Source organism: Lissotriton helveticus, chromosome 7 (genome assembly GCF_964261635.1).
Source record: "Lissotriton helveticus chromosome 7, aLisHel1.1, whole genome shotgun sequence".
Taxonomy (NCBI): Eukaryota; Metazoa; Chordata; class Amphibia; order Caudata; family Salamandridae; genus Lissotriton; species Lissotriton helveticus.
The window spans coordinates 1,286,195,939-1,286,268,027 of NC_136068.1; the positions used below are offsets into that span (position 1 = coordinate 1,286,195,939).

The 72,089-nt window shown below is 45.6% G+C and overlaps 1 long non-coding RNA gene across 1 annotated transcript; it reads left to right on the forward strand.

Moving 5' to 3' along the window:
• The first annotated feature begins 12,143 nt into the window (after positions 1-12,143).
• Positions 12,144-55,224, forward strand: LOC144767344 (uncharacterized). The gene is made up of 3 exons (XR_013598157.1): positions 12,144-12,251; positions 21,446-21,573; positions 54,506-55,224. It is a non-coding gene; the product is annotated as an uncharacterized LOC144767344 (long non-coding RNA).
• Positions 55,225-72,089: the final 16,865 nt, after the last annotated feature.

The window sequence follows — 72,089 nt, forward strand, 5'->3', positions numbered from 1 at the left end:
TTGTGCGAAATTGCAAATTTTGCAATCTCGCAATTGCGAGATTGTCGCTGCCCGCCGCATCTGCGTGTTCGCAAGTGTTTACTCCCGCGAAATTGCATAGTATTCTAGTTGGCAAGTACGACCAAGCAAAAAATCCGCTTCGCACGGATTTACGGATTTTCGGCAAGTTCGCGAGAGTTCGCGGATTGCGAATTTGCCGAAAATCCGCAAAATGCGCGAGCGGAACGGATTTTACGCCCATGCTTAGTCGCTGGACCCTGGTTTAAATACCAAGGGAGGAAACCTAAGGTCTTCAGGGCATTTAAGGATTTCTGCAAGTTACATGGCCTGACTGATGGATGGCAATTGGGTCATTCCGGTGATCATGGATACACATACTTCTCCCATCCACATTCACGTCATGCTCGGCTAGATTATATACTCATCTCGAATTCAGTAAAAGACATATGCACAGTAAGGAAGCTTCCGAGGGTATTATCAGATCATAACCCATTAGAACTAAATATAGCCTGTAGTAGCGGCATCCCCACTTTAAGGACGTGGACATTTGAAAGAGCTTTTTTTTTAAATGAGGAGTACTGCCGACATTTGAGAGAGTGGTTACCATCTATTTTAGCAATAAATGTGGGTAGCGCACCTATTGAGGTAGTCTGGGATGCGATGAAGGCCGGCATTAGAGGTGAGACACTTCAGTTTTCTGTTAGGACTAATAGAAAAGGCAAACAACAGCTAACCACGCTACAACATAATTTGATTAGAGCGGAGGCAGACCTGATCATAGCCACACAAACAGGACAGGTTGCGGATGAATTAGCGCGAGTAGCCATCGCTAGAAACCGGATCTCAGAGATCTTCACGGAGAAAGCCATTACCAAAGCTATGATATACAGAGAAAAATCGTATGAGCTTAGTGAACAAGTGGGACACCAGCTAGCAGTTTGTACAAGGGAGGAGATGACAGCTAATATGGTTAAGTCTATTAAAGACATAGATGGTGGGCTGAGAACAGAGGCATCTGAAATCAGGGCCGCTTTTCAGGGGTTCTACTAAGAATTGTATAAAGAGCCAGGGAGGGATCTAGAGGACCCCGAGGAATATTTAGTTCAAGGGCTGGCCGTTTGTTTGGAGCAAGAGGATCAAGATAGTTTAGATTCCCCCCTTAGCTGGGACGAAATACTGCTAGCCTTGAATTCATTGGCAGCTGGCAAAGCAGCAGGGGTGGATGGGATTCCAACAGAGTTTTTTGTGAAATTCTCAGACCAACTTAAATCAAACATGATGGAACTATTCAATTCTATACTCCAGGGCGGGAATCCACCCCCTTCTTGGTACGCTGCTAAGATCATGGTCTTCTTGAAAAAAAATAAGGACCCCCTGGAAATGGGCTCCTACCGTCCCATAACTTTGATTAACGGGGACTCAAAGATTTATTCTAAACTCCTCGCTGGGCGACTGGCACCGATTATCCATAAGATCGTCTCAACCCGCCAACACGGGTTTATCTCCAGCAGATCGACAACCGATCATGTACAGAGAGTGATTTCCCTATTCGATCATGCTGAGACAACAGGAGACCCTATGGCCCTTATCCTACTGGACGCGGAGAAGGCATTTGATAGGGTCTCCTGGAAGTTCTTATGGGCAGCTACAATGAACTGCGGAATCACTAGGGGATTTATAAAGGCCATCCAAGGACTCTATGTTAACCCGAGTGCTAGAGTTGCGATAAATGGGACTATGTCTGAGAACTTTAGTATTATGAGGGGAACTAGACAGGGGTGCCCCTGCTCACCTCTTTTATTCGCGGTGTATATCGACTCTTTTATCCGTAAACTTGAAAGCCATCCTCTTGTGCCACCCATTCGAGTTAATAACTATGAAACAAAAATCCTAGCATATGCGGATGATATAGCTCTAGTCACCACCGATCCTATTGAGGCTATTAAGATTATTGAGGAGGAGGCACAGCGGTTTGGAAATACCTCCGGATATAAACTGAACTCAGGGAAAACCCAGATTGTCAACAATGGTAAAGTACGGATGAGGGATAATAGGGTAGTGGATCATGCTGTGTATCTTGGCGTCAGTATAAGCTCAAAGGTCGATAATACTGTGAAGATAAATCTTGACCCACTGATAAGCCGCACTATAAAAGAACTGATCAGACTGGACAATCTGCACCTTACCATCGGCGGTAGGTGCAATGTGATTAAAATGCTGTTTTTACCTAGGTTCTTGTATTTTTTTAAAACAATTTCCCTTGAGTTCTCTCCACAATACTTTAAAACCATTGAAACTATGTTCTCTAGATTTATTTGGTGATTTAAGAAACCTAGACGGCCTCTCAAATGGACCATGCTCCCGAAATTAATGCAGCAATAGAAAACCTATGTAGGGAAACCACTCCTAGAATTGGGGAAATTTACGAGAATTTTAATAGCGCATTCCCCGACGATTTGGATAAACATAGTGCTAGGTGGCAGACTAATTTAACGGTGCAGCAAGCAACCCCCGTACGGGCGCTGGAGCTTTCACAAACATGTCTAATGTCTATTAAACTGCAAGCTCGGGGGGGCGTGGCCACGAGCCGAGCATGGCGGACGCATTCTGAAATAGCTCCGTCCTCTGCCCGGTACATTAGCTATTTATCCTGATTTCCCCGTATCCCACGGGACACCCACTCAAGCCCCGAGACACCGGAGGGTGAAAAGAGCCGAAAGACTCGAGCTGTGTGTCCCGGATTTTCCCTGGGAGTAAGTGAAGCGGACGGCGCCGGAGAGGCCTAGCTCCAGGACGCGAGCCACGGCCTAAAGTTGAAGGGGGAGCCGGGCCCGGCGGGATCTGCTGGAGACGGAGTGAGCGGAGGTCGGCAGAGCTGTGCGGCATCCTGCCGCGGAGGTGTACCTAGCAGAAGCTACACACGGTACCACAACTTGCAGCATGGGCTGAGGGTGTGAAACGCCGACACGGTGCATTGGACCGGCCCCGGAGACCTCACTGAAACGCGAGAGCGAGATATTCGGCGCACCGGCGCCTAAGGAGATAACGGCCCTGCGGACCCAGCAGGGGAGCTGTGGAGATGCTGAGAGCGGGTCCGGGAGCCCCGAGGGACATTAACTGGTATGTGCGGGCCCCGAGAGTGTGCTGTGTGGTCTAGCCGGGAGGAGTGCGCGCCACTGCAGACGGGCCTATGCCTGGATGCGCCATCTTGGGCTTGACAACGTTGGCCGCCATTGCTCTGTTGCGATCGGCACGGCCCTCCCTGTGGCCAATAACGGGAGTACTACATGGACCGTAGTGGGCATATCCGAGCGTCGATGCGGTGAGGAGAACTGCCGTAGTGCCGCAAGAAGTGCAACAAGAACAGGTGCGATCCACATTGTCCCCCTGAGAGCTTTCTCTGCAGTGCCCTGTCTGGACGGGTGGTTGGGGCCACGCAGGAGTTTACGCCCGTGGTGGAGAGCTGACCGTCGACCTGCTGCTTGAAGGTGGCGCCAGTCCCTGGAGTGCTGAAAGGCGCGAACACCTGATACCCCGGATATCGCGGCACGATAGACTTTGGCGGGAAGATCCGCCATTGTGCACTGCACCCCCAGCGTCACACGCTCGGGGGGCTCGCGGAACACTCAACAGGCGCTGGCTGGTGGCACTAGCAGGGTCAGGCGATTAGACCAACCACGATCTGACGAGTTGTGCTCTACCTGCCCACTTCCACGTACCCATAGCGTTGGAGTGACTGCAATTGGCGGGTGTGTGACACTCAAGGACACGCGCTGCGAACGCTGGTGTTGGATACGCAAGTTGGGCCTCACCATCGTCACCCTGACGACGCGAGCTATGGGGAGGAACAGGGCCAAGATGCAAGACCAGGGTGCGAATGCGGACCTTCAATCCACGGGCTCGGACGACCCACTGGCTTCCTCAAACATTGAGATCGTACCACCGACGGGCAGGGGCACGCAGGACGCTAAGCTGGACCTCATACTGGCCGAAATAAAGGCATCCAGGGAGGCGCTTGAGACACGTATGGACAACATGGCGACTGGCTTGTCGCTCCTACGGGCAGACCACAACAAGCTAGCTGAAAAGGTCACGGAACATAAGATCGCGCTGGACGACCTGATCCCGCAGCAGACGGACCACTCCACGAAAATAGAGCATATGGAGAAACAGCTTAAACTGCTCTGGGACAGGATGGACGACGCGGAAGGGCGGGCCCGCCACAACAATGTGCGAATTTTGGGGAATCCGGAGCGCAGCGAAGGGAGGAATCCCACACAGTTTGTTGAGGATTGGCTGAAGAAGGTTGTGGGGCCGCAGGATCTTACCCCGCTCTATAGCGTGGAGAGAGCACACAGAATGCCAGCAAAGCCACCTAAGCCGGGTGCGCCACCGCGACCTTTGATAGCGCGCCTTCTGCACTACAAAGACAGAGATTCAGTGCTGAGAGTGGCCAGAGAAAAGGCACCACTGAGATACGAAGATAAGACCATCTCAGTATATCCAGACTTCACCCCGGCGGTGCAGAAGTCCAGGTCGACATTTTTGGGGGTGAAGCGCAAATGGCGGGACAGAAACCTGAACTATGCACTGCTGTTCCCGGCCCGCCTCAAAATAATACATGGCAACAAATCATATTTCTTTGACATGCCGGAAGAGGCAGCGGAATGGATGGAGGTGGCCCTGACACCGTTGAACACGCAGGACCCGCTTGAGGAGGACCGGGGTGGAGGACCTTCGGCGCCGAGGGGAGCAGCGGCCTGGCACGAGTGAAGAACATGTGAAAGGGTCTTCGGCGAGCGGAGGGAAAACGCTGGATCGAGCACGGAAGACACCGGAGATAGCTCTGCTGACTGAGGCTGCACTGGCTGCCCACGACACAAGGGACAAATCGGACACGGGCAGCAACTCGGACTCCCGCACAGAGGTGTCGGGCTCTGCTACCAGCTTGCAGCTCTTCCCCAAAATTACTGCCCAAGAAGCGAATGACCTTTGATTGTGGCCATAGAAGTCTCCGGTTGGTAAAGTATGAGATTTGCACAGGGACGAGAGTGGGTTGGCAAGGACTGGGGACACACACTGGCTTAGGGCACACTGTAGTAACACCAACAGGTCCTGGGCGAGTGTAAGTGGGTACCACCCCCCCCAAAGCATAGTCATGTTCCGATTTAACTGTTGCCCACGTTGGGCGCTGATGTTTGGGCCTCAGGTTTTTTCACTTTGGGACCTCTAAGTTCGGGGGTTACACGTTTTCATGGCACTTGGGACACTACAGTTATTGCATAATACCTTCCTAGCACGGGGCCTGTTTGAAATACCTGACACGGGCCGCAATGGGGACTCTTAACACATACAAAATATGCACCTGGAACGTGCGAGGCATGGGGTCAATCCACAAGAGACATAGACTTTTGGCACAACTTAATCGGAGGCCCGTCATGGTGGCATGCCTTCAGGAAACCCATCTGAACAGTGCAGAGAGCGTGAAGCTGCTTGGGAAGTGGAGGGGGCAGTTGTATGCTACTACTTACTCTGTGTTTTCGAGAGGGGCGGCTATATGGCTCAGAAACTCTGTTCCCTTTAAGCTGGTGGAAAAGAGACTGGACTCAGAGGGTAGATACGTGTTCATTCGTGGGATGTTGGATGGCTCCCCTGTTGTGATTGGCAGTGTTTATGCGCCGAACTCAGGCCAGTCGGACTTTTTAACTACCCTTAATGGAGTGTTAGCAGACTGGTCGGAATACCATTGGCTCATAGGTGGGGATTTCAATGCAGTCTTGGACATTACACGAGACAGGTCACACCCACCATTACATGCCACTGAGAGTAGGAAGCAGGCGGACGCTCTTGCGCAGTGGGCGGAATGGTGGGAATTGGCTGACGCATGGAGGTGCACACACTTGCTGAATAGAGAATATACCTTCTACTCCCCGCCCCATAGACTGCACACCAGGATAGACCGTGTCTTCTGTACTAAATCACTGCTGGGGGAGGTGGTCACTGCCGAGCAAATGGGTAAGACTTTTTCTGACCATAACCCGGTGGAAGTCACATTACAGTGGGGCAGGGTCCAGACGCCTATACCAACGTAGCGCCGAACCCCGGATCTGCTCGAGGACACTGTCTTTCGGGCGACCCTTGCAGACGCCATAACACGTTACTTTAACATAAACGCTGACACAGCTAGCTCCCGGCAGATAGAATGGGATGCCTTTAGGTGCCCATAGGAGGGGAGGCGATGAGCACACGGGTGGGCATGAGACACACTGTACTAGAGAGGCTCCGGGAGGTGGAGGGCCGCCTGGCTATGCTGGAAAGTGAGGCTGCGGGTACGAATTTACCATTCACGCCGCTGCAGGAGGCGCACATACAACACGCTGAGCTACTGGAGGAACTGCGTGTGCTGGATTATAGGGAGTACACATGCAGACAGCACGCACAGGCAGAGAGGTTGGGGCCTTTACTGGCTCGCCTGGTGCGGGATGATCCTGTACATGTGCCCATACTAGAGGTCACTGACCAGGGAGGCACGCCAGCCACGACACAAATAGACATCAATGCTGCCTTCAGGGACTACTATGGGACACTGTATGGCCCACACCGACAGCTGTCAGAAGAGGCGTTTGAGGAGTTTACGGTGGGGCTAGACTTATCACGGCTAGAGATCCACTAGCGGGAGGACCTGGCACGCCCTATCACAATCGTGGAGATACGTCAAGCCATACGCGCGCTTCCACGGAACAAAACCCCAGGGACGGACGGCCTCCAGGCCGAGTTCTATGGGGCCTACATCGACCTGCTTGCCCCACGCCTGCATGTGCTATATCAAGAAGCGCTGAAGTCGTAGGGACTGCCGCAGTCGTCCCTACAGGCGTTGATTGTGTCACTTCCAAAACCGGGCAGAGACAGCTTACAACTGGCTAATTATAGGCCCCTGTCCTTACTGAACACAGATTATAAAATACTGAGTAAGGTCCTTGCGACGAGGCTGGCCCAGTACATCCCGCAACTGATACACCCCGACCAATGCGGCTTCGTACCTGGCAGGAGTACGGCCATGAACTTGCGGAGGCTCAGCCAACTCATGCTTCACGAGCGGGCGCCTGAGGGGACGGGGGGCTGTATTTCTCTGGGCCTGAAGCAGGCATTTGATTCCCTTAGGTGGGATTTTATGTTTGCAACGTTCGCAAAATTTGGGATACCGCCCGAGTATGCCGCCTGCGTCCAGCTGTTATACACCCGCCCGACGGCTCGGGTTCGCACGAATAGATTCATCTCGACACAACTCGAAATAGCGAAAGGAACCAGGCAGGGATGCCCGCTATCCCCATTATTGTTTATATTGGCACTAGAGCCATTGTTGTGTAAGCTTCGGACCTCGGCACACCATAGGGGCATACGGAGAGCTGAGACAGTTCACGTGGTGTCGGCATATGCAGACGACATTATCCTGTATTTGCACGACCTGAGGGGCGGACTCGACCCTATCACCGAAAACTTTGAGGACTTCCGGGCATTGTCGGGCCTCACAATTAGTGAGCCTAAGTCTTACGGGTTCTGCTTCAACGCCTCCGGGGAGACTACCCAGTTAACCTTCCCTCCACACACTTTTCAGATTGCGGAGACGACCTTCCGGTACCTGGGGACACAAGTATATAGAGGGGCGAAAGATATGATCGACGGAAACCTGGGAAGGGCGATAACAGCGTTGAAATCACAGGTACAATTCTGGACCGCATTGCCACTATCGGAAGCGGGACGGGTGGCCATCTCCAAGATGGTAGTACTACCCCGTCTTATTTATTACTTCACGAACCTGCCCTTCATGGCCCCTGCATCTATGTTTAGGATGTTGAATACTATGCTTAAGGAACTAGTGTGGGGGTCGGGAAGGCGACGCATTAGCCTGGCTAAACTGCAGCTTCCTACTGCGATGGGCGGTATGGGGGTCCCAGATTTGCTGGCGTATAGCTATGCATGTCAACTGCAGTGGCTGGCCTACTGGTTGGCGGGCCGCAATTTGCACGAAATCGGAATGGTAGAGACGGAAAGGGCGAAGGGGGTCATCCACACCCTGTTACTGCCAGGGGTGGAGATCCCTAGGTCGACGCCACCCCTGCTTAGACTTGCGATTACCTGCTGGAGGAGGGCGGTGAAATACACGACCCCTGCATCCACTTATACTCCCACGATACCCCTCTTGGGTCTTCCGATAGGGACGGGACCACTGTCGAACCAGATAGTCACTGCGTGGCATGACGCGGGAGTGATACATGTGGGGAACTGTTTGCGGACGGCCGCATTATGTCTTTCGAGGACTTTCGCGGCTCGCATCATACCCCGAGAGGACTATTTCTCTTACACGCCAGGGTGCGACGCTATGTCACAATGACATGGGCGCCGAATGGAGACGAACCACCCACGAACCCACTGCTCACAATGCAGTACCTCATGGGATCGGGCAGTCATCTGATGAAATGGATAACGAGTGGTATACGGACGGGGAGGGCAACCTCATTACAACCCCTGCGAGACAAGTGGGAGGGTGACATAGGGAGAGCAGTCAGGGACAAGGAGTGGGAACGAATCCTTAAATTCCCGAAGAAAGTGTCGAGGAACCCGAAATTTAAATTCATTCAACTTATGATTCTGCACAGGGCGTACCTAACACCTCATCGTTTGCACGCAATGTTCCCCAACACGGCGGACACTTGCCCCCGCTGTGGCGCGGATGACGCGCGACTACTGCATATGTTATGAGATTGCCCAAAACTGAGGTACTATTGGAAGACGGTCCATGATGCTCTACTTAGGCTGGCCCCTTCCAGACCGTACGCTTCTTTAGAGTATAGCTTGCTGGGGCTGGGACCTACTGAACGGAAAAGAAATGCAGCCACACGTTTTGCTGATCAGGCCCTACTGCTTGCCAAGCGAACCATAACAATGAGATGGAAGTCGACTAGACCGCCTGACCCAGAGGCATGGAGGGCAGAAGTGGTGCGTTGGGGGAGAGCAGAGGGCATGACACTGCAGCGCGAAGAGCGTAGGGGCCTCAGGAAGACTCCAATGTCCCTATATTGGAATGCTATGGTGGGGGCCTTTGAAGCTGGTGATGGCGACACTGCATCTTCTTCATCGGGTGTTGGTGGATAGGGTGGGGGATGGTGTGCTCGGAATGTGTGGAGCTTCCCCTATACTTAGCGACACCTCACGCACTAGTGGGCAAGAATAGTTTCAGGTGCAATGTACAAAGATCATATATGTTTCATACTGTATATAGTCCTCTGGAGGATTGTGGCGGATTACTGATTACGAAATAGACATGCTGAGTTGGACCGCGTGCTATGGATGACTGTAGTGTATAAGTGTAAGTGCCAGGGGAGGGAACGAATGGGTGGGGGGAGTTTATGCGAGAATAGTTTGGGATATGGCAAAAATGAAAAAATGTAATGAGTGTTTTATTATTACTGACGATTGTGAACTACAGACAACGGAACTGATACTTCTAACGGAACTATTTTGTATTTGTTCTTGATTATCCTGCTAATAAAAAGATTTTCAAAAACAAACAAACTGCAAGCTCAATTTTACAAAACATTCTTCTCCCTATATCCCTATATTACACCCCCTATAAAATTGCTAAATGGGCAACCGGACAAGGAACCACTTGCCCGCGCTGCTCGCTGTTTGAAGCTGATATTATTCATATGTTTGCCACCTGCACTACATTGTCTAATCTGGTACTAGATATATCCAACTTTTTATCTGGGATATTTCACCTAAGAATTTCTATTTCACCTGAAGAAATAATGCTAGGAGTGGCGGAAACCCAGCGGCCCATACACATGCAGGGGTTGATCTTTGTGGCTATGGCAGTTCTCAGACTCTGCATAGCCTCCTCATGGCTGGATCCACAACCTTCGGTCTTCACACAATCGAGGGCAAGATTACTCGCGACTTGTAGTCTGGAGGTGGCCATCTATAAAAACAAAGGGCTAAATAAAAGAAAAAGAGGCATGCTGATATGGGGGCCATTATTGCAGTGGATACAAGATCACTCCTAGGGGTAGAAACTATGCTGCAGGGGTTTCTTAAGATGCTAGAGGGAGCATAAGACCAGATTTCTATGTATTTAACTGCGTTTTTTCGCGATGTTTTCTATATGCTCTCTGTGCTTGACACTCTTTAAAATATGTATGTAATAATTTTTGGTTTAAACATGGATTTGTATCGAGACCTTGGTCTTCGGGGGAGGGGGGGAGGGAAGGGCACTTTAAGGCTAAAAACCGAGAATACCATTTTTTAAACAAAAAAATAATTAATTAACTCTTCAAACTGAATACCAATAAATAAATTATCATATTTAATTAATTACAATTAAATTACTTCCCACCCTATTCCCCTATAAACCCACAACCCGCTACAAAAAATAAATTAATTAAATTACCAGAATTATCAATTAATCAATTAATAAACATTAATTACCAATTAAAAACGAATAAATTACCAATTAAAAAATAAATATTAATTAATTCAATATAAATACCAATTAAAAAATTAACATACCTAATTAATTACAATTAAATTACTTCCCACCCTATTCCCCTATACACCCACACCCCACTAAGGAAAATAAATTAATAAAATAAACACAATTATCAATTAATTAATTAATTAATAAAAATACATTACCAATTAAAAATTAATTACCAATTAAATATCAATTAATTAATAATTAAAAACTAATGAACAATTAATTCAAAACAAATACCAATAAATAAATTAACATTTTTAATTAATTACAATTAAATTACTTCCCACCCTATTCCCCTATAAACCCACAACCCACTACAGAATTAGATTACGCAAAAATTAAATAACATAAAAACACTTAAAAATATTAGATATTATTACAAATTCGATATATTTAAATACCTATATTATATACTTCAATATTTTGACTTTCTATATTTTAAAAATCGATATTACTTACTTCGATATTATGACTTTCTATATTTTAAAATTCGATATTACTTACCTTCAATTCGATATTTTTCACCACTATATTCTGTCCATTCGATATTATGTCCATTCTATATTTTTCACTCGATATTATGTCCATTCTATATTTTTCCTTTGATATTATGTCTGTTCACCCCAAGGTTAGTAAGGTGAGGGGATACAGGTTTGTATAAGTGGGACTTTCGAGCATAGGGGAGCGCTGTGGGAGTACCTGGCGGGACCTTGCTGGAAGGCACCAGGGAAGAATGGGAAAGTGTATGCTTGCTCTGGTAGTGGGATAGGGTGCTGCTGCAATGGTTCTGCCAGTCATAGAATGATTCTCTGGCCCTGTCTGAGATGTCGGTTCTGGAGTGGGGGTGGTGATAGGGAAGGTGGAGTGATAATCACTAATGACTGGAAGTGGGCTGGGTGAAATTGGAGTTGACATGGGTGTCATAGTGGGTGAGAGTGCTTCATCAAGATCTTCAGGGTGATTTTGGGAGGGAAGATTGTTCGTATTGTAAACCCTATTTTCAGGGAAGGGAAGATCTTGACCACTAAATTTAGATTTACATTCGAGGATAGTATTAGAATGATTCCATTATTGTATATATATATATATATATGGTAAAGATCACCCTGCAGAAGGGAGAGGGAGAGATGGATAGTCTAAGACCATGGGATGTTTCCTGGTGTTTGTGATTCGCAACATGGAGCATAAAACATTTCTACATTGGGCTCTTCTTTTTGTATAAAAGATGAGGTCATTAGTTAGCGCTCCCTTGCTGATGCAGAAGTAAGAGTCAGAGATGAGAATTTCAGGGTGGGTTTTGAGTAGCTGGTGTTTAAGTTTTTTTTTGCATTTTTGGAGTAGTTGTGTGGGCATTTAAAAGTGAAGGCATTGTGGCCCAAGGGTTCCAATTTTATTGGTTGCAATAAAACAAAAACAATGACAAGAGCTCTTTTTGTCAGTTACCTTTGCCTGCTACCTGAGCCCATACCGACACTCTCACGGACTGCTGCACCATTACTTTTCTGGTGCTGTACGGAGGGAAAGACCACAGTTCCCAGCACTCTTAGCGGCGTGCTCGCCGCCCACGCACACCAACGCACCGGGAGGCGCTCAAAAAGAGGCCAGGGATCCCAAAGCCCGGGCCAAGGGCATGCCTGTCTGCGCCCGGCCGCGGCAGGCCAAGGCTGGGCTGGGCCACCCCACTTGATTCCACCAGAACAGTATTATACAGAGACCGGTAAGATCAAAACTGTTTTATGTTGCACCTACAAGTGTTTACTGACTCGGTGGGAGTATGGGCAAAAGGAAATTACCGTCCTCTGTAGGGAAGTGGCATACCAAAAGTGCCCCAATCACTAAGTATTTGAACACTGCTGGGGTGCTACTTAGTAGTGAGATCGTACACGTCGAGGAACAACTTGCAGCTACCAAAACTGCATTAGTTGCCGCACAGAAAGAATCTGCATTAGAGGATGTGAGCGATGCAATCCCACTTTAACCAGGAGTGATGGGAAAATTAGGATAGAGAGTCACAGTCTGTCATTGTAGCTAACAAGGACAGTATTTCAAATATATCCAACTCTTGCATCCTATCAGCTCCATTGGAGATTCCAATTTTGTCCAACAGCACTGATCCGCCCTCCTCACGGGCTAAAAAATCCAAACAGCTGCCCCAACAGAAAAACGGTCATGGGGCTATACAACAGTAAAAACCAAAACAAAGCCAAAAGCTAAAAAAGAAGGAAACAATGCTGGAGCAATGAAGGAGTATAACAATCCTACAAGCAAAGCACTAGGGCCACAAAATATTGAAAAGCTTTTTTAAAAGGTACATGGAAAATTGGACAATATAGAGATGTGACTTTTTTGACAGACTTGGTCTATGAAATTATTTCTACAAAACAACTGAGTAGGACTAGTATTAATAAAAATCCAGTTACAAGGTCAGAAGAAGACCTAGACACAACTACCTTTGCCGGCGAACCCAAACAAAGAATGACTCCTGTAGTACAGTCCTTAGGGTCAGACAAAAGTTACAACCCACCGAAACACCAATGCTTTTTAAGGACAATAAAGTGACCTCTTTAAGACTGGTAAAACCTAATCAGGTGGATATACTGACCAGGGCTGTGCATGTTGGAAACAATGTAATTGCCATTACATCTCCCCCCCAGGTGACTCCATACATCATTGTATTGAAAAATGTTCCCAGGCTAGATGATAAAATTCGTGAAACTTATGAGTCATTGAAAAATCAAGTGGTACATTGGATTGCCATAAGAGCAAACTTTGCTGTTAATGTGTTACAACAAAATATTATAATGCTAAGTAGAGTAAATTGGGTAGGTAGCTCTAGGAAAATGTGTCAGGGGGACAGTGTTGTGGTGAACTTCCGTAGCAGGGATCTGGTAGGGCGTTTGTTGGAAGGACTTCTGAATAACACTACATTGCCTAAGTTTAATCAAAACGATCACATAACTACTGTTCCATTAGTTTTTTTTATAGGCCTGAACACAGTAAAGTACACCTCATATTTTTTATTTCAATCAATCCGTTCTTACTAACAACAGGTATGAACCGCTGAGAAGGTGTAGTAATATTGATTGATAGAGGGAGGAAGTGGGTATTATTTCAGAAACTGGAATGCACCGTAATTTGCAACAAACCAGTTGGCAACCCCTGTGTTGTACCGTATAGGGAGGTTTTACCTGAGGTATCTACTAATAATCCGGCCAACATCCCTAACTGTAAGTTGCCGGAAATTGAAATAAGTACACGAACCAAAGAATCGTTACATATCATGTCATGACACATGGCTGGAATCAAACACAAGCTTAATAACGAAGTATGGCTAAAAGCGATTGAGGGGTGCGCATTAATTTTGCTTCAGGAAACATGGCATACTGAGCCCTTTTTTATCAATGGCTTTCAAGTAATTTATACTAATGCTATCCCCTCTAGAAGGGGGAGAACAAAAGGAGGTTTAGCGGTCTTAATTTCCGTAACTTCACCTCTAATTTTAAGGAAAGCCAATATTATGTCAAAGTATTATCAGTTTGTATATATTTATTTGGAGGGAAAACAACCTATAATTATAACACATTTTTTATAATAATATTTTTGATGGCACAAGATCTGGTGTGATCAAGTCATTAGAAGAAGATCTGGAGTGTTTCATAAAGGTTGTGGGAGGGGAGTATATACTCATTTGGGTGGGCAGTTTTAATTGTGAGACATATGATATTTTTGGGGGAGAATCATGTGGCTATTGTGACAGCTTTGGAGAACGAATTACGCACATTCCACACAAATTTTATGGGGAGGCAATTAATAATATCATCCATAAATATAACCTAGAAGCTGTTGAACCGGACAACTGCGATGGAGAGTTCGCTATGTCTACATATGTAGGTGCCAGATCATCCTCTAACATCGACCACCTCATCGTGTCAGCTAACTGCAGGGGTTTGGTAGAAAAACTTTTAATCAGTGCAAATCTGCTTAGTGACCATTACTCGTTAATTCTGACCCTGAAGCTTAGCCTGGCACGTCAAGATAGGGGAAAGGCTGCAGATATAAATATAGAATCTCAGGGCAATAATGGAGTCACAAAAAAATGGACAGGCGTGAACCCTACGATTTTAATGGATAATCCTATAAGGAGAAAACTAACCGATATAAATATCTGTTTGGATAGTTCCTCTATAGATGTGGAAATAATAAGTGTTTCTCTGTAATATTACGAGCGAAATTGCAGGTACCTCATATCGCAAAATAGGAAAAAACTCTGTGACCATAATCCCAGATGGTTTAACCAAGATTGTTCTAGATCAAACAGAGAATTAAAATGTGCCCTGAAACATATACCTAGAGATAGCGCCAGAACAAGCACCGTGAGAAAAGACTATAAAATATTTTGAAGCAAAGAAAAATTTAAATCCAAGAGGAGGCCTGGGAAAAATTAGTTCAGGCTGCTGAGACACAAGATGCAGCCTTATTCTGGAAGACAATTGAACACCCTTTTTTAAAGAGTACACCGCAGTGAGAATTGATATTGGTCTTCCTCCAGAAGACTGAATAATACATTTTGAACATATTTTTAATCCTGACGCTGTTAAAGCCTCCAATTGCAATAATTATAATATCATACTGGTTGAGCCTGTAAATGTATCCCTAATAGCGCCAGAGGAAATTAAAACAGCCTTGCAAAAAAGCGCCAATTAGAAGGCCGCCAGACCGGATGGGGTACCTATTGAAGTTTTTAAACATGATATTGATTTCTGGACACCAATTTTATAAAATGTTTTTAATGCTACCTTAGGAGGGGTATTGCCTGCATCCTGGGTAGAAAGCATTATTGTACCCATTTTTAAAAAAGGGGATAGAGAGAAGGCTAATTGCTACCGTCCAATATCCCTTCTCGATTCGACCTCCAAAGTGATGTGACGAATTATGCTGGGAAGGCTGGAAACCTGGGCCGACAGCAATAACATCTTAACAGAGGCACAGTATGGCTTCAGAAGGGGTATTGGGATGGTGGAGCAATGTGTAAATCTGGAGCTACTGATAGGGAAATATACCCTAGCCAAGGAAGGGGCTTTACACCTCTGCTTTGTGGATCTCACCTGTGTGTTTGATCTGGTTAATCACACCAAACTACGTCAAACAATGAAAGAGCTAGGTGACCCAGTAGATATTATTATATATCTATTCCAGATTTACACTTATCTAATTTCCAGAGTACGTTTCGGTACCATGGGTGAAAGTACCCCGGGCTTTAGAGTCATGCAGGGTATACGCCAAGGATGCGTCTTAGCAGTCCTCCTTTTTTCTTTATATATTAATAAAGTAGATTCTTTTTTACAAAAGTAAATGGCTGATGTTCCAAAAATCAGAGCACGTCCCAGTCCGATACTCCTGTACGTGGACGACGATGTCCTTCTATCAAGGACAGCGAATGGCTTCCAATGCCTAATAGAAAAATTTGCACTATACATGTCAGTAAAAGACCTTCAGTTAAACCTTAATAAAACATTTGCCATGACATGTTGGAGCAATAGGCAACAAATCAGACACCACCATGTGGGAGGAGTAGTTATAAATAGAGTCTCATTTTTTTCATACCTGGGACTGCTTCTTAATAGAAGTGGCAGCTGGAACACACACATAGAATTATGTAATCTGACATTTTTATTAATAACGGAGGTGATTCTCAGGTTCTCAGCCAAATTAGGAAATAAACCGATACTGGAAGTTCTTGCCCTATATAGAAGTAAATGTGTGGCAGGTGTTTGCTAAGGGGCAGCCATATGGGGTGGAGCTAACATCATTTCGTTGCAAACACAAGAAAATACATTTTAAAAAGAGTTTTGGCTGTTCCCAGTTATACAGCTAATTATATAGTGCATAAAGAATTGTCTGTACCAAACCTAAGTGATTCTATTCACATAGCGGGACTTACTTTTTGGCGAGGGACATGGGCAAAAGACGAAACATAGTTTACCAAGGACTTGATCATGGATTGCTTGGCCCTCGATCTAGGTAGGAAAATACCTTGGCTAGAACACATACACAATTTGTTAATAAGCTGTAAGGTAGACCTTAAAAAGAACCCTGCGCTTATTTTTGAGCATAGCAAAAGTGATCTGAAGCTCAAATATATCATTGCCAGGGAATGTGTAAGAATGGATGATGCTGGCAGTAAGCAAAGAGTAATTGCCTACTGTGAACGCCCGCTTGTGATAGGAATAAAAACATATTTGATTCTGGTAGAAAAAAATACAACACAGATTTTATCTAACCAGACTAAGGCTTGGTACTTTACACTATTTAACAGCATTTGCTAGACCTGAAAAGTGGTCCCACAATCTACCTCATTGTCCATGCGATGGAAAATTTCTCCAGTCTATGATGCATTTTATACTTTTTTGTAGTTTTTATAGGAGTATCTGGAAATCAGTTTTAAAAGCACTCTTCTTATCGAACATGCTTTTTCGTTATAAACACGCTTTTAACTTTATAGGTAGTTTGGGTAACATAAAAATCATGAACTCAGTTATTCTTTTCATACAAAGAGTAAGCATGAGCGCAAAATCCGTTACGCTCGCGGATTTTGCGAATTTTCGGTAAATTCGCGATCCGCGAACTCCCGCGAATTTACCGCGAATTCGCAAATCCGCGAGCGGCGGATTCCGGGGGCAAAAGTTCAAGCCTTGCTGGCCTGTTGTAACTAATTTACGATGGCGCCGGCAAGCTGCCAGCGCCATCCTAAAATAGTTACTAAATTAGCTTCAACAGGAAGCTCTAATAGATAAAATAAAGCAGGTGCTCGAGCGCCTGCTTTATCTTATCTATTAGAGCTTCCTGTTGAAGCTAATTTAGTAACTATTTTAGGATGGCGCTGGCAGCTTGCCGGCGCCATCGTAAAATAGTTACAACAGGCACAAAACGGTGGCGTCTTCTTGAATAAATATGAAGGGCAGGGTTTATTCTGGCACGACGGTCCTGGCACAAAATTAAACCTCAACCGCAAGCACTTACAGAGATCAATTAATCATGTGCCCTAGTTGAAGCTTAAATTCAGTGACTCATTCATCGGCCCAAAAAACAATCGTGAGCGTTGTCAAGGCTGGGCAGATGTGCCTTCTTCCCAAATATACAATCGAAAATCAGCTGTGATGCTGGACAGAGGCCTTTGCATCCTTCACTTTCACGAGCGCAATCCTCGTGCTGTTCCTGTGGCCAGGAGCTTCTGTATCTTCATCTGCTGCTCTGATCGGTCTCTGACCTGTTATACACACAAGAGGCATGTGCACTCGCATGAAAGCCCCGTCCGTTTGGCCCCGCCCACACACTCGTGGTGTGCACCGTCTTCCCGCCATTTACCCACTATGATAGCTCACTTAAGGGACCCCTGCGCCCTTCGGCGCGATTGCATAGTAACACACACCTGGTCGCTGTAGACAACTCTCTGGCACTTTAGGTAGCTGTAGTGTAGTAAAAGCACTATAAATGTACCCAACGAGGTAGCACTTACTGATTATCCAGTAGAAAGTACTCCAGTTGAGTAGAGGTATGGCACAAAACGGTGGCGTCTTCTTGAATAAATATGAAGGGCAGGGTTCATTCTGGCACGACGGTCCTGGCATGGAAGCCCTGCCCCAAATCTGCCGATCCGCAAAATCCGTGGATTTTGCGGATCCACGATCCGTGAATACGCAAATCCGTGAATCGTGGATCCGCAAAATCCGCCCATGCTTAACAAAGAGCTATTAGAAGAAGAAAAGATTTTTCACATCTGGACGTACTAATATATGAAAATTTGGATGACTGAATTTTGAAGTACCACCTAACTCCATCCAGATATTAGCTAATATTGTGCATTTTAGCTATCTCTATGATGTAGGCTATTTCGCATCTCATTTCTATTAAGCGAACCATAAGTGATGTGTACCCTTTAACCTGATATATTTTAACAGCTCACTTCTTATGAATACATATGTAAATGTTCATGTTATTACGATTTGTGATTTATCCCCATCAAGATGTTTGCCAATATTTTGCACATTATGTATCTTTACGATATAGGCTTTTTTTTGCACTTTATGATGTAGGCTGTTTTGCACTTTGCACTTTATGAGATATCTATCAGTTAACCTAGAACATGCAAACAGCTTCCACTTTGGGAATTATAAACGTTAAGGCCTATTCTATTACAAAGTATTGATTCACCATGAAAAATTGTTGCCCTTGTTTTTATTTTTTATTTTCGCTTTGTATGTTTTTCAAAATGTTTTATTGGAATAATGTAATATTTTAAGATGAAAAAGATAATTTATTGATTAGTATGCTTTTATGGCCGTCTACCCTGCGCCGAATAAAGCTGTTTTGATTTGATTTGAACAAGAGCCATCCACAACTGTTTTACATAGAGGTACAGGATTAGAAACAACTCAATTTGGTGGAAGTCGTTCCTCAAGAAGCGCTAACTCCCTTTTGTTGAAACCATCAGTATCAATGCAGCTGAAATCCTTGGTTGTGGCCAACACCTGGGAGCCTCCCTAGATTAACGAACTTTGTCAAACGTTCCCCCCAGACCCTCCGACCTTCCCTGCCCTTTCATCATTCCTACATTGTTTCAAGTGCGCTACCTCAGCATCTGCCCATTCAGCCACATCCATCCCCAATCGCTCCGCATTAGGGCCGACCTGGCCCATCCAGGTAATCACAACTCGTCTCTTCTCCAGGATCAACAATAAATGTAAACACTTAAACTAATGTTTTCTTACCCTTCAGCCATCCAGCAGGCAAGCAACCGAAGCCATGGGACTGGCGTTCCCACCACAGTGCCAACTCATGCCCAAACCGTTGTTCGAATGCACTTACACTGGCCAATCCATGCCAAATGTAACAAACTTACTGGGATTCATTTTGTGTAGCAATACCGTTGTCATGTATGTATGATGTTCATAATTAAAGTGGGAAGGTTTAATCAATGCACTACCGGAAATAGGCTCACTAAAGTTCCACTTCTATCCCATTGTGCCTTTTCCACAGGGGCCCTCACAGAATATTCTTGAGGAAGTTTGGCAAAAGCTTATTATAAAGAAGCCTGAATCCTCCAACATGGTGTGCAATCTTACTGTCATAATACAACTAACACCTTGACACTAATCTTACCATAGGCAAGTGAGAAATGTAAAATATGTCTGCGTAATTTATGTAATTTCAGGAATTTTGTGTTACACATCTTATGTGAAATTCCTGAACTAACTCCATCATGATGGATTACATAACTATGTCCTGTTCGAGGTAAAATTGTACTGCTAGCTCTCTGGTATGACCCCAGATTGTGATCATATATATGCAGATTGTGCCACTTGTGTTTTCTGTGCTTTTTTCATAGCAAAATGCACCCTAGCTTCACAAATTGACCCAAGGACGCATTTCCTGACAAAATACTGCCCTAAAGATGGATTTGCATTTTTCGTAACTATGTGTATTTTCGCATAATGTTTCTGAAATTTTGCATAATTACGCAAATTGTGTGAATTTCACACAAACCTAATCCCCTCCACCCCCCATATTACTTCCAAGTGATACCCCTAACTCTCCTGCCAGGATTTCTGCAATGTTGTAAAACGAATTATTGGAGGGAAATTCCTATACAACCCTGTAGAGAACGTGGCTAATACGTTCATGTTCATCCCATAACCCTTAATACCGTCGCTGTCCTTTTGAAAACCTGTAAGACGTAATATTATTATCCAATTTAACGAACTCAATTTATAGACCTTGAAAAAGCATCAAATACAGAATTGCTCTGCCAGCATCAAACGAATGGTGTCAGCAGTTAATGTTTAATTCACTGAGTAATCTTGACGGCTTTAAAGCCCACATTCTTTCATGAATAAATTCAAGCATCTTCTCCAGTTAGCTTGATGTAGGCGGGGTGTAAGAAGCATAGAACATCAGTGTAGTGCAGGCTCTGCACACGGAGAGCAAAAAGTGATCAAAATGTGCCTCACCCGTGGTGTCAAAATACGCAGAGGAAGCCCGGAGATGGAAATATAGAAATAAAAGATGTATTTGGAGTGGAGAGGCCGGCTGCAGAGGAGGCCGGCAGAATAGTGGTGGTAGGGGATGAAAAGTATGAGCAAGGGGTACTTATCTATCATCCCTATTCGCTGAGCACAACATATTCAGACCACTACAACTTTGTTTGTCGCCAAGAAATTGAAATGTGGAGCGAGCCTTCAATATTTTAGGAGGGACACAGAAGGAAAGTTGTACAGTTGCACATAAATAAATATTCGAGCATTATAAGGACCAGAACGCCTAGTCTAAGGACTCTTGCCATCCAGGCATATTAGAGTCACACAACAGTGGGGATGAGATGGCAGCGAAAAGGGGATGGGGCGATGATTTAACGAGGGATCTTTAGGGCTCTTTACTTGCTCTAACCCTGATCTGAAAGAGCACCAGTCCCTCACCCTCTTTCTAAACTATGAATATAAAGTATTGCCTGTATTTAATGTAAAACGGTAAAATACGATGAGAGGAAGCGATGAAGCATTAATGCAGATAAAATGACTGTTAATTTAGATATTAACATGCAGCTGCTCAGCTGTAGCTGAGCAGACACAATATGTTCTCTCCATTTACACGAAATGACACGTTTTTTTCCTGGAAACATGTTATTTATAAATAACCCGGCCACACTTCCTCCTACAATGAACGCTCTGTACCCCACACAAAGCCCCCATCACTTCTCCCTATCACACCATTAATTTCTAGTTGAACAATTACAAATGTTTTTTGCCCAGAGGGATCTTCTATTACATTTCAGTTATTCTGGTTAATCACACGGTAACTCTAAAACGACACCACCCTCCGATACTTACCCTTCACTTTTCTATCTCACTTTGCTAGGAGCATCATAGCCCCCATAGGCGGTTCTAGCCTCGAGGTCCAGAGAGAACAGCCCATGTCACAAGGATCGCCCAATATCTTTGAGCCACCTAGGATCTTGAAAAGTGGCTGACACAGGTGGCAAGTAGGTAAGGATCCGTAATTTGGACTTCAAAGAACAATGAAAGACTACCAATACATCTAGTACATTTACAGAACGTGGCCAGTAAAATGGCAAGTGGGCGGTGTTACGAGTCTGGGTTGGAATGCCATGGTCCATGGTGAGGTCAGGGTTGCCTAGACAGCCAGGCAGGTCAAGCATACTAGACTGCCTATTCAAGCAAGCAGGTGAACTGATGCGATGGGGGTTACTATTTTTTTAGGCTGGATTTACGCATGACCTGGAAGTCTCTGGTTCTAGTTCATTCAGTTCTATGATATTAGCAAGTCTCTTTAAGCTTCCTCTTGTTCTTTTCGCTCACTAGCTCTCTATAGCTTCTTCTCTTAAACCAGAGTTTCTCTCTCTCAAGCAACCCATCTTTCCATGTTTCTCTGCCACTGTACTGGATCTTCAGCACCAGGCCAGCACCACCTCTGCTTACACGAGCTGCTGTAGAGACAGGGGCTTTACAGTCGGGACACAAAAGTAGATTTAGAAGTGGTAAGTGCTGTGGGGGCAAGCACGCGGTCTGTGTCACAGTGGGTGCTCTTCTTTCATCCATCATGTTGGATACAGAATGGGCGTCATTTCTTTTCAATCTAATACTACTGGCTGAGCTGCTAGCTCTAGTTCACATGGTTCTTTGTACTTATTCTGCTTGAATCGACCCGATGCCCTCAAATCATCAGCAGGCATGAAACTCAGATCCCTCTTAATGTTGGCTGACTGCGGTGGTACTGTACTCTTTAATGAAAGTAATCTCCTCTAAAGTCTAGATCATTGGTCTGACACTACTTGTCTCATGTTAAGTCAGTTCTATAGACCACAAAATCTCAGACTACCTAGACAACCTTTGCAACAAGCATTGTTCAGTACCCCGGAATCCCCAGAAAGCTGAGTGGCAACCACACAGCTTAATCAATGTCAAGGAACTCTTATTTAGGATTTGACTTTCTGCTCTAGAGGTCGAGCAATCAAGCCTTCCTCTTGAGGAGTGCTTAGATGTAGGAAAAAGGACTGAGGATACATATGGACGTTCTTAGCATATGTCAACTGGATGGATAGACATTTGAGTTCAGCATAGGCAACGTCTTACATGCGCAGACGTAATACCATGCAGTTGCAGCCTTTTGCACAACATACAGAGGGTGCTGTGATTATCAGCAGTAGTGTCTTTTTGGTGGACAAATCCTAGTGAGAAGTCCAGATCTCATGAACCACCAAACTCACCGACCAGTGACAAGCATATGATCCCCCCAAAAAGAATCACATAGGAGTCCCTGTTTGCAGTTGCTCACTGCAGCTGTTTTGGTCAGGAGTGCAAGCATTCCATTGTGCCCGTCGCTGTGTGATCTGCTCAATCAGACTTCTAGGGATGGTCAGACCAGACATAAAAATCAAGCAGGGAGGGAGATAGGCGTAGAGTACCACCTTGAATAACACCTAATAAAAACAGAGGATCACCAAGAGGTTGCTTGAACACTTTCCTCAATGGCCTTGGGCACTTGAAGACAGGTTCACCAGAAAGGAACTTTCTTACTTGGGAATGTAGGGAGATGCACAGAAACTGCTTAAAGGCTTTGTAGTTTTCCTAGGCAGCACCACTTTCGCCTCAGCATGGACACCTCACACAAGGCAACTCTTGTTCTCCCACCAGGCACACAGCAGCTATGTCTGAAGGTTCCGGAAGCTGAGTTTGGGACTTATTCTGTGCTTCGTAGCAGTCTGCTGCCTCCCCTTCATGCACAGTAACAAATTTCTCTGTAGCCTTAGTTCCTATCCCCCGTACTTGCAGATGACGGAAATGTGGTGTTCTGGCCCTGGCCAATCCTGCCTCTGTGCTTATAACCATTTTACACCCAACAAAAGTAGCAACAAGTAAACAATCAACTACCACTTAGATACTGAGATCCCCTCAACTATTTGGGGGAAACCAACCAATTTCAAGTTATCTTCTTCTGTCTTGATGGTCTTGAGCGTCTTAATATCATGGTAATGCGAGACATTTGGAATATCCTGTAGTAAACATCACAGGTGTACAACAAACAGAAGGGCACAGACCATGTTTTGTGTAGATTCTTCTGTTCAGTAAGTTAAAAGGTAATGGTGCCTGGCCAGGAGCAACAGATGTTCCTCAGCTCAACCCCGGCCTGCAACTACTACTTCCAGCATTCTAAACACATAAAATGGTCACACATCCTACAATATCGCAGAAACAAAAACTGCAGACAGGTTTTTCATACATAAGATACCAGTGGACACAATCATACTAGTAATTTGTGGACTGTCTCCAGAGATTTTTCAACCAACAAGAGGCTGTGACTGGGGCTAAGGCTGTGGATCTGCTACCCAAAACAAAAGCTGTAGTAGGCACAGAGCACATTTGTATCCAGGTGGAAAGAAGCTACTAAGCAGTTCTCATCCTTCCCTATTCATGGCAGCAAAGTTGTGATGGGCAGCTGCTGAATCCCAATCCCAGTGTCATCTTGTGAGTGAGAGGCTGACATGCTGGGAAGTGCACCGCCTGTTATAGCTAAACACAAAGGCTTTCCTCATACCTTACCGCACCATGGCAGACCTATTCCAGGTACCAAAACCGCATTGGTTTTTGGAAGGAGCAGAAGAATGAGCAGCAGATGGAGCACAGGGAACAAGTGCCTCCTTTGGTGATACATTCACATGGTCTCCAGAAAATACTCATTTCTCTCCTGTATGTGCACATTCAAGAAGAGTGAAAGGTCACAGTTATGAAGGACAGAACAGATTTTAACAAAGGGAATGATAATTTGCTTGCACCAAAATCCCAAGGCAAAAAGTGTCCCTATCAAACTACCACCAGCTGCATGCCTCTCAAAAGCCTGGTTAGGGTGACTGTAGTGATGGTATGGGAGTAACACTTTCAAAATACCCTGCTCAGCAAATGCAAATATGAGTTTCCTTTAAGAGAATACATTATGAATTTAGTTAGATTGAAGAAATCAGGAGCATGGCGACACAGGGGCTCATGCGCCACTAACCTCTGATCCCATAACCTATTTCACCTCTTCTTGATGATAATGAGTATAATGAATGTATGGATGAAAGACCCCTCTCTACTTGGGCAACTGTGCAATCCACCCTTTGATCAAAATTTCTGGCTCTATCTATTTTACTAGTAGCCCCAACACCCTAAAGACGACTGGAGGTGATCAACATGCAGTAGGGTTTGCAGTGGAACTTCTGGGACTGACTATAAAGAACGACTCTGACTTAATTTTCACAGGGATCGTTTGTTATAGGCCTCCCGGGGCCTTCAGCATCCAGCAGCAGCAATCTTTGCTAAACACTTTTACTGACATGGCAGCCACTCACCACATGTTAGTAATCCTTGGAGATTTTAATTTGTGGTTGAATGGCTCTCTTGACCCTGGGCTCCATAATTTTCTTCACTCGTGTGAAGGTCTTGGGCTCCACCAGTTGGTCGCTAAAGCCACTCACAAGGCTGGGCACCTCCTCGACCTTATATTCTCCAGACCCCGCCTCCTACACGTTGGCGAAATTTTGCCGATGGATTGGTCGGATCATTTCTTGATAAAATTCTTTGTTGAGCTCAAGCCTCCACTGACTCGGGTCTCCCGCTCCCTGCCTGAATATACCAGCAGAGACTGGAAGGCTCTGACATGCTTGAGGTGCTCGGGCACTGTATTCAAGGTTGGGGAATGCTTCTCTTCTGATTCTCAAGTCACGGATAATTATGCCTCTCTGTGCCAAAAAATTACCTCTACGCTGGACTCCTGCGCCCCTTTGAAAAACCACAGATCTAAGGGCAGAAATTCTGCCCCTTGGTTTAATACCACACTAACCACTCTTAAATTATGATGTAAACAGGCTGAGAGGAGATGGAGGCGAGGCTATACGGAGTCAGACAGGCTGTTATGGAAAACTAAGGTCGGGAGTATAAGAACGAGATTAGAAGGGCAAAAGCCGACTACTTTTCCTCTGTAATTTGTTATGCTTCCAACAGCTCCAGAAGCATTTTTAACATTTTGAACAGTCTTATCAGTCCTGACTGCTCCAAGAATGTAATCACCCCCTCACCTGAACTCTGTGAGAACCTGGCCAGGTTCTTCTGGGAAAAGATCCAACTGATTATTGATGAACTCGTGGGTGGTCAGCATGTAGCAGGGAACCTGGTCTTGGCGGCAGAGTGCACTGTAGTGCATGAGGTGGGTGACCCGGAGGATGGTGATATCGGCCTCTGCGGTCAAGATCATGAACTACTCCGTGAGTTTACACCCCTCACTGTGGAGGAATTTTGCTGTTTGGCAAAGGGCATCTCCTCTGGATCACCCTTAGATTCAGTACCACATAAGATCTGGAAGGAGTACAAGGACGAACTATTCCCTTCGTTGCAGCTGATCTGCAACCAGCCACTTATTAGTGGTGTGGTTCCCCCACAATGGAAGCAAGCTCTAGTTTCTCCCTTACTGAAGAAGCCCTCTCTTGATCCTGAATGCTCGAAAAACTATAGGCCTATTTCCTTGCTGCCGTTTCTTGCTAAAATCGTGGAAGGAGCTGTTAGTAGGACTCTCTCTTCCTACCTTGAACAACACAATCTGCTGGAAGAGGTTCAGTTTGGATTTTGGCCGGCTCATGGGACCGAGACGGCACTGTTGACCGTCATGGATGAGCTTCAGAGGCGGGCAGACAGGGGACAGGCAGCTGCATTGAGTCTGCTTGACCTGTCTGCCGCCTTTGATACGGTCAACCATGAGATTCTGCTGAGAAGATTGAGCGAGGCTGGGGTGAAGGGTTCTGCCTTGCGGTGGTTTCGATCTTTTCTACAGGATAGACAGCAGGAGGTATCCCTTCCCCCCTTCCAATCCGCCTTCTCCAATGTGTCGCATGGTGTTCCTCAGGGATCAGCAATCAGCCCTATCCTATTTAATGTGTACCTAAAACCTCTGATCACTGTCATCAAGGCCCATAATATCGATATTGTAAACTACGCTGATGACACTCAGATGATTCTCTCCTCCTTTGAGGCGGAGGAATCGACTACAGTAGAGGCTTTTCACAACTGTTTGTAGGAACACGGCCTGCTGGCTATAGGCTAATTCGCTACAATTTAATGCAGGAAAGACAGAGGTGATCTTCTGCTCGGCAAACAGGATCTCTCCTCTTCTTCCTGGCAATTTTTGGCCTTCGGGCCTGGCGTCTGCAGTCCAGCCAGCAACTACTGTCCGCAATTTAGGCATCATATTCGAAGATAAGCTTACCTTGGAAACTCAGGTCACAAGAACAACTGCCTCTTGTTTTGCGATCATCCGATCCCTCTGGAAATTGTTTCCTCTACTACCTACTCAGGTATGGGCACAAGTAGCCAGATGCACAATTCTCAGTAGGCTTGACTACTGCAATGCTCTCCTGTTGGAATCTCCTAACTTCCTGTTGGACAGACTTCAAAGAATCCAGTCGGCAGCTGCTAAACTAGTCTTAGGGTGGCCTAGAAGCTCTTCTGCTTCTGCAGCCTTATCAGAACTACATTGGCTCCCCCTGAGACAGAGATTGCAATTTACATCTCTTTGCCTTGTCTTTAAGGTCCTTCATGGAATTGGGCCTGTGCGCATGCGCAAAAAGTTTGACTGGTACGTCCCGACAAGAGCACTGCGCTCTTCATCGGCAAGATTAGTGAGGGTTCCTAGGTTTTGAAAGGTTAGGTCTGGGGGCAGATCTTTTGGGGTGGCAGCGGCTAAATTGTGGAACAGTCTTCCCTAGGAAATCAGGCAAACCAGTGAGCTGCTCCCCTTCATAAAAAGTGTGAAAACCTGGTTGTTTCCTAAGACTTAGTGGCCGGTCCCTGTTTTTCCCCTCTCTCCCCCCCTTGAGCTACTTCCAGCGCCAGGATGCCTGCTAGGTGATAGTGTGCTTTTACAAATTAATTAAATAAATAAATAAAGGAAAAATAAATTTACAGATTGAGGGCGGTGGAGAGTCTGCAGATCCAACAGATCTCAAAATGAGATCTGACTGGCTTCCAACACTTCAACCAGGAATTGTTGGCACACTTCCTGGGACTCGGACTCGCCCAAGTCCCAAGAAAAAATGTAAAAAAAGGGGGCATGGTAGGAATATTCTGGCCCCTCTAGGCCTGGTGGTGGGAGGGGACAAAAACATTTTTTTTCAATTGTGTCAGAAAAGTGCAGCAGAAGAACGGAGGATCCCAGCAAAATTGGGAAAAAAATGCTTTTAAACCCCCCCTACCGGTGGGCCTGGAGGTAGATATGTTTTATATTAAGGGAGAGGGGTGCATGTGGTTCCCTCCCCAGGTCACTTTTGGCCCTAGGGACCCAATCCCAGGGACCCAGCCAATGTCACAAACAGGGAAGGGAGCCAGGTGGTCCACCCGTTTTCATCCCAGGAAACTCCATTCCCTAGGGCCTGGCCGATTTTTAAAATGGAGAGGGGTCATGCAGCCCTCTGCCAGGACCCAATTTCAGCCCGGGAACCTCATCCCAAAGGGCCCAGCCTTAAAAGAAATGGGAAAAGGGGCCGGGCCGCATTCAGCCCCGGGGACCTTATCCCCTGGGACCTGACTGTGCATACAAGAGGGGGCGGCATGTGGCCCCCCTCCTGGAGCCAGTAATGGCCTTAGGGACCCATTCCCCAGGGCCAAGTTACTGTTATGTCCCGGGGTGCCTACCCCTCAGACATCTAGACAATTAAACATGCATGCATACAGCATTACTTGTAAAGAAAGAAGGAGAGTACTCGTTGGTATGAAAAAAGATAGTTAATCATCTTTATCTTATGATATTGGTTTCATGGTCGGACGTTATACAGTTAGAAGCAGCACTGCATCAAATGAATTGGTGACAACCATATAATACTTGGTGCATAGAGGTGCACAAAGTGAAAGTGGCGACGCAAGTGCAAAAGTGAACAGCGTGGACGGCGCACTGTGAACAAAGTGCAAATAATTTACAGTGAGTGGCTCAGAAACATGTGACAACGTGATATCACAGTAAACAGAGATTCTTTCAATTAGATGTAATTGAAATTTGATTTCTTCGAGCAACAGCACGCCGATTTACTCAGGTTACGTGCTGGAACACGGCTTATCTAAAGACGGCCGGCAAAAGCACGGATTTTTCGAGTGCCCTCATGCAGGCCCCAGATGATCCTTGACTTGACCAGCCCAATGTACTTCAGGCTGCCCATCCTATTCGTAGAGGCTTGCTAACAACAATTATGCGTCTCCCCCCATCGGACTCCACCCAAGCACGCCCCAATTCAGACAACCAAGTCCTGATGACGATCCAAACTAATGGGGATCGAAACACCGTCGACCTAACAGCCCAATAACTGGCGCACCCCTCCTGTGTGGCTCTACGTCTAATTGAAAGAATCTCTGTTTACTGTGATATCACGTTGTCACATGTTTCTGAGCCACTCACTGTAAATTATTTGCACTTTGTTCACAGTGCGCCGTCCACGCTGTTCACTTTTGCACTTGTGTCGCCACTTTCACTTTGTACACCTCTATGCACCAAGTATTATATGGTTGTCACCAATTCATTTGATGCATTGCTGCTTCTAACTGTATAACGTCCGGCCATGAAACCAATATCATAAGATAAAGATGATTAACTATCTTTTTTCATACCATCGAGTACTCTCCTTCTTTCTTTACAGTAATGCTGTATGCATGAATGTTTAATTGTCTATATATCCTTACCTCTCAGGACATTGTTTCTTTGTTGCACCTTACCTACCCAGTCCTGAATTGGTACATGGGTTACACTCCTGTACATTTTACAATACCCCTCAGACATAGCAGATGTATTCTCGCTTTGCGGGAGCAATTTTAAATCTCCCGCCAAGTGAAACAAACACTCAGGGCCTGATTTCGATGTCGGTCAGAAAACCTTCTGCCCGACATCATAGGTTTAACTCCAACCGCCAAATTTCAATTATGGCAGTCGAAGTTAAAACCAGCCGGTAAATCCGACTTGGTTCTGGCGGAGTCAACAAGCCCATAGGCCAGTCGGAAGGGCCTCATAATCCCTAACGGATGGCGTTTCCGCCGTCGGGATTATGATGGCACTTCCCGACATCAGTTCCATGTTGACCTTTCCGAAATAGAACTGCTCTCAGAAAGTGTCTTTGGGGGCCCCTAGCAGGCCCCCCTTTTCCCATTGGGCCTCTGGTTGTGGCCCTGGGGGGAACCCATGGTGCCCCCCTGAAAATTCCTGCACCGTGGGCCAGACACCGTGGGGTACCTGCCACATGGTGCAGGATTTACACAAACTCCCATTTCTCAATGGGAGCATGTGCTGCGGGTGGTTTCCGCCTGCCGCACAAGCTCCCATAGAGAAATGAGAGTTTGTGACTGCTCCATGTGCGGTGGCATCATAATGAGGTGTGAGGAACTGCTGACCTATCGTCGGGCAGTTCCCATTCCAAAACATTGTCGAACGTTGGCAACTCTGATGAAGTCAGGCTCTAAGACCGGTCCCAGTGGAGGGGAGCATGTAAAAAACTTCCGCCCGCGGGTAGTGGACTTTTCATCTGTTTCTCTGCTGGCACTGAAGCGTAATATCAAGAAACTATAACTTGTGTCCTAAGGTAAGTATAACTCAGCCCCTCACCATGCACTGCTTATTGCTCCACTTATTAAATCACTCATGACATCTTCTATGACATCATTGATAATTTCAGTGCAACATTTGCTGTAAAATTACTAATGAGCAAACTCTGCATGGCGGTGCCTTGAGTTAAAGTTACCTTAAGGCACGAGTTATACTTTCTTGAGACAACTCTAACTCCTGAATTTCTATTGCTTTGTGTGTGTAAAATCTGAACCTATCTATTACGTCCTTGTAACTATTTTGTGTGTGTATATATATATATATATATATATATATATATATATATATTCACTTAAAAAACATAGGTTTCAGGGAAGTTACAGTTAGTTGGACATATCACTCGTACAAAACCATAGAAATTCCGCCGTTATAGTTAATTGAGCTAACTGTAACTCACGCCCCCGCAATGCACTGTTGATGATGTCACATATTACATCATTCATGACATGGTCAGGGACATCACTGATGATATCTGAAATTACATCACTGATGAAATGACTGATGACATCATCCAGTGACTGTGTGTTTCTGTAAAGTTTAAATATGTTTTATATATATATATTGGCCAAGTTGTATTGAATGAGTGTGTGTATAAGTGTCAGGATGGAGTATTTAGTAGGTGTGTGACTGACTGTATAAGTGAGTGATTACTGAATGCATGGGTTAGTGACTAAACTGTATGAATGTCTGTATCAATCTGTCTATTGCTGTGTAAGCTGCTGCATTGGTTGGTGGGTAGCTAAATGAGTGTCTATATGGGTTATTGATTGGTTGCCTGAGTATTTGCATGGGTGCCTGAGTGTGTGTGGGTGGGTGGGAGGTGTGTGACTCTATGCATAGATGTGTGCGTGCTTCATTCACTGGGTGTATGGGTTCAAGAGTGCATGTGGAAACAGCTGTATGGGTGGGTGAGTGTGTGTATGGGTGTGTTGGTGAGTGAATGTATATCTCAGTACATGTCCAAGTAACTACATATGTAAAAGGCAGTGTATGTGAGAGTTGGGGTATATAAATGAATATATGTGAGAGTCAGTGATTGCGAGAGTGGCTGTATGGATGAGTGTGCACTTGTATCAGTGATTGTATAAGAGAGTAAGCATATGTTAGTATCTGTATGAATAAGTGAGGTTGTGTGTGTATAACGGTATAGGTGAGTAAATAGCAGTGTGATTGATTCTTTGCATGACTGACTAGATGTATGAGTAACTCTGAATGAGTGACGGTGTGAGTGTTTGTATATGTTTATGAGTGCCTATAATAGTGTTGTATTGATGAGTCACTGCATGTATGAGTGACTGTATGGGTGAATGAGTGGATGTGTGTGTAGACCTAGGAATCAGTGAGTGCGTACGTAGTAACTGGTATTGGTGTTTCTATCGTTTTGAAAATGGTAATCTGTTTTTTAGAGTGGTTGTATCAAAGGTTTTATTAAGGTGTGAGGAGGTGCATCAGATGTTCACGTGAATGATGTCATCAGTGATGTCATTTGAGATGTCATCAGTGATGTCACCGACCATGTCATGAATGATGTAATATGTGACGTCATCAGCAGTGCATTGCTGGGGTGCGAGTTATAGTTAGCTCAACTAACTATAACGGCGGAATTTCTATGGTTTTGTAGGAGTGAAATGTCCAACTAACTATAACGTCCGTGAAACCTATGGTTTTTTCATTGAATTTCAAAGGTTTTTTAAATGCTAATTTGTAACTATAACGTCCCTGAAACCTATGTTTTTTTCTGTGAATTTCAAAGGTTTTTTAAATGCTAATTTGTGACTATAACGTCCCTGAAACCTATGTTTTTTTCAGTGAATTTCTAAGGTTTTTTAAATACTAATTTGTAACTATAACGTCCCTGAAACCTATGGTTTTTTCAGTGAATTTCAAAGGTTTTTTTAAATGCTAATTTCTAATTATAATGTTCATTAAACCTATGTTTTTTTCAGTGATTTTAAATTATCATTCCATTCTCAACCTAGTGAAAACAGCCGATATCCCCAGTTTTCCAGCAATAGCTTCCGCAAAAAAAATCGTCACAAATGAGAGCAACAACTAATGGTAATAATGTGCAGAGTAGGTGTTCCCGTGCAAAAATAACACAAAAACACCACTTCCCGAAATTTTCAATGAGCAGCCAAATCTGGGGTGCGATCCAAAAACAGGCAATAAGCTGCTTTAGCAGTAGGAATCTAATATTTGCCTTTTACTGGTGTAAACCAGGACGACTACCTACAGTGTGAACGGGAACCCAGCCCAGAATCACATCTGAAGACCAACACATGTCATAGAGTTACTGATCATGCAGTTCCAACACCCAAGAAGGCCACAACAACCACTGCCACCAGCCTCAGGATGTCCCCCTCGGACCAACCCCCTCCCTACTACCACTGAGGCAGCACAGAACAGGACAGCGGACCTTCCAAAAACAGCATGGTCCCTCAGCCACACAATAGCTGAATGTTGACAGATGGGGCAACCAAGTATGTGTGAAGGACGCAAGGCACACATCAATAATAACGCACTTAATACCAAGTGTAGCGGTGATTTGCTGGACAGACCTCACTATGCAGAGCACAAACCTCTCCATGTGGACATATACTGCTGGTGCTTGTAGTGTTGTGGACAATAGACGCAACCATGTTACCTCAGGTAGTGGGGAGGATCTTGGTCATGTAGCTGTGTTGTCCCCCCTGGAAGCAGAAGTGGAGTGGGCTGGTCCAACATACGCCACTCCAGCGTAGGAGTATGAAACAATAGGCTGGGGCTCTGGGCGTAGTTCACTTGTGGGAAGGCCAAAGCACCTGCCAGAGCGGTGGCCCTCACCCTGCCATGTGGCTGCTGCCATGACCGCGGGCCTCCTCGCCACAGGCTCCCTGCGAACCCAGCGGCACAGCACCGCAGACTTATGACTGTACAGACTACTGCCTTCGATCTACACTGCGGACAGCAGGGCTCACAATTCAGATGGAGTGACGATTGCAGATGACGCTGTCCTGTAGGCAACAGACATTGCTTCCAGTGCTGCCCGCCCAGACCACACATCATCGCAGAGTGTGCACACGCTGAGTGCTTCAGGTGCCACTAACTCACTGCACTATAAGTCATCGCCACGTGGACTTATTAAGACAGAATTCAGTAGCCAAAAGACATTGGTCCCAGTGCGGTCCGCCCGGACCACAAATCATCGCAGGGTGCGCACACGCTCATTGCTTCAGGTGCCACTAACTCACTGCACCATAAGTCATCGCCACGTGGCCTTATAAAGGCAGAATTCATTAGACATAAGACATTGCTCCCAGTGCGGTACCCCCAGACCACGCATCATCGCAGGGTGCACACATGCTGAGCGACAGAGGTACCACTAACTCAGTGCACCATAAATCATCGCCACGTGGGCTTAACGCAGAATTCATTAGGCAAAATACATTGCTCCCAGTGCAGCCCGCCCGGACCACGCATCATCGCAGGGTGCGCACACGCTGAGTGCTTCAGGTGCCACTAACTCACTGCAATATAAGTCATCCCACATGGCCTTATTAAGGCAGAATTCATTAAACAAAAAATATTGCTCCCACTGCGGCCCGCCCGGACCACGCATCATCGCAGGGTGCGCACACGCTGAGCGCCAGAGGTACCACTAACTCAGTGCACCATAAGTCATCGCCACGTGGACTTAATATGGCAGAATTCATTAGGCAAAAGACGTTGCTCCCAGGGCAGCCCGCCCGGACTACGCATCATCACAGGGGCGCACATGCTGAGCACCAGAGGTACCCCTAAGTCAGTGCACCATAAATCATCGCCATGTGGACTTAATAAGGCAGAATTAATTAGGTAAAAGACATTGCTCCCAGTGCGGCCCGCCCAGACCACGCATCATTGCCGGGTGTGCACGCGCTAAGTGCTTCAGGTACATAGAATAGTAGATCTACCGCCAGAAGCTGCCCCTTATGCGATTGTTATGGCGGGTGTCCCTGAGCTCCCTTTAGGTACTAGGAAAGACCACCGAGCCTTAAGAAATAAAGTTACCTATTGGTTATGTAACAATAGACCTTTGCCTGCCCACATTAATGGGGAAATTTTAAATGTTAGGTGTTCGATTTGGGTGGGTTCACGTCCTAAAGACAGGAAAGGGGATGTAATCATCATAAACTTTAAAGATCATAGAGCTGTTAGGCACATCGGGGATTGGTACGACCCAAGAAGTAGTGATTCCATCTCTACACATTACCTTAGCTACTTCTATCCATATTTATCACCCCAATATCCTAAAAACCGGGAAGTAGAAAGGCAGTCTGCAAACAGGTTTGGCTTCGACTACCATGGACATAGTCAGACTTTTTTCTCACAAACACAGAGATCATTTAATTCCTACCCCAGGCAGACTTATCCACCAACTCCAGGCCCTAATTTTGGAAATAATTACTTGTGGGACAATAGAGGTATAGCTTTACCTGCTTGTAATATACCAACCCACAATCGGTTTGATGCATTCTCGGGCCTTGAATTTGTGGATTGACCCAAGAAGGATACTCCCCTTATTAAAACATTAGGACTAGGGGAGAACACTGATAAAATCAAGGGGAATAGAAAAGATCAGAAGTTATAGGAGGGTAATGAGGACATTATCCAAGCAGAAACTGTCCCCACAGTGACTCATGGTGACAATGAAGATGAATGTTGCAAGACTACTAGCAACCTTAATCTAAAAGAGGGGGGAAAATGTGGAGGAGCTAGCTCCCCGTTACGCGGAAAGGATCTGGGTAATGCCTACTTGGGTGATTATGTAGTAAATGAGAACAGGAAATCCAGCACACTTTTATTTTGGAATGTGGCAGGATTGAAGCAGAAAATCAAAAATCTATCCTGGGAAAGTGTTATAAATGGTTCCGATATTCTGGCCCTGCAAGAAACCTGGTCTATCGATCCAGTGTATATAAGTGGCTATAGAAGCTTCTTCACTCCGACCGTGGGGGGCCAACACGGGAGAGCAAGGGAGGCTTAATTACGTTCCTCTCAAACCAGCTCAAGTATGAGCAGGTTTGTTTTACGCCAAAATCTAGTTATTATCAAGTGATAACGTTAATCAACAAGAAGGGAATTAATTTTGTTGTTATAAATTTTTACAATAATATCCCAAAAAATGAAATTCCTAGCACTGTAAAAATGCTGAGGAAGGATATACAACATGAAATAGATAAAAATGACAGGGAAGTAATAATTTTATGGGGGGGGGGGGGATTTTAATTGTCCACTCTGTAAAAAGGGCAAACAAGGCATCTGTGGCCTAATGTTAGAGCAGGAGATCAATCTAACACATTTTGACCGCTCCTTGACCGGGGACTTATTAAACGAAATATTATTTATGTACGACCTGGGATATACAAATGAAATCGCCCAAAAACCAACTCCTTTTGTGCCCACATTTATTGGCAGAGGAGCATTGACCACTATTGACTTAATTATTTCCTCAAATAGTTATAGCCATAAGATCAAGAGGCTAAAGACTATGGAGTTACCATTAAGTGACCATCGGCCTCAAATAATGGAGGTTGAAAACCCATTTTTTGAGCAGCATGATGATGTGTTCTCCCTACGCACAGTCCCTGATGTGGTCCTTGGGAGACAGAATGGGTATACTCTAAAATGGGGTAAGGTGGTCCCAGAAATGTTCCTAGGAAACTTGTTGAATGTTTGTTCGGATAGTTTCGCAATTAGCCTGGTAGAGCAGTCTAATAGTGAACAGATAATAGAGCATTTTAATATTATAGCTTCTACAATTAAAAATAGTCTGCGGGTAGAGGCAAAGAAACGGGCAAAGGGTAATAAAAGTTGGTTTGACAATGCATGTACAAGGGCACTGATTGACTTGAAACATGCTGTTCATAGGACACCCCGAGATCCTCTACAAATTAGAGGTTTTAGGAAAATATATAATGAGGCTTTAAAAAATAGGAAAAATGTTATAAAAAAGGAGGCCCTAGAAGCTCTATGTGAAGCATCACAGTTCAAGGATGCATCTGCATTTTGGAGGGCCATAAATGCCCCTTTTCTCTACGACAACCTCAAGGCGCGCATGGAGATTGCAATCACTGAGGAGGATTGGTTGTTACATTTTTCTAACCTTTACAGGTCCCAAGATGAAAGCCCTATTATAGGTCCTAGTACAATGGGTAATATAGGAATAGGAGTAGGGGCCGAGAAACTGGTGATAACTCTGGAGGAAGTTATGATGGGTTTGAAAGCAACGAAGGGTGGCAAGGCCGCAGGTCCTGATGGGATCCCAGCAGATTTGTATAAAGCAAATAGCGAGATCTGGGGCCCCATGCTGGTGCAACTTTTTAATGCAGCACTAGCAAGGGGTTTAAATCCGTCCTGGTTTACCTCGTTATTGTACCGATATACAAGAAGGGAGATAGACAAAATTGTGTATGCTACAGACCAATCTCCCTTCTAGACTCATCTATAAAAATCCTTGGCAGAGTTATCTTGGCAATACTTCAAAGTTGGGCTGAGGAGAATGAGATAATGAGTGACCTACAGTTTGGATTTCAGAAGGGCATAGGAACAATTGAACAATGTTTAAACTTAATGATTGTTCATCAAGAGTATACCAGGTTAAAAGGTGAACGCCTGTACCTTACGTTTGTCGACCTTACATCGGCGTTCAATTGCGTGTCACACGTTAAATTGTGGGCAATCTTGAAAGGGCTGGGCGTGGAATATCCTATCATTTGCTTTCTAAGAGAATTATACTCAGGAGCCACAGCATCAGTCCGTTATGGTAAGGGGGGCGAATGTACCAGAAAATTCGGCGTTGGACGCGGAGTACGCCAGGGGTGCGTCCTGGCTTCATTCTTATTTCTGGTTTATATAAATGGACTTGAGCATCATCTGCTGCAGGAGTGCAGGGATTTGCCCAGGGTTGGTAAGAGACCTATCCCTGCACTCTTGTATGCAGATGATGCAGTCCTAATGGCACGGACTCCCTTGGCCCTACAAAATCTGATAACATCCTTTGAGAAGTTCATGTTGAGTCTAGATTTAAAAATCAATTGTAGTAAAACCTTCTCCATGAACTGTGGCACAAGAACCGGAAAGCAGATGAGAAGAATGTTCATAAATAATGTTCCTTTGGAAAACACCTCCACTTTCCCTTACCTTGGTATTTTGTTCCATGAATCTGGGGTTTGGACAAGTGCTGTAAAGGCCAGAACTCTTTTGTTCTTAAAAACAATAATGGCCTTAAAGAATTTTATAAAAAAGTTGGGCAAGAAACCAATTAGAGAAATCTTAACTATATATAATGCCACGTGTACATCAGTAGCTTTGTATGGCTCGGGTCTTTGGGGGTATTCGAATATAAAATCAATTCAAATAGCCGAAAATAAGTTTATGAGGGATGTCCTGACAGTACCACAAAGTGTTGCGACCTACATCTGTCACACTGAACTTGGACAACCTCATATATCAGATATAATTAGAACACAACCCATCCTCTTGTGGCATAGTGTATTGACAACTAATGAGTGTGTCATGAATCGGGCTATGTTGCAGGATGTGTTAAAATTGGAAAATGTGGGTAGATTTGATTGGCTAGATTACGTTAAACGTTTTCTTATTGAAATTGGTTGCCAACAATATTATGATGATCCACTCACAATGGTTAATATATCCAGAAAATTGTTGAGAAAATTGTGTATGGAATACCTCGAGGAGAAGAGAAGGCGAGATGAAATGAATAAAAAGACAGTTACCTCGCATCTCCTGTTATTAATTGGTGATAAAATACAGCCATATTTAACCCTGCCGATGTCTAATTATGATCGATTTCTCTTGACACGTTTTAGACTAAATATTGTTTTTAGACTCTTGTCCTTCCCAGAAATGAATTCATGGTTGTGAAATTTGCCTATGTGCCCGTGTGATGAATCTTCGTCCCAATCTGATATCCATATGTTATTCTTTTGTAAATTTTATATTTTACCACGTAGGAAATTCATTATCCCAATCCTCAAAGAAATGAATTTATATAGATGTCGCCTAGCTTTTTTAGAACTTCAGAGAATGGGCACTGTTTTAACTGTTGCAGTAGTTTTAGGCTTTTTTAAACATATTTTTAAATTACGGAAAACAATTGGTGTTGATGAAATATAATAGATCTGTTCTTTTTTAAATTTCCCTGTGTAAATCGTAATTTCATGTTGTTGCTTTTATGGTTATTGTCTTTTAACCGAATGAAGTACTTTTTGAACTTTGAGTGCTTCAGGTGCCACTAACTCACTGCACCACAAGTCATCACCACGTAGCCTTATTAAGGCAGAATTCAGTAGGCAAAAGACATTGCTACCAGTGCGGCCCGCCCAGACCACACATCATCGCAGGCTCCACACACGCTGGTTGCTTCAGATGCTATTAACTCAGTGCACCACTTATCATCGGTGGCTGCACACACGCTGAATTGTCAATAACTGTGCAGATCAACTCAACGCCACGTGGCTGTGGGCCCTTGCTGACCGCTGCCTCCTACCTGCACTGCGGTCATCACAGCTCACAATTAAAATTGAGTCTTCATTCATCAATTGCAGAGTGCAGTAGGCAACTAAGTATAATGTCCCTCAAACCTACACAATATCCTTTTAGTATCCTTGCTTCAAGAATTTGTTTTATATCAGTTATAGCTTTACTACAATGACCAAATTCATCTTACGAGTCCAAACGAACACTGAATGGCAGTCTACACTGCAGACAGCAGAGCTCACAATTTGAACTATAACGTCCCTGAAACCTACATATTTCAACAGTGTATTTCATAAATGCTTCATCTTTTGTTCCATACACCTACACTGCAGACGGCAGGGCTCATAATTCAGATGGAGTCGCAATTTCAGATGACGCCGTCCAGTAGGCAAGAGACATTGCTACCAGTGCGGCCCGCCCGGACCACGCATCATCGCTGGCTGCCAACACACTGAATGCCTCTGATGACCCTACCTCAGTGCAGCACAACTCATGTACCCTTTATGATTAAAACTCTGTGTCTGATCCAATGATTACTGTTGTACTTGTTGCCAGCACCAAACATTCCCGGAGGGCTGGCTTACACTCACCCCACACGCATCCAGCACAGTCGTCACTGAACATGTGACCCTGGTAATAAAAAGGAGCCGAGCGCACGTGCCCATACCCAGTTCCACTATATATCTGTGTCTGTGTGTCCATTATGTATGCAACATGCTGCCCCTGGGCCATACCACATTACATTGTGCTCTGGACAGCGTATGTAACCATCTTACCTTTGACAGTGGGGGAAAACTTTGGTTATGTAACTTTGTCTCGGTCATTGTACAAGTACGTACCTAGAAACTGGATCATTAGAGTACCGCAAGGAGAGTGTATAGTGAATTTTTAAGTGCGTGGGGATTGGTGGAGTGATTGTATAAGTACATATGTTGGCGCAGTCTAACTCCGACAACGAGCTTGGCTCTAATTGGCTGCCCTCCATGTGCCAAAAGCTGAAACTTAAACTTTCCCTGGCCCAGTATTGCTACAGCTGTAACACTCCACTGAATGTGCAATAAACATTCATATCCACACAGATGTTTCTTGTCCACCATCTTTTTTGTATGGACTATGGATGAATGTAGGGTCAGTGATTCCCTGTACCTTCCATGTTGGCCATGTTGTGGGACTTGGCTCACAGAGTGACACATTGAAGCTTGCGATCCGGGTGGTGGCAGCACTACAACACGGACACCCGCATCAGTTGATTCCTCAGACAGCTGATGACGGAGCCACGCCCATAGCTCCGGAGTCATTCTTCACAGCCTCACGCAGGACTGGCATACGCCAGGCCAGCCCACTCCGCTCACGCTTACAGGGAAGGTCAACAACGCTACATGGCCCAGTTTTTCATTGTAGTGATCTGCTGGTCACAGGTCTAGTTGTCAGTATGCCACAGCCACTCCCTCACCGCTGGAATATATCCACACCATACCCATCCAGCACAGGAATCTCAGGACACTTGACCCTACCAATAAAAAAGACCAGGCGCACGTGCTCTACGCCATTTTAGAGTTGCTCGCACCTGATGCACTGCGGCCGGCACAGATACCCCGCCACCGTGATGGCCCGTCCCAGTGATCCGGACACCTCATGTTTTGTGTGCTGTGCTGGCCCGCAGTTTAGGCCTCAGCCATGGAACATCAGGGGCCTACCTCCACGTGCGTGGCCTCACTGGTCACTGAGTTAGTGGCACCGCAAGAACTGAGCGGGTGTGCAACCTGGATGATTATCGGTGCACTAGTATGTCCTCTGCCATGGCAAAATCAAGACGCAGCACCAAATGTAAGATTTGTCAGCTTGCGGAGCGGGGCTGCTTGATGTGGTGGGTGCCCTGTCCACGAAAAGGTGAGCAATGAGGCCTGGGTGCGCAGCGGTGGGCAGATAACTCTGGGTGGCAGGAGTGGATGGGGTGCAGCAGTCTGGATGCACAAAGGCAGCACAGCGATGAAGGCGTATGCAGTCGTATATACTCTGCCATTACTAATTCTGTACTGTGTTTCAGATGTGAGAGTTCGAGGGCTCCAATAGGTCCCGGCATGAGGTTGTAGACACAGTGGTGGCGTAAAGGTGAACTGTGAGGGTTTTGTCCACAGTGTGGGCACTCACTGTCCCACCTCATCTCTTCTTTTCTCTCCCTCACACTCTTCTCTCTCTCTTCCTCTCATACTGTTTCTCTCTTTCTCTCTCTCTTCTTCTCTCTCTCTCTCTCTTTCTCTCTCACTCTTCTTCTGTTTCTCTCTTCCTCTTTCTCACACTCTTTCTTTCTACCTCTCTTCCTCTCTCTCATTGTTTCTCTCTCTCTTTGTCTCTCTCACTCTTTCTCTCTGTCTTCCTCTCACTTTCTTTCTTTTTCTCTCCCTCTTCCTCTCACTCTCACTGTTTCTCTCTTTCTCTGTCTTCTTCTCACTCTTTCTTTCTTTTTCTCTCTCTTCCTCTCTCTCACACTGTTTCTCTCTCTCACTCTCTTCCTCTCTCTCTCACTCTTTTTCTCTCACTCTTCCTCTGTTTCTCTCTTCCTCTTTCTCACACTTTTTCTCTTTATCTCGCTCTTCCTCTCTCTCACTGTTTCTCTCTCTTCGTCTCTCTCACTCTTTCTCTCTTTCTCTACGTCTTCCTCTAACTCTCTCTTTCTTTCTTTTTCTCTCTTTCTTCCTCTCACTCACTGTTTCTCTCTTTCTCCCTGTCTTCCTCTCACTCTTTCTTTCTTTTTTTCTCTGACTTCCTCTCACTATTTCTTTCTCTCTCTCTCTCTCTTCCTCTCTCCTTTGATGGACGCATGACGCCAATCTTATCTTTCTTTATATCTAACAGGCTGTGATTCACGAATTGACATCCCCCAATACGGAACTCCCACCACTCAGTGCCACCAGAGCTGAACGCGTGTGCAACCTGCGAGGATGCGTGGCCATCCTGACAATCAATACCCACTCTGAATTGTGCGCTCTGCTTTACCACGAGTACGCACCGCCTGATGAGGTTGCTTCGGCATGTAGTGGACCCTCTTACACACATGCCGGTGGCGGAAGGTGAGCAGAGAGGCTTCTTTCCGCAGCAGCGGGCAGTCACCTCTGGGCAGTGAGAGTGGAAAGTGTGCAGCAGCCTGGGAGCACAAGAGCACACAAACACCTCTAAGCAGTGGGAGAGGATGGGGTGCAGCAGCCTGGGTGCGCAGCGGCGAGACAGAGAATTACGCGTGTGCACTTGTATGTACTCTGCCATTACTAATTCTATACTATCTTTCAGATGACTAAACTTGAGGGTGCACTATATCCCGGCACATGGTTGGAGACACACTGGTGGCAGAAAGGTGAGCTGCAAAGATTTTGTCCAGTGTCAACACTCCCACTCCCTCTCCATTTCTTCCTTTCTGTCTCTTCTTCTCTCTCTCATTCTTTCTTTTCTGCTCACTCTTTCTCTCTCTCTCTTTCTCTCTCTCACACTGTTTCTCTCTCTCTTCCTCTCTCTCACACTGTTTCTCTCTTTCTCTCTTTGTTGTATCTCACTCTTTCTCTCTTTCTTGTATCCTTCTTTCTCTCTTTCTCTGTCTTCCTCTCTCTCACTCTTTCTCTCTCTCACACTGTTTCTCTTTCTCTCTTCCTTGTGTCTCACTCTGTCTCTCTTTCTCTCTCCCACTCTTTCTGTCTTCCTTTCTCTCTCACTCTTTCTCTCTTTCTCTGTCTTCCTCTCTTTCACTCTTTCTATCTCTCTTCCTAGGTCACTTTCTCTCTCACTCTTTCTCTCACTTCCCCTCTCTCTCTCTTTCTCTCTCTTCCTCTCTCTCTCATCCTCTCTCACACACTGTTTCTCTCTTCCTTGTATATCACTCTTTTTCTCTTTCTCTCTCTCACTATTTTCTCTCTCTCTTTCTCCCTCTCTCTTCCTCTCGCTCACACTGTTTCTCTCTTTCTCTCTTCCTTGTATCTCACTCTTTCTCTCTCTCACTCTTTCTCTCTTTCTCTCTCTTCCTCTCTCTCACTCTTTCTCTCTTTCTCTTTCTCCTTTGCTGGATGAATGATGCACCATCTTATCTTTCTTTTTGTCTTACATGCTGTGATTCACATATGGTCCAGCGATGACACGCCATGGCCGTACATAGTTTTATTTGTTGTTGTTTTGTTTTAATAAAATGTTTTATATGTAAATCCATACATGACTAAGATTCTTATTTGTCCAACCTCACAAGCTTCTTCTTATTAATAATTGTACGACATTACCCAATTTTTTTATGTTCCAGATTCCCTAACGTGGCTGTAACATTTATTTGTGGGGGTGGGGATGAGGGGGGATGGCGGACAAGGAGCTGCTGCTGGGGGATGTTGGAGCAGTGTTGGGTGTCTGACCTGCATGATCGTTGCCTCCATTGCATTGCATATGTTCTCAGAGACTTTCAAGCCGGCGGGCTGGCTTGTAGATGAAGAGCTGCAAGCCGACTGGCCGGCTCATAGAGGGAGAACCGCGGCCCATCAGTTTGCAGAGGGAGAGCTGCGGACCTGCTTGCAGAGGAACACCTGGGGGCCGACTGGTGTAGGGAAAGGTGCGGGCCGTCGCTTCCAAAGGGATAGCTGTGGAACAGTGATGTGGGGAGAGGGAGCGTGAAGAGGGATCTCGCAGAGAGAGACATGCAGTATATTTCCAGTCTTGGCTTCACAGATACAACTGCGGGCCCAAGAAGTCACACCCGAAGAGCTGCGAGCCGACAAGTGGTTCGCAGAGGGCGACTTGCGGGCCCAAGAAGGTTGTTTGGGGTATGCTGGTGATGTGGGAAGAGGGTGCGTTACCTGCTGATGTGGGGAGACGCAGCCTGAAAGGGGTATCTCGCACAGACTGAGCTACTATGGTATGTTATCAGAGATGCCTCGGACAGATGCCAGCTGACGGACTGAATCACAAAATGGCTTTTCAATGCTCATATAGAGTGACTTATGAACAGTTCGCACCCAGGTTCGCAGAGGGTCAACTGCGGCTCGTGGGCTCGAGAACTACGGGCCGTCCGCTCCCAAAGGGACAGCAGCGTAGTAGGTCGCAGAAGTAGAGGCACAGCAGCGTACTAGCTCGCAAAGATAGAGAGCTGTGAGCCGACAGACTGGCTTCTAAAGGCATAGCTGTGAAGTGGTGATGTTGGGCAGAGAGACCATGAAAGGGTTATCTCGCACAGACAGAGCTCCGGTATATTAAATTGCCCCCGGGACCTTTGTTTTATATTTTCACTCGATGCGAGGCACAAGATGGCTGCTAACACTACTTGGTTTGAAGTGTTAGCAGCCAATCAGAGGACACTTCCTGGTTTGAAGTGTTAGAAGCCAATCAGAGGCAAGTGTGTACTCGGGAGTTATGCTCCACCCAGATATATATATATATTTTTTTCTTTAATATCTCAAAAACGGCGTGGCCAAGATGGCGGAGTGAGCGGTCGCACTCTCTGCGAGCTCCTCCAAGCCTGGGCCCTTAGACCGCTATTCTGCACTGATCTCCTCCGCGTTGCTGAGCCTCAGCAGCGGGAGGTAGGGGGACCCCAGCGACGTGGCCTGAGCCGACTGCGGACCCGTGGCTGCGGTGAAAGTCTCCGGAGGCACTGCCGAGAGCGGCGGCGGCCCTGTGCGCGGTCCGGAGTCGGAGACGGGACCTGTCTCGTGGCGGTGGCGCTGCCTGGAGGTGCCCTGGACCTGCGTGGCCTGCTTGGCGGTGACGGAGGCGCCGGCCCGACCTTTCGGAGGGTCTCGGAGGTCCGAGACGACCAGCGCCCGGGAGCGGAGGAGCTGAGGTGCGGGCCCCGGCGTGGGCCGCTACGTGAGGCCGGGGCTGCGGCCTGTGCGCCGGACCTTGGCGGGGTTCGGGAGCCCCCTCGGCCTGCCGCACGCTATTGAAGGAGCCGGGGGGGGGGGCCTGCGGCAACACTGAAGCAGCGGGTGATTCCGGCGACGGAACATACGCACAGGGGGTCAATCAAGGTCTACAACACTGCTAGTCGAGTGGTGCCACGAGACGCTGCGGCTGCGCCCTATATTTCTGATCCTGGTGTTGCTTCACGGGTGGCTCCCGGCCCGGCGGACCTCATCGGTTGAGGCAGAGAGGGTCCGCTCGGCTTCCCCGCCATAGAGAACGACCCTGGCTACTGTGCCGATGCTTTGGGCAGACGAGGCCTGAGGGCGGTTTGGCGCTGAATCGGCCTGCCCAGCGGTTGCCTACACAGGTGGGGTGGCGCGGAGGACGGACAGCGTGGTGTGGACTACCCCCCTGAGCGATTGCCATCGAAAGTGGAGGCGTGCTGCTTGCGCCTGACCTGCACAGCCGGAGGGCCTCTGGCAGTCGGCCGGATCTAGAGGAGGCCGGCACGGCGAGGGAACTGCCCTGGGGCTGGTGACCGGTTGGAGCGCTGGCGGCGATAGCTTGGTGAGCAGAGCGCCTGAAAGCCCAGCGACCACTGTGCGGGCAGTGGAGACGGTGGGGGGCTCCTCTCGTGGCGACACCAGGGCCGGCACGGTACCAGGACTGGGGGCTCTGCAGCAGTACCCGGCCTGGAAGTGGAAGAGAACGGAACGCTGTGCACGTGGCTGAGGGGCTGCACAGCTTGGAGAGCGGCGTCGGCCGGCCTGGTGGTGCCCCAGGGGCGAGGTGAGCGACAGCGACTGACCGGCGACATCACGGACAGCCCGGGAGGGCGCTATCCCGCGCGGAATGGCCGGCAACAAAGGGATCAAGAAGGGGGAGCGAACTTTGCCGGACATGTTGAGCAGAAGCAATGCGAGACAGGATCGAGGGCAGCAATCCTCGAGCCCGCCGGGTGGCTCCCAAGGAGCGAGTGGAGGGGAGCCTCCGGTCACCAGATCTTTTCTGGAATCCCTTTTCAGCTCCCTGAGGGAAGACTTTCAGACATTGAAGCAGGAGGTGGCTGGAGAAGTGCGAGAGGTGCGGAGGGAGGTCGAGGGCCTGGGTGAGAGGGTGGCCACAATGGAGGAGGCCGGACACGCCCGGGACGAAGAGATCTCGCAGCTGCAGCAGGAGGTGGTACGGTTGCGGGACCAGCAAATCGATCTTCAGGCACATGCCAAGGACCTTGAGAACCGGTCCCGGAGAAACAACATTCGGGTCCGGAGAGTTCCTTCCGGAGCAGAGGAAGAAGACGTGGCTGGATACCTGAAAGACTTGTTCGGAGAGGTTCTGGGGGAGCCGGCCGACTTCTCCATCTGGATAGATAGGGCGCATAGAGTGGGCCCGCGGCGCTGGTCTTCGGCACCTCCTCCGGATATCCTAGCCTTCCTGCCGGACTACCCTCTGAAGGAACGGATCCTCCGTGAAGCGCGATCGAAGCCATCCTTGGAATTCCGAGGTCATCGGGTGGCCCTATTTCAGGATCTGTCGGCGGTCACGTTGCAGAAACGCCGGGCCTTCAAAATCGCAACTGACTTCCTGCGGGAGCATGACACTCGGTATTCGTGGGGCCACCCCTTCCGCATTATCTTCCGTTGGAACGGAACCCTGCATCAGCTACTCTCTCTCCAGGACACCTGTGGAGTACTGGGAATCACTGCAACAGACGAAGAAGCACCCACTCCACGCCGACGGCGCGTCACCAGAGATGGCTGGCATTCGGTCCCTGGTCGACGGTCTTCTACCTCTTCCGCACGGCCGGATTCACCCACTATTCGAGCTGAGATGGACAGCGCTGTGCGGGGAGTGGCCAGGGACACGGCGTCCGACGATGTTGCACTGACAGCTTGAGAAGAACTCGGGGGGAGATCGACATCGCTTCAACTGTAATGCAGGTTTGAGGGCCCGGGGGAGGGGGGGGTGGGTTGGAGCGTAGTGGCTGGACGTCCACTTTTGTGACTTGCCACAGACTTGTCCGCTGAGGACCGGACTGGGACAATGGGATCTTGGGAACAGTTGGGGAACCAGGGGGGGGGAGACAGGGTTGTTGGGGGGGTTCCGGTTGCGGGTCAGGGTTGGGGGTGGTTGGGGAGTTGAGATGGGGGGAAGGGATCCGGGAGTTGGGAGGGAGGGGGAGGGTCGTCCAGTGCACGGTACGGTTGTTGGATGTTCTAGCGATGGTCATACACCTTAGCTTGCCTAGACCGGGAAGCTGCGCGCACACATACATTTCCTTCTTTGCCTTGCTGCTTCTGGTAACGTTATGGGCGCCCATGCACCCTGCCTTATACGGGCGGGACCCTCACGCCTTCTTCCACATTCCTTTCTATGCCCCCTGACACTTTTAATGTAGTTACCCTGAACGTCAGGGGTTTGAATAATCCTGTCAAGCGGCGGGCAGTGCTCTCTCTCCTTGAGAATACACACGCGGACATATGTCTACTTCAAGAGACGCACCTGCTGCCGCAAGACACACATAGGCTGCACTCCCGTAAGTTCCCGTCACAGTTCTTCTCATCCTGCACCACTAAGACGGCGGGGGTAGCAATACTGGTGGCCAGTCGCTTTAAAGGGGAGGTCCTCCACAAGCTCACTGAACAGAGGGGCAGACTGTTAGCATATCGGTTTAGGATTGGGGGTCTTATTTTTACAATTGGGTCTCTGTACAGCCCTAATGAACGACAGGAACGTTTCCTGCGATCGGCGGTTGAGGATATTACTGCCTCGCAAGACAGACATATTATTATCGGAGGAGACTTTAACATGGTCTTTCATTCTGCTACGGACAGGTCGGCGCAGCGCTACCCGTAGGTCGGGGAGTTCTCGGGCGACTGTAAGGAGTGGCTGGAGGAGGTGGGCCTCCTTGATCTTTGGCGTCACCTGCACCCCACGGACAGGGACTATTCGTACTACTCCCACGCACACAAGACATACGCGAGGCTGGACCACCTGCTGGTCACGTCTCCAGTGCAAGCGCTGGTCTCGGGATCGGACATGGGAGTGTTGTCCTTATCGGATCATGCCCCGGTCGATGCTACGTTGTGTCTGCCTCCGGCAGCTCTCCCCCCCAGGACGGGGCGCCTCCGTGACACCCTGCTGCAAAGGAAAGTGGTGGTGGACCATATTGAGGACGCGATCCGGGAATATCAGACTCACAACGACAACTCTGACACCGCCCGGGCCACACAGTGGGCAGCCCTGAAGGCAGTCCTCAGGGGGGAATTCTTAGCAATCTCCTCTGCCGAAAATAATAAAGAGAGGCAGGCTAAGAGGGAAGAACTCACCGATAGGGTCCGCGAGCTCGAACAGATCCATCGCAGGACAGGGGCCCCTAGAATATGGCGGCAGCTCAAGGGTGTGAGGAAGGTCCTGGCGGCCCTGGACTTGGACCGAGCGGAGTACGCTGCACTCCGGCTGCGCCACACCTTTTACACAGGGGGGGACCGCTGTGGCAAGTTACTGGCCAACAGACTCCTACGGGGACGGTGGAGACGGATGACGCTCGTATTGCAGCCGTCTTCCGCGGGTTTTATGAAGATATCTATACTGGGGAGCCACCGGACGAACCAACCATGGCCGCATATTTAGACTCGGCCACCTTGCCCTCCCTAGACCCCCTGCAGGTGGAACACTTGAATCGGGATATCAGGATAGAAGAGGTGATCTCTGCCATCGCCAGGCTTAAACATGGCAAAGCGCCAGGCCCGGATGAATACACCACGCTCTTCTACAAAACGTTTTGCACGACGCTGGCCCCTATCCTTACCCGTCTTTTCAACTCGTTTGCTGCACCGGGGGCCATCCCGCCTGATCTTCTACGGGCTTCCATTACAGTGATCCCCAAACCTGGGAAGGACCCGAAGCACTGTGGTTCTTACAGACCGATATCTCTGCTGAATGTTGATCTAAAATTATACACGGGGATCCTAGCCGCCCGCTTAGCCCCTCACTTATCCAGTCTTATAGATCCTGATCAGGCCGGTTTTGTCCCGGGGAGACAGACGGTTGACAACACAAAACGGATCGTCCACCTGCTCGAGAAAGCATCCCGGATTCCGGGGGAACGAATGATGTTAGCGGTGGATTCGGAGAAGGCGTTCGACCGAGTGCACTGGCCTTACGTGGAACAAGTGCTGGTGAAGGGGGGCATAGCGGATAAATTCCGCTCCATGATCTTTACCTGCTACAGACGGCCAACTGCTGTGGTTCGCATGAATGGGTATACCTCTCGAGACTTTAACATCGAAAGGGGCACTAGGCAGGGATGTCCACTCTCGCCCCTGCTCTTCGCTCTTTATATGGAGCCGTTCGCCCAACGAGTGCGGGGCAACCCGGCGGTGGCGGGAGTACGGATGGGAGGTTTCGCACACGCTATAAGCCTCTGCGCTGACGATGTCATCCTGTCGCTTGACGAGCCCCGGACGGCCTTACCGGCCTGCATCGAGGAGCTGGCCTCCTTTGGCGCGGTCGCGGGGTTTAAACTGAATATGGGAAAGTCGGTGGCTCTAGATGTCTCCCTTGAACCGGCCACTAGGACCTACCTACAGGGCCGATTCCCCATGATTTGGTCATCAGCGGCGGTACCCTATCTGGGGATCCAGATAGCTCCCACCTTGCCGGCCATGGTATCATTCAACTACACGGCACTGGGTGCAAAAATCAGGGAGGAACTGGGCCGTTGGAATCGCGGCACCCTCTCCTGGCTGGGCAGGATAGCCGCCGTTAAAATGTCGGTTCTGCCGCAGGTGCTTTACTTGTTTCTGACCCTACCGCTCCAGCCGCCGGTCGGGTGGATCCCGCAACTACAGGCGGACGTTTCGCGCTTTATCTGGCAGGGGAAAAAACCCAGAATGCGTAGAGCCCTCTCACTATTGGCTCCTGAGGGTTAGGGATACCTGACTTTCGTAGGTATTTCCGGGCAGCGCAGCTGCGTTACCTCGTGGAATGGAGTAGGTGGGAATCCGACAAGCACTGGCTCTTCCAGGATCAGGCAGTGGCGGGTAGGCCCTTGCAGGAAATCCCATTTCTGCGCCGGATTCACCGGCCCAAAAATTTGTACGCCTCCTTTGTTACTAGAGTGCCACTGCGGGTCTGGGATGCCACTGCCATTACGTGTGGCCTCACCTCTTTCCCGTCGCCACTCACACCGTTAGTGGACAATCCAGACTTCACCCCAGGAATGGAACGGGGAGCATTCACACACTGGAGACAGGCAGGATGTTTTATTTATTTTATTTATTTTATTTAGGGGGTTTTGTAAAGCGCTTGGTGACGCACAGCGGCGTGTCCCCGCGCTGAAGAGCAGATAATTACTGGAGCTTACACATGCGGAACAACTTACTGTGCGAATAGTACAGTTTTAAGCTTTGCTCTAAAGATTGGTTCTGATGGTTCTAATCGCAACGCCGTGGGTAGCTTATTCCATCTAGAAGCTGCAAGGTGCCTGTAGAGCCCTGTGTCATATGTACGCCCCGGAGGGGGTTGTCCCCTTCACGCAGTTTCGCCAGGAGTTTTCACTCCCTGAGACTGAAAGGCACCGCTATATGCAAGCTCGCCATTGGGCTCTTCAACCGCAGGTGAGAGAGACGGCTGATAGGCGCTTTCTACCATATGAACAGTGGCTACTAACGCGTACGTCGGACTCAAAATTGATTACGGATCTCTATAAGTTGCTACAACCGCCCTCCACACACCTCTATTACCCTGGGAGGGAACGTTGGGAAAGGGAGTTGGGGAGGACACTGAGCCCTAAAGAATGGGAGCACATATCCTATAGAGCAAGGCATTCGGCGTACCACATGGGTCTCACTGACACACTGACTAAGGTCTCCACCTACTGGTACTACACACCAGAACGGGTTCACGAATTTGACCATAGCAAGGAGGACACATGTTGGAGAGGGTGCGGGCACCGAGGTACACTTACACACATTCTATGGGACTGCCCACTCCTGGACACATACTGGAGGGAAGTGTTGGATGACAATGATACCCATTTTGGCATTGAACTACCACGCTTCCCCGCATACACATTGCTGGTACTCCCGAATGGACTGATGTACCCCCTCAGATCCCGTAGGGGTAGGCAGATTGCCATTGCGCTAGGTTCAGCGGTTCAAAATATCCTGATACACTGGCGCACTGCCACGACGCCCTCTGTCACAGGTTGGCTCCATAGATTGTGGCACATGTTGGGAATGGATAAGTTGTCGCTCACAGTGGCGGGGGATGTAATGCAATTTACTGAGCTTTGGCAGCCATTTCATTCCTTGCTGCTAACAGAATTTAAAGAACTTACCTGTCCCAAGTACCTCCGCCTCATGCGGCTCACGAACCCGGCAGCACAGGCCCCGTGACTTGATGGGAGACTCACTTCCCCTGTAGGAGGTGGCTTTGGTGTACACTTTGGATGGAGTCTGTGCACTGGACGTAGGGTGGGGAGGGGGGAGGGGGGGACTGGGATCCGGGAGTTGGGATGTTGGGGTTTTTGGGGGGGCGTTTGCAATGGAAATGTTATCTCATACGGCGACAGTGCATACCATGTATGGCTATGGCGGACTGGTACACACACACTGCACTTGACAGTTCCAGCTAGGGATGGGGCTCCACCCGCCCTAACAAGATGCTCCGTGATGATGTATGTTTGTCCTTGTATGTTGTGCTGAATAAAATACTTTCAACCTAATATCTCAAAAACTACTGAACGGATTTACACCATTTTACCAAAAGCGTGCTTTCTGGACCAAGACCTTTCTCCCTGCCAAATTTGGCATAATTCCGTTCAGCAGTTTGACCTGTAGCCTTGTCCAAAGTTTCCACGTTTTGGGACCCCCCTTTTTTCTCCGCCCCCCCCCTTGACCAATCACCCCCAAATTTTCAAGATAGGAGCTGATCAAAAAAGAGAAACTTTTTGGAAAATTTCGTAAAGATTCATCAAACGACGGCAAAGTTATAAGCATATGGAGTGCGCCAGGAAGGGGGCCTCGCAACCAATCCCAACATGAGTGAAGCCCCGGGCTGCGGGGACCCAGTGGGCCCCTGCATCCCCAGCGAACACCCGCTATTATTTTTTAAGAAATGCCCCCGGAACCTAGCCCACCCAGGGGCCTCATTAAAATAAAACGCAGAAACCCGCGACCCCAGCGCGAATTATTTTTTTAAATGTTTTTTTGGGACCTGGGGTTCTTTCTGGGACCCCTTGAGCAGACCTAGTGGGTCTGGGTGTTTCTACCCTGCCCCCTTCTCTTATTTTATTCCTTTGTTTCTCTGTTTTCTGATGACTCGCTTTTACTGAGTCACAAGATGGCTGGCAACACTTCCTGGTTTGGAGTGTTGGCAGCCAATCACAGTTAAGCTTATGCTCTGGACTTAGGCTCCACCCAGATATCAAAACTTTAATTTTTTTAATTTTACAGCAACTACAGAACGCATTTACACAATTTGAAAAAAAGCTCGCTTTCTGATCCAAGCACTAAATTTTTGCCAAATTTGGGGTAATTCCGTTCAGAAGTTAAGGCTGTAGCCTTGCCCAAAGTTTCCTATGGGAAATTGATTTTTTTACTCTTATTTTTTTAATTTCTCAAAAACTACTGAACGGATTTACACCATTTTAAAAAAAGGTCGCTTTCTGAACCAAACTCTTCTTTTTTGCCAATTTTGAAGTAATTCCGTTCAGCAGTTCGGGCTGTAGCTGGTCGCAAAATTTCCTATGGAAATTAACATGAGAAAAATGCGTTTTGGGACCCCCTTTTTTCTCAACCCCACTTTACGAATCACCCCCAAACTTTCAGGATAGGAGCTGGCCTGGATATACTTTTTTTTTTAAGAATTTCGCATAGAATCGTCAAACGACGCCAAAGTTATTAGCAAATCAAAAAATGCTTTTCCTATGAAAACTAGGTTGTAACTATAAATACCTACTGGCGACTGCCAGTAGTTATTATATATATATACCACGCCCACACTTTACCTACTTCCTCAGGTACACAAAAACCAAACAGAACCCCCAGGAAGGCCCATTGTGTCCTCTATTAATAGCCTATTGGAGAATGTATCGCACTATGTAGATTATTTTCTCAAGGACTATGTAAATGAACTTACATCTCACATAGAGGACACTAAAGACTTTCTCCAGAAAGTAGAAAACATTAATTGGGAGCCTCACTTCTGGTTAGTATCCCTAGATGTAGAGAGTCTTTATACATCAATAAGACACAGGGATGGTTTGAAGGTATGTGAGTACTTTCTACAGGCAAGAAGTAGACATTTGAAAGCCCACTCTAGAATGCTGCTACAAATGATAGAGCTCTGTCTCGAAGAGAATGTGTTTCTATTTGATGGTACTTTGTACAAACGGATACAGGGCACGTCGATGGGCACCTGCTTTGCCCCCAGTTATGCCAACCTATTGGTAGGATGGTGGGAGGAGCAGGTGCTCAGGAACGATGCCCTAGAACAGTGGACAAGTAAGGTGAACATCTGGCTTCATTTTATTGATGACATTTTCTTTGTTTGGGAAGGAAGCGCAAAGGAACTACTCAAATTTGTGAATGTACTTAATTTGAACTGTTTAAATTAAAAATTCACAATGAAACATAGTCAGAGTACCATTGACTTCCTAGACATAAAACTAGGGATTGTTGAGAATCGGATTGAGACTAAAATCTTCAGGAAGGAAACAGCTGGGAACTCGGTACTCCATTCGACAAGCTGTCACCCCCCCAGCTTTAGATGGGCAATACCCTTTGGCGAGTTTCTGCGCGCCAAGAGGAACTGTAGTTCCCAAGAATCCTTTGAGAGGCATAAGAAAGCAATGCGTGAGAGGTTTACTGTGAGGGACTATCATCCTAATATGCTTAAGAAGGGAGAGGTGAGAGTCTCTCAAATTGACAGGAAAGATGCTTTATTCAGAACACCCAAGAGTATGCAAAATACATCCAATGCCCCCATAAGACTTATAACGACATACAGTACTCAATCCCCCGAGTTCAGCAAGATTGTAAGGAAGAGATGGGATATCCTTTTACAGGACAAAACCCTGAAAGAGAGATTAGGTCAACACCCATCGATAACCTACAGGAAGGGCAAATCTATTAAAGATTTAATAGTACAGAGCCATATGGAAAACAAAAAGTCATGGCTGGAGACGAAGGGAGGATTCCAAAAATGTGGAAAATGTAAGGCTTGCAGACATAGTACTAATGTAAGGGAGGTCGTACTCAGCAGGGTGAACAAGAAATGGAAGATCAACAAGAAAATTCTCTGTACCACAGACTTTGTAGTCTATGTAGTAACATGCCCTTGTGGCAAATGGTACATTGGGTCAACAACATTTCCAGTCAAAAAGAGAATCCTGGAACACTGGCGTGCAATTACCAACAAGGATTTTTCCTACAGCACAGCCAAGCACTTCCATACCCATCATGATGGGGACTGGACCAAGGCAACATTTTTTGCCCTTGACTCAATTCCCAAACATGTGAGAGGAGGAGACAGAGTGACAGCACTACATAGAGCAGAGTCTAAGTTCATCCTTCAGGCAGGCAGTATCTCTCCTATGGGGATGAATATTGATGAGGAAATGTATGTACATTTGTGAAATTTTTCTGACCGAGAGCTTCCTCTGCCCGCTTCTGGATATCCAGATTCCATGATAATCTGATGTTATATGATTTATGATTTGTTACTGTACAATCAATTTGGTGTTTTTGGTGTATTGTTAGCAAATTGATGACTTGGAGGACCTAGACTAATATTGAAGATTGAGATATTGAGATGAGATTGTATTATCTATATATGTTCAGCCACTACGGTTATTTATAAAACTAATCATAACCCTTTTACTTTTACTTCTTCTAGAAACCGGGCTGTTGATGGAGTGATAATGTGCATCACGGATAGAAGATATGGTTACGAGCATAACAACTCCACAAAAATTTACACATTAGCGATGAGCACGGGTCTATATTGATACTTATATAGATATCTTATTTATTTTTGGAACTTCCAGTAATGAGTAGAAGGGGTGCATTTCCGTGTAAATGTGATTTTCTTATACATTGAACCTCTTGTAGTTTTTGATTACTAGTCTCTATAATCTCTGAGTTAGTATTGATATACTCAGATAATTGGTGGATTGAGGAGAATACATAGGATATGGGAGGAGCTGTTAATTAGTTTGGATGAAAGATTGATTCACAATGGTACTACACCTGACTTAACCTGCTTTCCTTCTTTCTTCATTTTCCTTTCCTTTCCCAAAGATTTCTCTCCTGATCCTTAATTTCACCTTTGCCGCCTGTCACCTATGTTTTCGCTCTTCCTTAGTAGCATTCTGACCTCCTTTTGCGTATTTTGAGTTCTCAGAACTGAATATGAAATCGGGTACTATACCCATTATATATTTTTTTGTAACTTAAATGAAAATTCATCATATACCTTTCTGCTAAAATACACCACACACCTTGGAAATGTGCCTTACAATTTAAATCAAATGTTCTTTTCTATTTTAAACGTAATGGCACATTTGGAAACCCTGTGTGAAATTGAACACAGAGTCTCTCTTCCTTTGTTATCCTTTTGTTATCTATATCAATTGCAAAATGTCCGTGGTGGTCATGTGACCAAGAGCCCGTGAGCTCGAAACGCGTCTGTTTTTGTGCCCAATAAAGAAAATTTGATCGTACCTGGCTGGTGTGGCTTGTCGTCCCTTCGTCGAGCGAGAGGATCGAGTGGATATATATATATATATATATATATATATATATATATATATGTTCCAAACACAGTCACCTGCAAATGAGGAGGCCCACACAGACGCTTTCTCTTAGCCACTTCTTTAATGGAGAAACAGCGCGCAAACACAGCAGGAGTGCCTCGCTGTACTTTGTCCCAAAATCTTCCCAACGCGTTTCATGCCAGGTCGCACTTCGTCAGGGGCAAACAGGTTTTCAACAGAGTTCCGGTCACGGCTGCTGATAAAGCACCATTAATAAAAACTAAATTAGAATGGGAGCTCGCACAGCTGAGGGTAATCGAGGTAATGTCTTTTAGGCAGTAAGTGTGCAGCAAGAGGAAACACTGTCTGCGCTGGCAGTGTAGAAACCCAGGTACTAATACAAAGCTCACTCAGTTGAGAGAGCACCTCTGCGCACAACAATAAAGACCAATAGGTCTAATTCAATTAAGCATGAACGTAAAGACGTTGGTTCAGTATGAAGTGATCATCAGCTTTCACATTTTATTCATGTTTCAAAAGTGAGAATCAAGAAAGTTGTCCACAAGTGAATATCCATCCACGGTTAGTCTATTCCAAACAAATAATCACGCATCCCGATGCATTTCGGGCCAAGCCCTTCTTCAGGGGAATACTCTACGAAAACAATCCAAAATGAAACAATTCAGTCTTGTATCCAAAATAAAACATATTGAGTTACATACGTCATAGAGTGTGTGAAAAAATGCAATCGTGCAAAAACCTGAGTAACCAACAAAGTTATGTCCCCAGTGAATGAAGATAAAAGAAAAAAGCTCCAAGTGCCCCTTCGAACCATGATCGCTGTAATATCACAAGGTGAGGTGAAACAGATTATTAAAGCCCTCTGTGGTAAAAGATATGGAGTAAACCAAAAGCGTGTTTAAAACGAGTAATCTGACGCCGTTATAAAAATCGTGCTCCAGAACCAAAATAACCCAAGATAACGTGCAGCTTAGTGAGTCCCAACCAAGGTACTTACATCGTGCAAGCGTGAAGCGAGCTCCGTGAAGAGCCGCCGAGTCGGTGATCAATCAGCGGAGCCGTCGTGAGGAAATACAATAAACCAAAAGTGACCCGGGAAATAAACAAAGGACTACCGGTCAAGTGTAGCTCAAGGGGAAGTGGTGGACAAGGTGGGGGCCATATTGGAAAGACAAATAAAACGATAGAAAGCCAAAATAACATGCAAGATAAGTGACACTGTAAGAGTAAGATAACAAAAGGCATGTGATGAAAACACAGGATAATGAGTCCAGCAAACATGTAAGAGCAGATTACAGATAGCACAAAAATTCCATACGGTCATTGAGACCATGCGGTGCCATGGTGGACATCAGGCGGATCCAAAAGTTCTCTCTTTTCAGAAGAGTATTCTTATTGTTCCAGGTAATCTTAACTTGTTCAAGTACTTGAAATTTCAATTGGGCCACACTATGTCTATGTTCCATAAAGTGGGTAGCCACACTGGACTTCAAATTCTGTGTACGTATATTGCTTTTATGTTCAAGAATACGTGCACGGATCTTTCTCTCCGTGTGCCCAATATAACATTTGCCACATGGGCACTTCAGCATGTAGATGACGTTACTACTATTGCATGTAGCGTTCACTCTCAATTTTATGACGTGTCCTTTCATGGGGTGAGTGGTTCTGTTTCCAGGGATGCAGTTCCCACAATTGCTGCAGTTGTAGCAAGGTCTCAAACCATTGTAAACCAGTGGAGTGGTGATCGAGGTAGGTTTTTTCAGTAACTCTTTGACATTACGACCCCTGGTAAAAGCGAACATGGGAGGTTGGTTAAATAGGCCATTAAAGTCAGGTTCCATTGCAAGTATGGGCCAGTGTTTCCGAATGATATGCTGAAACTGATTTGACATCTTTGAGTGTTTGGAAACTACAACCATGCGGTCAGTGGTTTTCTTTGGTTTGGATTTGAGTAATTCAGATCTCGCAATTTTGTCAGTCCTCTCCATGGCTAGCTCCAAAATGGGTGTGGGATACCCACGTGCTTTGAGTCTCCCCAAAGTGTTTCTGAGAGCTTGTTTACATTCGTGGTCATTGGAAACTATACGTTTCACTCTTAGTAGCTGGGCAAACGGTAAGTTGTTTTTGAGGCTAAGTCGATGAAAACTACTATAATGTAATATGGAGTTTCTGTCTGTTGGTTTTCGATATATGGTTGTGAACCAGTCATTTGGGTCTCGATGTAATTCCACATCTAAGTAGTGGATGCATTTATCACTGTAATCCCAAGTCAATTGGATACGTTCATTCACATTGTTCCATGATTCTAGAAAGTTCACAAGGGTTTCAGAAGAACCTTCCCATAGTAAAAAGACGTCATCAATGTACCGTAGGTACAGTTTCCCATGTTGAAGCCAGTTGTTTTGGCAAAGAATGTGTGACTCCTCAAAAACTTTCATATAGATATTAGCGTAGCAAGGAGCTGCCGAATTGCCCATGGCAGTACCATTCAACTGAAGAATCCATTTATCTAGTACATTGAAGTAGCTGTGATACAAAGTGTACATAGTTAATTGCATCAAGAAAACTTTCAAGTCAGAGTCCAAATCTGATGAAATTAGTGTTTGTTCAATGGCTTCCATACCGCCATCATGGGGGATGGAGGTATAAAGTGAACATACGTCCACCGTGCACATAATTAAATCAGTGAAGAAGGGCTTGGCCCGAAATGCATCAGGATGCGTGATTATTTGTTTGGAATAGACTAACCGTGGATGGATATTCACTTGTGGACAACTTTCTTGATTCTCACTTTTGAAACATGAATAAAATGTGAAAGCTGATGATCACTTCATACTGAACCAACGTCTTTACGTTCATGCTCAATTGAATTAGACCTATTGGTCTTTATTGTTGTGCGCAGAGGTGCTCTCTCAACTGAGTGAGCTTTGTATTAGTACCTGGGTTTCTACACTGCCAGCGCAGACAGTGTTTCCTCTTGCTGCACACTTACTGCCTAAAAGACATTACCTCGATTACCTTCAGCTGTGCGAGCTCCCATTCTAATTTAGTTTCTACTGATTTCTGCCTTTGGACCTCAGCACGCTTTGACCATGAATTTCGATTCGGTCTCTGGCATGACCGACCTTAAGGCGAGTACATTTGCCTTTACAGCAGCTGATGCAGACAAAATTTATGGCCTCATTCAAGATGACATCTCTTCCACAGGCAACACACGAAGTGCGGAGAGCAACACCAGACAATTACTCTACTTGTTAAGAAAACAATCCAATCAGAAATTGCATGCCAGCACTTTGATTCGGTACCACCGGGCACAACGGATCCCCCGGGGCTTGAGAGTCCCGTTAAAACCTCTACTTTGCAAGAACAATGTTAAATTTGTTGAGCGTTGGTATTCCATCCTCAATAAATGTTCCCTCGACTTGATCCTCCTGATCGTCGAGGAGCTATCCAAGACTTTGGAAGAACTAGCTCAAGAGATCACGTGCGTAAAAAAGGAGCTTGACGAAGCCATGCCAATTGAAGAATTCACTAAAATGCTGGAAGATCTACAGATTCAAATTGATAAACACACGAAGGAGACACAGGAAAGAAAACTTCGTAAGTTCAAGAGAGACACCATCGACTACAAGCTCGGCGAGGTGTACACCTGGGCAGAGGTGTACGCCCGCCGACGCCCTAACAAAGTTTACAATCCATTTTCGGGTAATGAGACCTCCTCGTCTGAGGATGACAACAGACAACGGCCAACACGCGAGACACCAAATGCTGATCCTCAAACACCAAGCACATCCACCGATCCTGCGGTTCATTTTTTAGAATCAGGCCAAGCACAACAAAAAGAACCCGGGGGAGAAAAACCCGCCGAGGAAATCGGAAAAAATCAAGCAACTACGAGGCAGAAGAAGACCAACCGACGACGATAAAACCGGATGAAAACCTGGTTATCAACATCTCCTCTACTGTTCTATCAACCCAAGAAATTAACACCTTGCAAAAAGGTCAATCATTTGTGCCTACCACTCGGTCCAACACCTTGGAGTTAGAAGTTAGTCTCTTTAAACTAGTACGGAACATCCGTTTGAGACATTACTTTCAGAATATAAGTCCTACACCTACACTGGAAGATGATATGCTGAGAGGACTTCGCCCACATAGCACCTTCCTGGCTCCGCAAAGTCATAAGATCATCGATTCTTTTGAAAATTTGGTTAGACAGGAAATTTCACACTTACCATTTCAATCTACTATGAAACATGGGAATCTGTCCAAAAAGGAGAGAGACATTTTAAAAAAATTGGCTGACAATCCTAATATCACTTGCATGAATGCGGATAAAGGTGGAGCACTGGTGGTTATGGATACCACTTTCTACGTACAACGGATTGAGGCTCATATCAATGACCCCAACATTTATGACTCTTTGCCGGGAGATCCAACCCTAGAATTTTCTAAAAAATTGATTGAAATTATCAACTCAGCATTTGATAATGGCACCATTGATGATAGAACTAGAAGATACTTAACCCCTACCAACCCCAGACCTCCTGTCATGTACATGCTCCCCAAGTTGCATAAGCATCCGACCCAACCTCCGTTTCGGCCGATTGTATCTACGAGAGGAAGTATACATGAGAATACTGGCAAATTCCTGGACAGGTATTTGCAACCGTTTGTACTCAAATCTCAGTCTCACGTTCGAGATACGACAGACTTTCTGGCTAAGCTTGAACCCGTCATGAATGACCTCAAAAACACTGATTTAATTATGTGCACGGTGGACGTATGTTCACTTTATACCTCCATCCCCCATGAGGGGGGGTATGGAAGCCATTGAACAAACACTAATTTCATCAGATTTGGACTCTGACTTGAAAGTTTTCTTGATGCAATTAACTATGTACACTTTGTATCACAGCTACTTCAATGAACTAGATAAATGGATTCTTCAGTTGAATGGTACTGCCATGGGCAATTCGGCAGCTCCTTGCTACGCTAATATCTATATGAAAGTTTTTGAGGAGTCACACATTCTTTGCCAAAACAACTGGCTTCAACATGGGAAACTGTACCTACGGTACATTGATGACGTCTTTTTACTATGGGAAGGTTCTTCTGAAACCCTTGTGAACTTTCTAGAATCATGGAACAATGTGAATGAACGTATCCAATTCACTTGGGATTACAGTGATAAATGCATCCACTACTTAGATGTGGAATTACATCGAGACCCAAATGACTGGTTCACAACCATATATCGAAAACCAACAGACAGAAACTCCATATTACATTATAGTAGTTTTCATCGACTTAGCCTCAAAAACAACTTACCGTTTGCCCAGCTACTAAGAGTGAAACGTATAGTTTCCAATGACCACGAATGTAAACAAGCTCTCAGAAACACTTTGGGGAGACTCAAAGCACGTGGGTATCCCACACCCATTTTGGATCTAGCCATGGAGAGGACTGACAAAATTGCGAGATCTGAATTACTCAAATCCAAACCAAAGAAAACCACTGACCGCATAGTTGTAGTTTCCAAACACTCAAAGATGTCAAATCAGTTTCAGCATATCATTCGGAAACACTGGCCCATACTTGCAATGGAACCTGACTTTAATGGCCTATTTAACCAACCTCCCATGTTCGCTTTTACCAGGGGTCGTAATGTAAAGAGTTACTGAAAAAACCTACCTCGATCACCACTCCACTGGTTTACAATGGTTTGAGACCTTGCTACAACTGCAGCAATTGTGGGAACTGCATCCCTGGAAACAGAACCACTCACCCCATGAAAGGACACGTCATAAAATTGAGAGTGAACGCTACATGCAATAGTAGTAACGTCATCTACATGCTGAAGTGCCCATGTGGCAAATGTTATATTGGGCACACGGAGAGAAAGATCCGTGCACGTATTCTTGAACATAAAAGCAATATACGTACACAGAATTTGAAGTCCAGTGTGGCTACCCACTTTATGGAACATAGACATAGTGTGGCCCAATTGAAATTTCAAGTACTTGAACAAGTTAAGATTACCTGGAACAATAAGAATACTCTTCTGAAAAGAGAGAACTTTTGGATCCGCCTGATGTCCACCATGGCACCGCATGGTCTCAATGACCGTATGGAATTTTTGTGCTATCTGTAATCTGCTCTTACATGTTTGCTGGACTCATTATCCTGTGTTTTCATCACATGCCTTTTGTTATCTTACTCTTACAGTGTCACTTATCTTGCATGTTATTTTGGCTTTCTATTGTTTTATTTGTCTTTCCAATATGGCCCCCACCTTGTCCACCACTTCCCCTTGAGCTACACTTGACCGGTAGTCCTTTGTTTATTTCCCGGGTCACTTTTGGTTTATTGTATTTCCTCACGACGGCTCCGCTGATTGATCACCGACTCGGCGGCTCTTCACGGAGCTCGCTTCACGCTTGCACGATGTAAGTACCTTGGTTGGGACTCACTAAGCTGCACGTTATCTTGGGTTATTTTGGTTCTGGAGCACGATTTTTATAACGGCGTCAGATTACTCGTTTTAAACACGCTTTTGGTTTACTCCATATCTTTTACCACAGAGGGCTTTAATAATCTGTTTCACCTCACCTTGTGATATTACAGCGATCATGGTTCGAAGGGGCACTTGGAGCTTTTTTCTTTTATCTTCATTCACTGGGGACATAACTTTGTTGGTTACTCAGGTTTTTGCACGATTGCATTTTTTCACACACTCTATGACGTATGTAACTCAATATGTTTTATTTTGGATACAAGACTGAATTGTTTCATTTTGGATTGTTTTCGTAGAGTATTCCCCTGAAGAAGGGCTTGGCCCGAAATGCATCGGGATGCGTGATTATTTGTTTGGAATAGACTAACCGTGGATGGATATTCACTTGTGGACAACTTTCTTGATTCTCACTTTTGAAACATGAATAAAATGTGAAAGCTGATGATCACTTCATACTGAACCAACGTCTTTACGTTCATGCTCAATTGAATTAGACCTATTGGTCTTTATTGTTGTGCGCAGAGGTGCTCTCTCAACTGAGTGAGCTTTGTAAAAGCACCATTAATTACAGTTCCCCGCCCCGGTGGGCATGGCCACCCCGTGGCTTTCTGGATCTTGTGGTGCTGTATGATAATTTCTCAAGTGAGTTGCCGTCCCCCGGCTCAAACGTGAATGTTAATTTAAATCCCAAGTAGGTAGCGAGGGTTAAAACATGCCGCTTGTCACACTGAAAATACAACTCCATCGGGCGCATCTGCCCAAACGTTGAAGCGTCGGTTGGCGCCTCTACAGGGCTGCACCTCGGTGCAGCGGTGCCTCCTCGCGGCTCAGGCAGCGCCGCTTCAATGTTCCAAACACAGTCACCTGCAAATGAGGAGGCCCACACAGACGCTTTCTCTTAGCCACTTCTTTAATGGAGAAACAGCGCGCAAACACAGCAGGAGTGCCTCGCTGTACTTTGTCCCAAAATCTGCCCAACGCGTTTCATGCCAGGTCGCACTTCGTCAGGGGCAAACAGGTTTTCAACAGAGTTCCGGTCACGGCTGCTGATAAAGCACCATTAATTACAGTTCCCCGCCCCGGTGGGCGTGGCCACCCCGTGGCTTTCTGGATCTTGTGGTGCTGTATGATAATTTCTCAAGTGAGTTGCCGTCCCCCGGCTCAAACGTGAATGTTAATTTAAATCCCAAGTGGGTAGCGAGGGTTAAAACATGCCGCTTGTCACACTGAAAATACAACTCCATCGGGCGCATCTGCCGAAACGTTGAAGCGTCGGTTGGCGCCTCTACAGGGCTGCACCTCGGTGCAGCGGTGCCTCCTCGCGGCTCAGGTAGCGCCGCTTCAATGTTCCAAACACAGTCACCTGCAAATGAGGAGGCCCACACAGACGCTTTCTCTTAGCCACTTCTTTAATGGAGAAACAGCGCGCAAACACAGCAGGAGTGCCTCGCTGTACTTTGTCCCAAAATCTGCCCAACGCGTTTCATGCAAGGTCGCTCTTCGTCAGGGGCAAACAGGTTTTCAACAGAGTTCCGGTCACGGCTGCTGATAAAGCACCATTAATTACAGTTCCCCGCCCCGGTGGGCGTGGCCACCCCGTGGCTTTCTGGATCTTGTGGTGCTGTATGATAATTTCTCAAGTGAGTTGCCGTCCCCCGGCTCAAACGTGAATGTTAATTTAAATCCCAAGTGGGTAGCGAGGGTTAAAACATGCCGCTTGTCACACTGAAAAAACAACTCCATCGGGCGCATCTGCCCAAACGTTGAAGCGTCGGTTGGCGCCTCTACAGGGCTGCACCTCGGTGCAGCGGTGCCTCCTCGCGGCTGACGAAGTGCGACCTGGCATGAAACGCGTTGGGCAGATTTTGGGACAAAGTACAGCGAGGCACTCCTGCTGTGTTTGCGCACTGTTTCTCCATTAAAGAAGTGGCTAAGAGAAAGCGTCTGTGTGGGCCTCCTCATTTGCAGGTGACTGTGTTTGGAACATTGAAGCAGCGCTACCTGAGCCACAATCTCACTGCATGAGTTCTAAGGATTCAAAATTATTGTTTAGTCAGCAATTGAAGCCCAAGTGGGCATTGTCAAATATTCCATTTAGTGTCATTTAGCCCAAGTGGGCTTAAAATTCGTTTTTGAACTATGACTGTCTTAGTGAAAATAAATCAATGTGATGTGATACTGCCCCCGTGGGCTGAAACCATAAGTCTCTTTCAATGTTCCTTCAAAGATCAGAAATTCTTCATTTTGGGCAAAATACTCCGTCTCCTACAAGTGAATAATGTGCATATCAGTTAAAATGATTAAATATCAATTTAAAAACATGTTGTAACAAACTCAAGATAGCAACACAGCGGCATAGTCATTTCATATAATATGATTAACACAATGCAACTTTTTTTAGCCTAGGTGGACTGCTAGCTCTTCATCCTTATTGATTCCTCCTGGCTGCATGGTTTCATATTTTATGATCAGTCGTGATTCCAGTCTACGTAAATATTGCTCTCTATTTCCACCCCTTTCAGATGTTGGGATTGAGTCTAGAGCGCAATACTGTAAAAGATTTGCATTTCCCTTGTGATACTTTTGGAAATGACGAGCACTTGGATATTGTTTGTCGTCATTAGTGATTGCTCGCATATGTTCCAATATGCGTAGCTTGACTGGTTTTATAGTACTGCCAATATATACTAGCTTACAGGGGCATATTAGTGCATAGACACAGAACTCTGTTTTACAGTGCAAGTGCTTTGAAATGATATATGGTTTCTGATTTTCTGAAAGTGCAATCTGTTTACAGTTATTGCTGCACTTACATGCTTTGCAGGAAAAACATTTGAAAAAACCTTGAATAGATGTTTTTTTCTTAGTTGGTAAGTTGCTTTTGCATAATATGTCCTGTAATGCTGGACATCGCTTGTAGGTGATGCTGGGATACACTTCAACACAATCTTTCAAAGTTGAGTCAGTTCCCAGTACATGCCAACATTTACTTAAACACTTTCTGACATCATTGGTCTGATTGCTGAAAGTGGTGATGAATCTTACTGGCTCATTCTTCTCACTCACTTCCTTTTCAACAAGTAAGTCATTTCTATCAATTATACAAACTTTTTCATAAGCTGTCTTAATTGCTTTTTGCGAGTACCCTCGTTCTTTAAATCTCTCCTGCATGGTTTTAGCCTCTTTTTGGAAGGTGTCATTTGACCTACAGTTTCTTCTAGCTCGCAATAGTTCCCCATACGGGATACTATTGATAAGGTTTCTTGGGTGGCAGCTAGCAGCACTTAAGATACTATTACATGCTGTGGTTTTCCTGAATAGTTCACTTTCTAATTTCTGGCTTTTGACTTTAACCATTATATCTAGAAATTCTATACATTCCTTATTTATTGTACTTGTGAATGTAAGATTAAGGTTATTGTCATTTAATTCCTTCACAAAGTTCTCAGCTGTATCCGTATCTCGCTTCCAAATGCAGAAAATGTCATCGATGTACCGTGCCCAGAGGACCACGTTTTGGGAAAAGGCACTGATGTTACTGGCCACCTGCTCCTCCCAACAGCCCAGGTAAAGACCAGCGTAGCTGGGGGCGAAGCAGGTTCCCATCGCGGTCCTCCGAGACTGACGGTACATCACATGATCAAAAATGAAAAAGTTGTTTTTCAAACATTGAGTTATCATAGTTAATAACATCTCAGTGTGTTTCAAGGAACCAATTGGTCTTTTTTTTAAGTAGTAGGCACAAGCTTCTACACCAAGGTCATGTGGTATACTGTCATCAGCAGCATGTTTTCTTCCCAGTTTGTGTCTTTGATTAACCTCAAAAAGTGTTGTGTATCCTGCACATAAGATGGCAACAGTTGAACATATTCTCTTAAGAAATAGTCAATATATTTTGACGTGTTTTCAAACATACCGCCTATAGATGACTAATGGCTAAATGACACTAAATGGAATATTTGACAATGCCCATTTGGGCTTCAATTGCTGACTAAACAATAATTTTGAATCCTTAGAACTCATGCAGTGAGATTTTGAGTTTAAAATGTTAATGAATTAAGTTTGTCATTATGCAATATAATTTAATTGTGTAAATAATGATATCTAAGACTGTGGAAAATTGAGTTATAACACTGTTCCAACATGGTGACTGAATATCTAACTGAAGAACGGGGCATAGTAAAAACCGTAGTCCTCTCTCTATCACTTTACACTATATCACGTAAACATTGTGCACTAACAATTGACCCGTGACCAAGGAACCGGCTGGTTCCGAAACGCGTCGGGTGGTGTTTGCCACGGCTGTTTAAAGAAATAAATATTGCTGCATTGAAAATTGGGGCTCGCCGTTCTTTCTTGCAAAAACGCGAGGAAACTGTGCTGGATTATTGAGGCTCGCGACCTGGCCGGAAGCCCGCCGTCGCAAGAGGCAGAGGTAACCTGCGAAAGAGATTTGTCAAATTGAAAACGAAAATCTCTGCCCGCTACCTTTCAGTCCCCGCCTGCCCGTGTGGAGAGAGGTGAAACACCGTGAAGAAAATATTTTCCGAAGACTTTTTTCGAGGGTCGGTGACCTTTGGAATACAAGTTCGGAGGCTCGGTGCAAGAACCTGTTTTCTCTGTCGGAGCTGCGGTAAACAGATCGGAAGCTGACGGAAGCAGCGTGACGGGCTCGTCACAAACTGCAAAGCAATACCAACATCAAAAGAACTTTGGTAACCTAGGAGAAAGGTCGCCTAATTAACAGCAATGTGGGCAAACAGAGGAGCAACACGGTGTGAAGCAGCGGAGCTGCTTTTTACTGCAAACAAAGGCGATAATGGTACAGCCGCTATTATGATAAACTCTGGCACAGGGGAAGTGCAGAGTAAAAGACAATTATGGGACAAGCTTTGGAAACTAACGAGAACGGAACAGGCGAAATGGTGGGAGGCAACAGCCTTACAGAAATATATTGAATACGGCCGCATTCCCAGAGGACTCAGAATTTTCATAATTCCCACCTTTCAGGAGCCAGACCCGAAACTAATTGAAGAGTGGACACAGAATAATCATGAATGTTCCACCATAATGTTGAAACTATTGGTAAAATACGCGGTAAAAGACACAGAAAGACTCGCAGAAGAAATAGAAAAATTAACAGACATGTTAAAGGAGAAATGTACCACAATAGAGTTTGAAAGTGAAATGGAGAAACTTAAAATTCGATTGGATAAAGCCGAAAATGAAATCAAACTTAAAAAACAACGCAAATTTCAGCGTGATGAAATTGATTACAATCTAGGACAAATACTTACTTTCGGCAAAAAGTTTGACCACTTGAGAGACAAAATGGGAATCAACACGATACAAAAGGCAACTGCGGTGTCAGACATGGAAATAGTAGAAAATGAAACTGCGTCAACATCAAGCCCTGCGGATGCAGGTACTTCAAAAGGAATGTCCAGCAAAACACCGGAAGGGTTAAACGCCAACATTTTAAGGGAATACGAAATCATTGCCAAAGGACGCCAGGAATCCGCGAGTCCCCAATCAACAAGAGGACGAGGTTGCGGCGGCAGAGGAGGCAAGCAGGCCGGAAAGCAACGAGGAGATACTCAAAGCCTAGTGGGAATGATGACAAGAGGCAAATAGGCTCCAAAATGATGAACAAATTTACGGTACTGAATCTTTCTAATATTATTTTGACTAAAGAACAAGAGGAGGTGCTTTCTTTAGGCTTAACATTTTGCCCCACTAGAAGTTTTAACTATACAGATAGCCTTATTGACCTGTTCTTGTTCACAAGAAAGCTTAAACTGAAAAAATGGTATGTAAACAAATTGAGACAGTCCAAAGACACATTAGAGGAAACATTAGAGGCAACAACTACTATCTCTATAGGAGATATAGAAACTCTGCACACTTTGAGACAGCTGAGTGACGAAGATTGAGTAGATGATCCATTGGTAACCTTGGCACAAGAAAGTATAATCATTGATAACCCGAGTAATACCGGTTTTAAACCAAAATCGATATTTTTGCCACAGGTGCACAATGATGCTATTGAGGTTTTTGAGAGGGGGGTTGTCAATGAATTTAAGAAGCTTTCAAGAAAGAAATGTACTTTTGTAAGTAATCCCACAAAAAAACAAGAGAACGCATTAAAAGAATTACGAGATAACAGAAACATTGTAATTAAAAAGGCTGACAAAGGGGGAAACGTAGTTGTGTGGCCCCTGGAAATGTACTTACAAGAAGGCAGAAATCAATTAAGCGATGCTGAGAGTTACTGTAAAACGGAAAGAGTAATCTATGAAAAATGCAATGAGGAATTTAGAAAACAATTAGACCAATGGAAATTTGCAAAATTGATTTCCAAAGATGAACATAAATTCTTGGACTGCAAGTATCCAAAATTAGCCTCGCTGTACTTACTACCCAAGGTGCATAAGAGTAATGACACACCTCCAGGACGTCCAATTCTGTCATCTATAGGCAGTATGTTTGAAAACACGTCAAAATATATTGACTATTTCTTAAGAGAATATGTTCAACTGTTGCCATCTTATGTGCAGGATACACGACACTTTTTGAGGTTAATCAAAGACACAAACTGGGAAGAAAACATGCTGCTGATGACATTAGACGTCAGTAGCTTGTATACATGTATACCACATGACCTTGGTGTAGAAGCTTGTGCCTACTACTTAAAAAACAGACCAATTGGTTCCTTGAAACACACTGAGATGTTATTAACTATGATAACTCAATGTTTGAAAAACAACTTTTTCATTTTTGATCATGTGATGTACCGTCAGTCTCGGGGGACCGCGATGGGAACCTGCTTCGCCCCCAGCTACGCGGGTCTTTACCTGGGCTGGTGGGAGGAGCAGGTGGCCAGTAACATCAGTGCCTTTTCCCAAAACGTGGTCCTCTGGGCACGGTACATCGATGACATTTTCTGCATTTGGAAGGGAGATACGGATACAGCTGAGAACTTTGTGAAGGAATTAAATGACAATAACCTTAATCTTACATTCACAAGTACAATAAATAAGGAATGTATAGAATTTCTAGATATAATGGTTAAAGTCAAAAGCCAGAAATTAGAAAGGGAACTATTCAGGAAAATCACAGCATGTAATAGTATCTTAAGTGCTGCTAGCTGCCATCCAAGAAACCTTATCAATAGTATCCCGTATGGGGAACTATTGCAAGCTAGAAGAAACTGTAGGTCAAATGACACCTTCCAAAAAGAGGCTAAAACCATGCAGGAGAGATTTAAAGAACGAGGGTACAGCTTATGAAAAAGTTTGTATAATTGATAGAAATGACTTACTTGTTGAAAAGGAAGTGAGTGAGAAGAATGAGCCAGTAAGATTCATCACCACTTTCAGCAATCAGACCAATGATGTCAGAAAGTGTTTAAGTAAATGTTGGCATGTACTGGGAACTGACTCAACTTTGAAAGATTGTGTTGAAGTATGTCCCAGCATCACCTACAAGCGATGTCCAGCATTACAGGACATATTGTGCAAAAGCAACTTACCAACTAAGAAAAAACATCTATTCAAGGTTTTTTCAAATGTTTTTCCTGCAAAGCATGTAAGTTCAGCAATAACTGTAAACAGATTACACTTTCAGAAAATCAGAAACCATACATCATTTCAAAGCACTTGCACTGTAAAACAGAGTTCTGTGTCTATGCACTAATATGCCCCTGTAAGCTAGTATATATTGGCAGTACTATAAATCCAGTCAAGCTACGCATATTGGAACATATGCGAGCAATCACTAATGACGACAAACAATATCCAATTGCTCGTCATTTCCAAAAGTATCACAAGGGAAATGCAAATCTTTTACAGTATTGCGCTCTAGACTCAATCCCAACATCTGAAAGGGGTGGAAATAGAGAGCAATATTTACGTAGACTGGAATCACGACTGATCATAAAATATGAAACCATGCAGCCAGGAGGAATCAATAAGGATGAAGAGCTAGCAGTCCACCTAGGCTAAAAAAAGTTGCATTGTGTTAATCATATTATATGAAATGACTATGCCGCTGTGTTGCTATCTTGAGTTTGTTACAACATGTTTTTAAATTGATATTTAATCATTTTAACTGATATGCACATTATTCACTTGTAGGAGACGGAGTATTTTGCCCAAAATGAAGAATTTCTGATCTTTGAAGGAACATTGAAAGAGACTTATGGTTTCAGCCCACGAGGGAAGTATCACATCACATTGATTTATTTTCTCTAAGACAGCCATAGTTCAAAAACGAATTTTAAGCCCACTTGGGCTAAATGACACTAAATGGAATATTTGACAATGCCCACTTGGGCTTCAATTGCTGACTAAACAATAATTTTGAATCCTTAGAACTCATGCAGTGAGATTTTGAGTTTAAAATGTTAATGAATTAAGTTTGTCATTATGCAATATAATTTAATTGTGTAAATAATGATATCTATGACTGTGGAAAATTGAGTTATAACACTGTTCCAACATGGTGACTGAATATCTAACTGAAGAACGGGGCATAGTAAAAACCGTAGTCCTCTCTCTATCACTTTACACTATATCACGTAAACATTGTGCACTAACAATTGACCCGTGACCAAGGAACCGGCTGGTTCCGAAACACGTCGGGTGGTGTTTGCCACGGCTGTTTAAAGAAATAAATATTGCTGCATTGAAAATTGGGGCTCGGCGTTCTTTCTTGCAAAAACGCGAGGAAACTGTGCTGAATACATATATATATATATATATGACTGCTCCACTCACTCCAAATTATCCCAGCCGGGATTGAAGACAAAGTAAGGCACTCACGGGGTCCAGAATCTCAGCAACAGTGTTTATTCAACAGACGCGTTTCGGGAGAACGCTCCCTTCGTCAGTGTTTCACAAAAAACGCGCGCAGTGGCAGCATGTTATAACATTACATTTCATTTCCGGTTTAGCGGGCATAGACATAAACATAGGACAGACTGCAAGTCTAGTCATACGCGCCATCTTATAGTGTCTAATGCCACCTTTTACAAAAGACGGGTGTGTAGTTTCATTCAACCTTCAACCTTTTCACCTGAATATTAGTTATTATTCATTATGTTCATTGTTTATGGCCTTGAGGCTTACCGGTGATTCACGTAAAACGCGAACATTTTAAAACGCCAAAATGCGTATTCAATAACCCTCTGTATAATGGGGTAACAAAGTATCGCCGTGTATCGGCTGTGGCAGAATTCGTACTGCCCTTAAATTGCAAGCACTGAATTAGTGCATGGCGGCTTCAGACCAACTGGTCTGCCTGCCAAAATCTCGCCGTGGAATCAGATCTGCCAGCTGCTCCTTTAATCACTTTTGGTAAGGCCAGGAGTATACGAGATCATTTGGTCCATAGTCATCTCAGTATCACTAAAAAGAGTCCTGGGACCCTTAATGAAACCAAAGGCTTCTTCCCGTGTGGCAAGTGCAAGGCCTGCGCCTTCAGTAGGCGTACATTGTCATACGAGGTAAGAGGTGTCAAAGGGGGAAAGAGGATACAAAAGTTTATGTCCTGCCACACTGATCATGCAGTTTACTGTTTGATATGTCCATGCCAACTTAGATACGTCGGCAGCACAATCAATCCGGTTAAACTGCGAATACTCGAGCACATGCGAGCGATCGCGAACAAGGATTTTTCTTATCCAGTCGCGCGTCACTTCGCCATCAAACATAACAGCAACAGGGATCTGCTTAGGTTCTTCTGTGTGGATTATGTAGTGGATAATCCAAGAGGAGGCAATAGGCTACAGATGCTCAGAAGGTTGGAATCCCGCCATATATTAGATATGGAAACGAAGGCCCCTGGGGGGCTGAATATGGGGGAGGAATTGTCAACACATCTGGGCTAGAAATCATTATCTTTTGCTGTGAAATGCTCTGGAGTAAATGTCAGCAGAGTAAGTTAACATTTTTTGGATCATATTGATGTATGGACTAATTTGTCGATGCGTTGAATTTTCATTGATTTGTTGAATTGTCATTTGATGACTGAGATATGTTTGGGCCCTGTACTGATAACTGAAGCTTTGGTTCCATTGAAAGTATAGTCTGTTTGGGTGTGATGTAGTAACCAGCCTTTGAATTTATAATGTGAAGTTATGGCCATGAGGCATACTGAGGTATTGAGCAGCCGCAAGGCTGCGA